Consider the following 52866-nt stretch of genomic DNA (forward strand, 5'->3'; position numbering starts at 1 on the left):
AGTAAATAAGTAATGGACTAAAATAAATAGTTAATTAATGTATGTCAAATTATTAAATATTATACGTAGGTGAATATTCAATTTATTGAATGAGTAGGCTTGTTTTAGGTTAATCGATATTTTAATGTCATATTGTATTAATATTAATATTACCATGCTATAGCATATTTGTTTAGGATAATTTTATTAGTGTAAATTGATGCGTAAAATATCATATCAAAAGGAAACAGAAAAAGAAAAGCCAACAATGTTTGTGATTGATACTCTGGCAATGAAAATATATTGGTTTTCTTTCACTGTGATTAAAATTTCTTTATAGTTTTTTTTTTCTTGCCTTTTGTTTGATAAATGGATTTTACGTATGGTTAATGGCACTGACATAGTCGGTTGGCTGGGCCCAACGTTGTCTTGTAGCCCAAGTCAACGTGGCAGGGAAACAAAATAACTAAAAAAAAAATTAAATACTTTTTTGTTATTTTAATCTATAATTTCAAAATATTTATTTTAATTTTAATATTTAATGTTTTTTCGTTTATTTTGATTAAAATTTTAACTAAAATTCTTAAAATATTACTATAATTTGTACTCATGATTTATATGGTGTTAAAATTTTGTAAAAAAAATTAAAATTATCAAAATATAATATAAATTATAATGAATTAAAATTAAAAGTGTGTAGATGAAAATAATATTTAAATCTAGAAAATATAAAAGAAGAAAGACAAAAGGGAACTTGTTTGAAAGGAAAAAGGTCTGATCACAACTTTTAAATGTAAAGTTGCCAATGATTCCTGACATACAAGGTCATCAATCGCCTCCATTTAAATAAATAAAATTGGTCGGTTTTATTTTATAATATATTAACTCAGTTTATTTTCAACCGCGAATAATCCACGTGACTTACGTCATTTCTTAAAATATCTGATATATTTTATACGTTAAATTATTAGTTCGTCTATGGAGATTTTTTAAAATTGTATGATTGTATTGTATCTAGTTTACAGCGAAAATATCAGTATTTTTTTTCTTTTGTTTTTTGAGATAATCAACCAAAAAATAATATAATGATTACTGATGGTAGTTCATGGGCAACAAAATTTAGTTTTAACGAGTAATTAAAATTGGTTAATCAATATTGACTTAAATAAGTCAATAATTTGCCATTGTGATGCTATTGGGCAAATGACTAATTATTCCACTGTTCTCTTCTTCTTCTCCATCCATTGATGTCAAATATTTTACGACTAATCTCTTAACATTAGAGTGTTGATATATGACATATTTATCGAGAAGGCAACTTTTGTATGTTGATTGGTTTGCTCATCATGCTTCTACCCTTCCTTTGAATCTTCATATTTGTGAGGAATTCCTTCTTCATATATCTTTTAATCTCTATTATTTATACACCTTTTTAAAATCTAATCACTATTGTTTAAAAAATTCCAATTAAGTCCTTAATTTATTTGTTAAAGGTCTATCAAATCACTCAATTATCATATATATCACTTAATTTTAATACTAACCAACAGTGAGTTATAGGTCAAAATTCTTTGAAGTTTATCATAAAATAATTCTAAATTATTTTTAAACATTACGGATGAAAACATAAATTTAGCTTTAAAAAATCATACAAATTAGACAATAATGAGTAGATATGGTGGAATAATTCACCTTTGTCGAAAACACATGAAAACTATGCACCCAGTTTGCAGTAAGAAGTAGAGGCCAGACCGGGCAGTATTAATTGGGCCATGAAGCCCAATGGAGTACTGAAATAAAGAATAAGGCCCAATAGGGAGCCCATTATGGGTCTGGCAGTGGAGTGCCGGCGGGCCGAGGGCGTGGCAGCAGAAACGAAAGCAAAACGGATTTTGTTTGTGATACGGGTCAGAAATAGAATTGTCCATCATCACAAATTTCCAGAGGGAACTGAAGAAACTGGGTGGCTTTGAGAAACGAGAATCAGGAATCAGAGGCTTTTTTGAAGCCGTCATGTCGTAATCATAAATCAATCCGTCAGTCGCTCACAAAATTTCCAGTATAAGAAACAAAATCGACATTTTTTTCAAAGCTGTGTTTTTTCTTCTTCTGCTGCTGCGTCAGACGATCATTATGAAAGAAAGAGCAGACGGATTCGTATTTTATTTTGTTTTATAATAATCTCCAGACGCTCTGTTTGCACGTGAAGCCACCGTTTTAGCCACGGCGATCCAATTATTTCTTGTTCTTTTCTTTCGCGAAACTGATTGCTGAATCGAGTCCAATTCAATTTAAATTTATTTCAACAATAAACGCAAATAGATTCTTGTTGGATATGTCAGTTTCCCAATTTTGTTGAGTAATTGGTTCGCCTTTTTACCTCATTTCAGCATTTAAAGTAAGTTCCAGATGAGATGAGTTGGTGACTTAAGTAACAAAACTTTGCACTTCTGTATGCTCGGTTACATATATTTTAAAGTCAAGTTAATACTTAGTTTTAACCGTGAGTTAGAGTCAAATCGAACTGTCGATATATATATATATATATTTGATATATGGAAGTGTCCGACATTTAATGTTGGAAAACACATAAGAATTACTAATTCATGAAGTAGATGACCTGTGATATTATAAGAAGTATGCTAAATTTCTTGGAGTATAATGAGTAAGGATGAATATTCTAATTCATAAACTTTTAGTCGCAAGCCGGTGCTTTAATCGGTTGAGCTATGCTCAAATTGGTAAACTAAAATTAGTTTTGGTATACAAGTTACTTTCGAATAAGATTCTAACTTAAATTTTGCCCAACACTCATTATTAAATATTTACCATTCTTAAAAGTAAATTGCTAGAATTAAAATGTTATTGTAATAACTATAGAAACTTTGTAGATTTAAATGGTTAGACGTTTATATATCTTTTTGTGAGAGATGATAAAATTATTATAGAGGCATGTAGTGTGGGTTCTCTTACCTTTCCTTGTTTATCAACTTTTTACCTTGGATTATTATTAAAAGATTGGTTGTTTTTAAAAATTAATTAGTTTAATAATATAGACATTAATCCATGCATACGAAAATACATCATATTAATATAGTATTGATATTTAATAATTCTTTATATCAACCTGATCAAAGATAATCTTTTCTCATGAGGATCAAATTTGTCGAATTGGGGATTTGAAAATAAGGTGGGGATGGAGACTAAAAATTGTTGTGAGGATTGAAGAGGTTAAGTGCACCTTTAATATCATATTTATGCCTCTTCCACTGTAAGTTCAAATTATTTCTTATTTCAATAGGTTAAATTACGCGATTAGTTATTGAATTTTCAAATTTGTATCTAACAGGTCCTTAGACTTTGAAAATGTATAATAGATAGGTATTTAAACTTTCAATTTGTGTCTTATAAGTTCATGAACTTTAAAATTGTGTCTAATAGGTCATTGAATTTTCAATTTCATGTCTAATAGATCCCTATCTACTTTTTTTTTCAAATTAATTGATCTAATCGACATAAATATGAATTTTGTAACTAATAGGATCATCATCTTTCTATCGTGTTACTTAAATAAGTAAATTTAAAAAAGATGTTGATTAGGTCAAGAATCTATTAAATACACAATTCTAAAAATTGAGGGACTTACAAATACACATACAAAATTGAAAGTTGAGTGATTTATTGGATATTTTTTAAAATTCATTGACTATTGATAAATACTTAAAAAAAACGAGAGACCCAAAAAATAAAAACTATATTTTTGGACACTAGAGAATAAATTGCTCCACATGTGAAGTCTTGTCTTGTCAAACGTTTGTTTCTTGCAATAAATTTTCCTTCAAAGGGGATGTATGTATGAATAGTAGTGTTTCTATAAAAACAAATCCCCCATAAATGATTTCTCATTAATTGACTATTGACATTAAAAGAACGGTAAATTTTTTTTAAGAAACAAGCTATGTATTTGGAAAAGAAAGCTTCTAGCATTAAAATAATTTGGGATGATTTCCTACCTAATTTGGTTCATATTTAGCTACGCCATTATCTATTTCATTACTTTATTTAGCAAGTTGACGTGATTTGAATGTCAAATGACACCCTTTAGAAATTTTAATTGCATTTTTTGTTTTTATAAAACCTAATTAAATGAACATAAAAATACTTTGTTTTGAGTCTTAAATGATTAATTGACACCATAATTGAAAATGGAAATACTTAGAAAATATGAAGTAAAAATAAAATAAAATTAGAAAAGAGGGACTATAGGATTCAGCGTTTCCTTAAAAAACATATCATTTTTGGATGGTAGAGAAAATTAAAGTTTATTACTGTTTTTTTCTTTTCTTTTCTCTCGATATCTTAAATCGGTGTCCCCATTTGTTTTATAAAACTTAATTTTCATAATTTGTTTTTGCTAACTTGTATACTGGTAGCCAACGTTTTAATTTAATTTAAAATATATGCAAATATCAATATTTAAATTTTTTTTTAAAAGACTTAAATTATTTAGTTTTCACCATCTCTTGGTGGGAAGTATATGCCAATTACCGTTAAGTTATGCTCGCTTTCGCTCAATTTTTTGGTCTAAATTGTAATGCTTGACATTTTCCCTATTTAAAATTTGAAAATATAAATTGTTTTAGAGTAGGTTGAAATAAGAACTTATTTCAAATATTTTAAATCAATACTTGATTCGATATTATAATGAAATAGAATTTTAAACGATTTAAATATACTAATAATTAGTTATTGATATTGATCGGTTCATAATACTTTACATTGTAAGTTCGAATTCCACCTGTGTTGAATTTAAATAATAATAATAATAATAATAATCATCCGCTATTGTTTTGGTATTTTAGAGCAAATGGTATGAAGATTCTTTGATCTCCACTCGTACGAATAAAAGCAAAAGCATATTGTTTGGCTTCTCATCAAAAGACCAATTTAATTTCTGTAAATATATTCCTCTAGAGTAGACCGAATCCTAATTGCAAAAAATGCACGAGTTTGAGTAGGAGACAGAAGAAATGGTTAGTTAAAGTTCAGTACATTATTTTGATTCCTTGATCATATATTAGTTTTCAATTTTGATTTTAATGTTATAAAATATTTAATTTTATCTCTACAGTTTACGGTAGTTTCAATTAAACTCGTACTCAATAAGATTTTATTAATATTAATGAGGTTTCATCTCAAAATCAATTGACAATGAGAGGAGTAGTCCATGTTTATTATAAATCATTGTAAGGTCTCTTCTCTTTTCAATGTGCTTCAAGATCGTGGCTCTTTTGGCTCATCGATCATGGCCGGATCCTATTTTTGGACCGGTTGCTCGTTTGATCGTTTTGGGCTCTGATACTATATTAATATTCATGGGTTCCATCTCACAACCAATTGACAATGAGAGAAGTAACCCATATTTATTGTAAATTATTGTAAAGTTCATTTTTTTTTTTAATGTTGGATGCTTAACAAATTTAAGATCAAAACACTATTAATTTTAAAAAAAAGATTAGAAAAACTCGATGTACTTTGGAATGTCAAATATTAGGTAGGGAGGAGTTATTTTATGAGTGGCCAATGGCAGCAATTTATACCAAAAGGGATTTGTTTGATACAAAAGTAGTAGCATTTATTCGCCAGAACACACCCTTAGATTCCATTAATTTGAAAAAAAAAAGAAAAGTTTCAATTCTTCACCACTAATGGTGAGAATTGGAATATGTTCTTCCAACTCATAGTGGATTAACAGAACATTTGTTAAAAAAAAATAAAATCAAATTAATTGCGATGGAATTGATGCTATTTCGAATTCAAGCGGTTCTTAGATTATGCGCACTGCCCCACTTCTCCACTTTTCCCTCTTCCCAAAGCCAAATCCACTTTCTTTCCAAAAACGTAAACTTGAAGCATTACTTGCATCTCCAAAAACCACACGAAAAATAAATAAATGTGGTTGTTTTCATTTATATATAATCACTAGATATTAGATATATGAGGAAGAAATATATATACCATGCATGTGGTCCGAGAGTGGTCAATTAAAAAAAAGAGGTGAGACGATTCGAAATTTCATTTTTAAAAGGATAAGTAATGTGTTAACTGATTGAGCTAAGTTTATTTTAAAGAATAGAGTTAGACACTTTTGTTTTAAAAGGAGTAAAATTTTACATTACAACTTTCAATCCCTTTTAATTTTAAGAATTGCCCATCATCTAAATACTTGCTTGACTCTAATAATCAATTGACAATAAAAAAAGGTAACCAAACTATTTACCAACTTTGTTTTGGTTGATGGTCGCCAATTTTTTTAGTGGAGGGTCGAAGTAAATAATATTTTTGATTAGTTAAATTTGGATTTTTTTTTTGTATAATCTTTTTGTTTTTTAGGAGCTATAATGTGAGGGACAGTCGTGATGGGGATTGGGATATGTATGTAAGGTTGGACCCTTGCAGTGGGTTGACTTGAATTGAATAATTTTGTTTCTAGAAAAAGGGAACAGGGTGAGTTATGGTGAGGTGGGGAGCAGGGGATAAAATCCGGAAGGCCCAATGGGGAAGGAGAGTGAGTGGGCCTACAAAATAGAGGAAGAGTGGACTTTGCGCTGAAAGACGAAATGGAAAGGGAGAGTCAGAGGGGAAAGTGTCTGTTGGGAAAAAGACGGAAACAGCCTTTGGTTGGGCCCTCAACAATCACACAAAGCCCATTCCCTATTCTGTCTTAGTAAAACCACACCATTTTTTTAATCAATTAAATTTATTTCTTTTCCATCTCCATGTCCACGTCGGACCAAGAACGATACGACACGACGCGCGAGATGACTTACCAGAACCGGGGTGGGTCCCACTTCCCTACTCATCACACGCCGTCAACCACACGTTTCAGATCACTTCCTACTTCCATTTCAAACGACGCCGTTAGGTATTACGGTCCAGACAGAAGACCAGTACCATCAATCCGTCGGTCGGCGTCTAATCTAATCCCTCGTACATGATGCGTGGGGCCCAAAAATGGCCGGAGGTAGCGCAGTCGTAGAGCTTAGGATAAGACGGCCTCAGCGGATTCCATACTCGCAGCCTCGCTTTCGAATTGGATGTTTCAGATTTGTATTTTCTTCGTCAGTTTTTTAATCTTTACCGCCATCGCCTATTGGAGCTCTGAATTGTTGCTGGCTTTGATGCCATTGCCATTGGCATACAAGTAACGCGAACGCAAACGCCAACTTCATATTCTCTTATTCATCATCTTCACTGGTGTTCCGATTCCAAGGAAGAAGACGAAGCGCTGAGACGATGAAGAAAAAACCGCTTAATCCTGTTGTTTTACTCCACATTATCTTCGTTTTACTTTTCTCTGCCTGTTTTTGCTTCGCCAATCGTGATATGGAAGCGCTCTTGCAGATGAAGAGCGCCTTGATTGGACCGGGGATGTCGGGGCTTCACGATTGGGAGCCGTCGTCATCGCCTTCTGGACATTGCGCTTTCTCCGGTGTCTCATGCGACGTCGATTACAGAGTTGTTTCGCTTAACGTCTCGAATTTTCGTCTATTTGGCCGGATTTCGCTGGCGATTGGAATGCTGGACAAACTTGTGAACCTAACATTGGTGAATAATAATCTCACTGGAGAGCTTCCTCTGGAAATGGCGAAACTCACGTCCCTTAGGACTCTTAACCTCTCCAACAACGCCTTCCGTGACAATTTACCGGCGGAAATCATGCTCGGAATGACGGAACTCGAGGTCTTCGATATTTATAACAACGAGTTTAGCGGGCCGCTTCCGGAGGAGTTCGTGAAGCTGAAGAAGCTTAAGTATCTTGACCTCGGCGGATGCTACTTCACCGGTCAGATTCCGGAGGTTTACTCTGAGATGCAGACGTTGGAGTTCTTGAGCGTTCGGGGAAATGGGCTTAGCGGAAGGATTCCGGCGAGTTTGGCGCGGTTGAAGAATCTGAGATATCTTTACGCCGGGTATTTTAACCATTACGACGGCGGAATTCCGTCCGAGTTTGGATCGTTGAGTTCCCTTGAGCTTCTCGATTTAGGATACTGTAATCTCTCAGGTGAAATTCCTCCGAGTTTGGGGAATTTGAGGCACCTGCATACTTTGTTTCTACAAATAAATAATCTTACTGGTCGGATTCCCTCGGAACTTTCTGGTTTGGTTAGTCTCAAATCGCTGGACCTCTCGCTGAACGAACTCACCGGAGAGATACCGGCGAGTTTCGCGGCACTGCAGAACATTACGCTGATCAATTTGTTCAGCAACAAACTTCACGGTCCAATTCCTTCTTTCGTCGGTGATTTTCCGCATCTCGAAGTGCTTCAGTTGTGGAGCAACAATTTCACGCTCGAACTCCCCGAGAATCTCGGGCGCAACGGAAAACTGTTTCTGCTCGACGTGGCCACCAACCACCTCACTGGACTCATTCCTCCGGATTTATGCAAAGGTAGTTTGAAGATTTTGATTCTGTTGGATAATTACTTCTTCGGGCCCATCCCTGAGGAACTAGGACACTGTGCATCGCTCACGAAAATAAGAATTGCGGGAAATTTCTTCAATGGAACGGTTCCGGCTGGATTCTTCAATTTTCCCGTGTTGGAGCTACTCGATGTCAGTTATAATTACTTCTCCGGCGCCCTTCCATATCAAATGTCAGGAGAGTCTCTTGGAAGTCTACAGCTTAGTTACAACCACATCACCGGGGAAATTCCGGCGGCTATTAAGAATTTAAAAAACTTGCAGGTTCTTTCTCTGGATCATAACCACTTCACCGGAGAGTTGCCTTTGGGAATATTTGAATTTAATAAGTTGCTGAAGATCAATATGAGCAATAACAACATAAGCGGCGAAATTCCGCATTCGGTCGTTCACTGCACGTCTTTAACGTCAATTGATCTCAGTGTAAATTTCCTCGTAGGCCAAATCCCCAAGGGAATTTCGAAACTGAAAATCTTGAGCGTCCTGAATTTTTCGGGAAATCGACTGACGGGCCAAATTCCGAACGAGATTCGGTCGATGATGAGTCTCACGACTCTAGATTTGTCACACAACAACTTCTTCGGTAGAATTCCCACCGGCGGCCAGTTTTCGGTATTCAACGTCAGCGCATTCGCCGGAAACCCTAACCTCTGCTTCCCCAACCACGGGCCTTGTGCATCTCTACACAGCAATTTCAGATCCTTTAAGCTGATCATTCCAGTCGTTGCGATATTTACTGTCCTGTTATGCATACTCGCCGCTGTTTACCTCCGGAAGCGAAAGAGGATTCAGAAATCAAAGGCTTGGAAGCTCACGGCGTTTCAACGCCTGAACTTCAAAGCGGAAGACGTCCTCGAGTGCTTAAAGGAGGAAAACATCATCGGCAAAGGCGGCGCCGGCGTGGTGTACCGTGGATCTATGCCGGACGGTTCCATCGTCGCGATCAAACTGCTGTTGGGAAGCGGCCGGAACGACCACGGTTTCTCCGCCGAAATCCAGACACTAGGGCGAATCAAGCACCGGAATATCGTCAGGCTTTTGGGCTACGTGTCGAACAGAGACACGAATCTGCTGCTGTACGAGTACATGCCCAATGGGAGCTTGGACCAGAGGCTGCATGGAGCGAAAGGCGCACATCTGCACTGGGACTTGCGGTACAAGATCGCGATGGAAGCCGCCAAAGGGCTCTGTTACTTGCACCATGATTGTACGCCGCTGATCATTCACAGAGACGTGAAGTCCAATAATATACTGCTGGATAAGTTCTTTGAGGCGCATGTGTCGGACTTTGGGCTCGCCAAATTCTTGCAGAACGGCGGCGCGTCCGAGTGCATGTCCTCCATTGCCGGCTCCTACGGCTACATCGCTCCAGGTTTGTTCTCTCATCTGATTCTTCATCATCATAAGTAATTTCTATAATAAGTTCTGTTTCTTAATTACATGACCGATACAATTTAGGAGTACGTAAGTTGTTGTGTTGTGCCCTAGTTTATTGTTATTAGATTGTAGAGTATTAATGGGATTAACTTATTCATTTTCACTAATAAACGTGATTAACTTGTTGATTAAAATAATTTGAATAATTAAGTTGGAATTCAACTGACCACAAAATTAGTGATTAGGTGCTTGTACAGTGAGAACAAACAAACAAAATCTGACAACACTTTCATTTGATTCGGGATCTGTGGGCCGAACGACTTCCGGCAGCCCATATACATGCGGGTTACTTTCTAGAAAGTCCCTAAACTCAGATGGGTTTGATCTATTGATTCTGTTTCTAGGTATTAGAATTCATTTAAACTATTTTATATAAACTATTCTAGATATCTTATAAATGATTAAGATTTCTTCTAGCAAACAGAAATTTTTGATTGGCTCGACTTTTTTTTTTGCTATACTTACAAATCCGGAAATTTTATTTTTTGTCTATTAAAAATATTTGTAAATATGAGTTTTTTTTTTCTTGTCTTGCAAGATTGTAATATTTGCACCATCTTCATTTTGTCCTAATTGCAATTAAAATTATTTGTCACCCATTACAATTTACCTATTAACAATATATTTTATTAATTCAATAGCTGTAGGGTAGGAAATAGATAAGTTCGATATATATATATATGTTATTAATATTTGCTGTTTTATCTTTCAAATTTGACTAAGATTTGGTTTCCATTTCCCTCGAGAAATGGAAAAGAAGTTCCATACATTTAATTTCCGAAATGGAAATCTACTAATTATGGGCAATGGATTTTTGTTGTCTTCATATTTAATTTTGGTGCATGATTGAGATCAAAATCTCAGATGGTTTATTTGAATTGATTATCTTGTGTTTTTGGTGCCAACCCAAACCGGACAACAGAATACGCCTACACACTGAAAGTGGACGAGAAAAGCGACGTGTACAGCTTTGGTGTAGTACTGCTGGAGCTGATAGCCGGGAGGAAGCCAGTGGGCGATTTCGGAGAAGGCGTGGACATAGTGAGGTGGGTCCTGAAAACCACATCGGAGCTGTCTCAGCCGTCGGATGCAGCCTCAGTATTAGCCGTGGTGGACTCGCGGCTCACCGAATACCCTCTCCAATGCGTGATCCACCTCTTCAAAATAGCGATGATGTGCGTGGAGGAAGACAGCTCCGCAAGGCCAACCATGAGGGAGGTCGTCCACATGCTCTCCAACCCCCCAAGGTCTGCCCCTACCCTCATCGACCTCTAATAAAACACACTTTTTTCTGTCAATAAAAATGAAGCTGCCAAACATCTCATCAACTCTTAACCAACAAAAAGAAGATATTTAGATATGTATACATGAATCTATCTGTAATTAACTAGTATTGTGAGGTGATTAATGGCGTGCTTATGTTATCTAATCTGTGAGTAGTGGTCGTGAACATATTTTGTACTTCAAATGTTAATATATGGATTGGTATCTTGGTTGTAGTGTATTAATGTTTGCTTTAATAATAAATTTTCTTGATGTAATTTCTTAACTGAAGGGTTGGGCTCCAAGTTGGTTAGAAATTGCTGGCTTGATCTTGGTGGTACTAATTACTTTACTGCCCGGTGTTTCTATTTATTTGGTCTAATTCGAAGATTATAACTTCTAAGTTTGACATCTCCAGTTGTGTGGGCGCAGGCAAAAAAGTGGAAAAATTAAGAGAATTTAAATAATTTAATGGCTAGTGAGTAGATTAGGGGGGCCATTATCTTCTTACTTTTCCTTTTTTTTTTTTCTCGTTTTGTTGTTTGTAAGAACGAAATACAATAAACTTGTGGGGTGATTATATTTTTGTTTATGGTATTTTTTTACTGCATAAAAAAAAACAAATAATCAGTTTAGTTCGTCCGAAACAAAAACTTATTTTGCAACTCTTTGGTGTTTTCTTTTTTAATATTACTGCATTCATAAATAAATAGACACTAGAGTTTATCTCTCTCTGTTCGAGATTATACACATTAGTTTTTAGTTTTTGGATAATTTTTAATAAGATATTTACTTTTAAGATTTTCAATTTGCTCTAAATGTTTAAAATATATTCAATTGGGTCATTTGTAGAAGAGATTTGTTAAGTTTATAATTTGCCACTAATTTTTTTTTATTAACGTAATGATCAACTAAATTCATTTTCTTCAAATTATTTGAATGACATATTCATGTGTTTAAATGTAATAGTAAAATATTAATTTGGCTTTTTTCCCTAATAAATTTTTGCATAAACAAGGAAGGGTTTAATTGATATTTTTTAATATACTAGGAGTAAAATTTAAAATTTAAAAATATTAATGATCAAATTGAATGACATATTCATGTGTTTAATGTTTTACCATAAATTTTACGACAGGTAAATTATTAAAAAGAAAATCTAAATTTTGAAAAATGCTTTAATCTTGTATTAAAATGTATTTGTCTACTGAATAATTCTCTATTATTGAAGTTTGTTTTATAGGAGGGAATTACAAAATTAGCACAAAAATGAATATGTATTTATATATATAGCATTAAGTATAAAATTTTACAAAAATGACATAAATTACAAACTTATACATAGACCAATTACTTTTGTGACATTTTCTAAAAAAACAAAAGTTCATGAAAATTTTATAAATACATATTTATTTTATTTCATTTGGTATAATTTCTTTTTTTTTTTTTCCATTTCGTGTGATTTGGCACGTCATTTTGCTGGTTCTTTTGTTGGCCGATTCATTAAGTTCAATTTCTTTAAATGATTTTTGTGCTAGTTTTAGTCAATAAATGAAGTTGCTTGTCCTCATAATTTGACAAGTATTGTTAAACATTTCGATAACAAATCATAACATTAGAATAGCATAAATTAACGGAGAATGCCAAATGTCATAAATAGTTAATTAATATTTGTATTGATGCATATATATGATATTTTGCTTAAAATTTAAATGATTTATTCTAACTTAAGATACGTGAGAGAACTTTCGCTTAGAGGTCGTTTATTTTCTTTTTGTGCTAATTTATTTTACAAGTGCTAATCAAATTACTCTAATTTATTCAACATAGAGATGATTGATGATTAGCTTAACCACTAACTCATGCTTGAATTGATGGATCATACTATTACTCGTAAGACTTAAACCAATCTTCACATTTTAAATACATCAAAATTATTCGTCACATACCAAACATGTTTGAAAGTAGTTAGTTAGGGTTATAGTTTAGTGTCATCAAGTGACTCACAACTAAATAACTGACATAAGTATGATTAATAATCAAAATTTAAATTAAGATTACTTATTTTATAATCTGCCCATGAATTATGGTCTCCTAATACATATCACTCATTAGAAAAATATGACTCTTTTGGCAAACTATGGTACATTTTCTTAAAAAAAAGGTAAAAGCATATAGACAATTGGTTCAAAGTCCAAATCCTTTTACACTGCAATTATTTTCTTTCAAATTAATAATTAAAAGAGCCTACAAAAAGGCATTCCGTTTGCCAGAAAGTGACAGCTTCTGGATTTCTTCGGTCCGAGCCGAACATGTCCGGTTCATATATATCACATCCCGGTTGGAACCGTAAGTTGTGTGTCGCACGCGTCCCTCGTGCCGTCATCCCATCGCTTACAAAGATCAAAATAATAAAAAAAAAAGAAAAAAAAGAAAAGAAAAACATAGAAATCACGATTGGAGCCAGAGAGAGAGAGAGAAAAGCAACGTTTTCGTTTCTTCTCTCTCTCGCTCGATGTGGGGGAAGGTTTCACAGACGACAAAACGAGGGTTTTGTGAAAACGGAAAAGAGAAAGAAAGCTTAAGTTCTAGAGAGAGAAAATCCTCATTCATCACCCGGAGGAGAGAGAAATTCGGAGCAGAGGGAGTTTGTGGAGCTCCTATTTCTCGCCGAGTCTCAACCTAGGGTTTCAAGTTCTGTTGGCAAGGCAAGACACTCAATACTTCTGCATCCTTGCATTTTATTTACTCATTCTTAATTGGGTTTTTAGTTTTATTCCGGAATCCGTATCTGCGCATTAATTTACACAAATCACCTATTGAAATTTGCATTTCATTTTCATCCACGCCGTTCTTTGTTTAAAGACCGCAAAGCAGGGTGACCTCGTTTGATAATTTCCATTTTCTCTGCTCTAACCTATCATCTTATACTGGGGTACGTCCATAGGTGCGAGTTTCCAAATCTCGTTTGGCTTTTTTTAGAGTAGACGGAAGAACTGCTTACTCGACTCTGGATTTTATTTAGAATTATTATTGTCTTAGTTATCACGTTTTATAGGTAGCAGGGTGCTTTTGAAATTTCAGTAACTAAAACTATCCTTTCTGGGGTGATAGTTATAACTTTCCCTCCTCAACTGGTCTTTCAAAGTAGTCCCTGATTTTGGTTGTAGCACTTGGTACTGCTTTAAGTTTCGTAGGTTATCCTAGTGGAACCCTCTATAAACGTAGTAGTTTGTTTTCCAAATCTGATTTTCTTTTTCATCATTATTCATTGGCAAATCGTGTTTGATTTTGCCTTTTAGAAAGTTGAGCATTGATGAAGGTCTTGCTCGTGATCACCCATTATTTTGGTGAATGGGTTGATAATTCTGTCTACAGTCAAATAGGTTTATTGACCGTTACTCTTATATCTATATCTATAAACTAATGTGCTTTCAGGGTGATATGGAATATCGTCTTTCTTTTGTTGTTTTAGGTACATCTTTCGTTGGTTGCAATCAATAAGATCATTGCTTGTTGGTATAGTAAACTGAGAAAGTCATTTTTTGGTTTTATCGATAATACCATACTTGTTATCTATATTGAATACCCTTGAACTTGAAGGTCATCAACCAGACAGTTTTGGTGCAAGAACAATTAATGATAGTATAATATTTTAATGTTTAAATTATAACTTACTAATATAGTTACTATTAATAGGATTAAGATGCTAGTATTTTCTTTCGCTTTGATTAATATTTTTGGGTTATTGATATTCAGTTTCGTTATGTATTCCCGTATTATGTCAAGTCTTATCTGAACTTACAGAATAACATGATTATATTTACCATGGTCGTCTTAAGTTTTCTTATGTTGGCTGGACGTGACTTCTGATACTTTTTTCCATATAATTTATTTTGAGTGTACTATAAGACAGATTTTTGACCAATTTGTTGAGTTGGATGCTTGTGTCGTAATCAATGTTTCATTTCAGGCCTTCTATAATCGAGAAACTGCATTATTTTGTATAGAACAATAGTTCAGGTATATCTGCTGTGCCTGTTTGAAGATTAATTTGATTTTTGAACCCCAATATTTTCAAACATTTTTCCCATATAGTTTACATAGAACAGTTTTTCGCTGATAATGTAATGTGCTTGTTAGTTTGAACCATCACCTTGTAACTCATTTGATAACAAATATGCAATAACCTCAGTTTATCTCTGCATGCATACTTTCCCTAGTTTTAGGAGTCTGTTGATTAACAAGTATATTTTCTCATTTGCAGTGTTGTTTCATAATCTTGGCCTGGTAGTCTGCTAGATGGATGAAAAGGTTCTATCATCTGATGCTCTCAATGATGGTATATGAAGCATGATGACACTTGAGGACTTCTTTACCTTGACTGAAATAAAAAATGGGCTTACAGCCCCATGTAGAGTTGAGGAATTGATCAATGTTATGCAGAAGGAGAAGGATTGTTTTGTGAAGAATGTTAGCGATGCAACCAGGCACTGGGCTGCTGTTGCAGGTGCTATTGCTGCTACGGAGAATAAAGATTGTCTTGATCTTTTTATCCAATTAGATGGACTGAACTTTATTCAAAGATGGCTAAAGGATGCTCAAGAGTTTAGTAATGATACAAATGATAGCACCGTGGAAGAGTCAATCATTGTTTTGTTGCAAGCACTTAAGAAACTTCATATAACTGCAGAAAAGTCCATTTCTTCTGGGATTTTGTTTACTGTTAAAGGTCTTTATGAAAATACTGACCATTGCAAATCTAGGTTTGGGAAGGAATTAAGCGCACTCCTTGACAGATGGATGCAGGAGATAAATGATAAAGCTTTGCTTCGTGACACAGAAAATGTTGGTATACATTTTGATGAAGAGAATTCAAGTATTGCTCATGGGGGAGGAAGGTCATCTGCTTCAGGTGGATCTGTTTCAAGAGAATTAGCCAGTGATGGAAAACAAGTACCAGAACCTGTCAGAGAGAAAATATTTTCAGGAAGCCCTGATGCTCTTCACCCAGATAAGAATGAAGATTCAAAGGTTCAGTCTCCAAGAAATGAGCTCGACTCTCAGTTGATTTCAGGAAATTCAGTTGTGAAAGATAGATCTCCAGATTTGGCATCAAACTCTGCTGTTATGTTAGTTCCAACTGAGGATGTCTCGAAGAAGGAAGAAACACCTCTGTGTTCTGTTGGAGGAGGAACCTCAGCTAGTGTGGCCTGTAGCCTTCCAGTTGCAAGGGAAGGCAGTGATACTGAACAGTTAGATGGTTCGAAGAAGTTGAATGAGTTGCCAGAGGTTGAAAACCAGGTGCATAAGATTGATGGCTCTTCTGGTAGGTCATGTGTGACAGAGAAATCAGATATCTCTTCACACTCTCCCATGCAGGATTCTGGAACTGGTTTAGAAGGATTTGATGCTGCCAACGGTGAAGAGTCTGCTAAAGAAGCTCCAGCTCAACAAGATAATGATGGTCTTGACAATGCTGGTAATGCTGGTGTCTGTCGACGTAGTTCTAGTCTTGATAGTGAGAGAGTTTCCACACTAGATTCGACCAGTGGGATATCTGATAAAAAAATAAACTACTCTAGTACACCAGGGTTTAAAACTGCAGGTTCAGAGGGTGAGCGCTATCGAAATGCTCTCCGGGATTTGTCAATGAATGGGAGTCTACTAGGAAAACTTGAGGATTGTGGGGCTTCTTTTTCGAGGATGGAAGACTTTGGACAAGTTAATGGAGACAGACAGCGTCGGAGAAAGGAAGATGACAGTCTAATGACTGATTCGGAATTCTCGAAACCAAAACTAAATTCCAAAACTTCAAACATAATTGATAAGAGGTCAGATATGGAACTTGAGTATGGGATAGTTGATGCGCTGGAGGTTGCTCGGCAAGTAGCTCAAGAAGTAGAAAGAGAAGTGGTGGAATATAGAGAGCCATCCTGCAGCTCTTCTTCTGATAAAGTGTCTGATGGTGGAATCAGGCCGCTGGGTAAACCAGATACCATGGTGGAAAAACAGGACCTGCCAACTGATCTCCATGGAAGGGAGATTCAATCTGCAAAAAGTCATGTTGCTGAATCATATTCTGATGCGGAGACATGCTTAACTCATCCAGATAATTTGGATACTCAACCAGAAAATGTAAACGAAATGGAATCGTCCCTGGTCACTGAAGCAGCTCGAGGGGCAGAAACAAGTACAGAAAAAGGATTTTGTGAATTTGATCTAAATCAAGAAGTATTTAATGATGATACAGAGCAGTTAGCAACTCCAGTGTCTTTACCGGTATCTGTTATCTCTGTGTCTAGACCAGCTGCTTCTTCTGGATTGCCTCTAACACCTTTGCAGTTTGAAGGGACCCTTGGATGGAGAGGCTCTGCAGCCACCAGTGCTTTCCGCCCTGCTTCCCCACGTAAAGTTCCTGATAGTGATAGGACTCTTTCTAGTGGTGGAAATTCTGATAGTTCGAAGCAGAGGCAGGACTTTCTTGACATTGATCTGAATGTGGCTGAGACTGGAGACGAGACCAGGAAACAAAACCTGGGATCATCTTTCCCTCCATCGGGAGAGTTTTTAGTTGAAAGTGGACAAAGAAGATCTGGGGGGCTAAAGCTAGACCTCAACTGCGCTGGTGACGATGTGGATGCTCCAGCATCAGATTTGAGAATGGAGGGACCCTTTAACAATCAGAATAGCTACAGTGCTTCTCCGGCCTGCTCTTCGTCATCAATGCAACCTTTGGTGAGGAATATTGATTTGAACAATAGGCCATATGTTCAAGGTGATGCTTCAGATCAAGGTCCTGGTAAGTACTGTCAAAACGCAAGTGCTTATGGAGGGCCTAGTACAGATGCATCTGTTATTTCCATCATGGGTACAAGGGTGGAAGTTAGTAGAAAAGATTTTGCTCTTCATGCTTCATCCTTGCCAAATGGCAGAATTGTTGAGCCTGCTGGGATGGGTGCTACTTTGGCGAGAACAGGAGATATATTAGGGATGAATTCTGCGGTCTCTTACCACCAGACTCCCTTTATTGGTTACAATGGACTGACACCAGGGCCTACCATTTCGTTCTCAACCATGTATGAACCTAGTGGTTCTATTCCTTACATGGTTGATTCAAGAGGAGCTGCTGTTATGCCTCAAATTATGGGCCCTATGTCAGCTGTTCCGCCTTCCTCTTACGCTCACCCACCATTTATCATGGGCATGCCAGATGCACAGCTGACTCCTAATGGCGCTGCTCATTCACGTCCTAAATTTGATTTAAATTCTGGATTAGGTGATTCTGGGGGTTTAAAGCAGCTTCTTTTCCCAGGTCATCTCCGATCCATGGAAGAGCAGTTGAGAGCTAATGTGCAACCCTCAAGTTCTGGAGTTGGTACAAAAAGGAAAGAACCAGATTGCCCCGATGGTGGGTGGGAAGGGTATCTACTAAGCTATAAACATCAGCAGCCTCCATGGAAACAGTAATCCTCCCTCTCATGATCTCGTTCTCCACTTCGGACCATTTCGTGAATCCACAGAAGTATACTGATAATCACTGCCAGAAAATGATTCATACAAGGATGCTGAACCCATTAGCCTTAGTGTGGGGGTGGGTTTAATTTATGACTAAATAAAGCTGGGTAACTTGTGCTGTTATATGATTCACGAGATTAGTTGTGGAGGGGAAAGTTTAGGGGCATCTTTTTCTTTTTTCTTTTTTTTTTTTTCCCTTTTTTTGGGTTCTCATATATTTTCTTTTCTTTTTGTTCCTTTTCATCCCATGGTGTTTTCATAGAAAGGCCATTGCAAAAAGAAAAAAGAAGGCGGCTTTGGTACATGTAGCTGTGTATTCCATTCCATACATATCACAGAATTTTAGCATTAGGGTCTTTACATTTTAGCTAAATGTGTATGAATGGCATAGAGGTAGCGTTGAGTGAAATCCCCAATGGTATTTGCAATCCAGATAAGAGCCAACATATTATTGATACTATATTCTTAGAACTTTCACATCATCCTTTTCCATTACTCTTGACATTCTTCTGCTTCTTTGTTCTGTTTTGATTTACATCACTCGTTCTCTAATGGCTTCTATTTTGAATTTTTAGCCTTTCCTTTTCAACATTCTAGCAGGGCTTCAAGACTTCTTAGGCAACTCATTCCCTGCACTTGGTGGGGAAATGGAAGCACTTTTGCAAAGGTACATATCACTAACAAAGTTGTCTTTTTAGGGGTGGTTTTATCTCTCTTTATTCAAGTAAAACTTTTTAACGTACATTAATGCCAGCTAAGCAAAAAGTACTTTTGTCTTTTAAGTCAGCATTATTTGTCTTTTAAGTCGCAATATCATTGGCTATCTGATACGTTTCTAATTTCCTTTTTTGGGTCAAGTTGGCCAACTTAATACATTTTCGGGCTACCCCCACCCCATGTTGTATTAAAAAAAAAAAAAAAAATCTGGCTGTGAAATACATGGAATATGAAAGGGACGATTATAATTTATATATTGATAAACAATATGTCCGTTCATATTATTTAATTTCTATTTGACCTTAGTTTTATGCATGAATTAATTAGTAATTTGCTTTTGTTATTCAACAATTGTACGAAGAAACTACCACTTAACCATATAATTTCCAACACCACCATACACATCATGCTTTTTTATTCTTTATATTATCCAATTCATTGGCAGCTGTTATATGACGTTGGAGATCATCAGTGTTTTTTTTTCCTGTGTTTTTACAGCACTATTAGAATGTGACATAAACATAAACTAAACAATTAATCATAAGATAATAATTAAATTGAATAATATTGAATTCTGCCCCCAATATGAATACATCAACTATCATACGTTTTTTGCCTCGACTAATATAAAGAATTGACGAAACATAATCCTTGAAAAGAATTCCTAAAAATAGTTAAAATTGTGTGTGTGTGTGAGGGTCGCCATTAGAAGGTGGTGGATTGGTTGGCTTGCCATATTAACGTGTGCGGGTGAGCTTTTTCAATCATGACTCACATCCACATCATCTGGGCCATGACTATGGGCCCCGGCCCACCCACTTGGCCCATCATGCCTTTTAACGAATGAAACTGATACTGCGGGGCCCGCATGTGACGCAACGCTCTCCAGGCAAAATGGGCCGAAAACTCTGCCTAAAAGGTAAAATGGGCCTACTACAACTAACTATGAAGAAAGTGAGTTGGTCAAATGAGTTGGCGAACTTGAAGAACAGCCACGGCGGCAATGACTACGCCGAGCACACGGCGGAGCGTTGGCCGGGACGCGTCGCTTTGATCAAAGTAAGCCCCTTCGTAAATCATGGTGCCGTTGCCGTTGCCGCCGTTGATCGCCGGCGTGTTTGTGTTATGGACTCCCGTGTTGTGGTCTTCCGTCGATTTCTGGCTGCACCCCACAAAAAAACAAAAACATGTCAGTAAAACTGACACTCTGAAAATGTAACAGTAACTTAATTAAGTGTTCACGTGTCGACTTATGAGTGGACCGTCATGCAGAATTTTTGACCGTTGTTAAATGACAAGGCTAGGAGATCGTGCCAGCCTAGACTACAGCACCTCGTGTTACGCGACCGAGGCCGTTGAACTAAAAATTAAAAAAAAAATACGTGAAATTCTTTCTTCCCCCGAGACGATTAATTAAACCGACTCGCCGATTTCCGATGGTGGCGGAGCCGTCCCACGATCCCACCGGGCAACATGTCGGCTGAACAGCCGCGTTCCAGGATACTTAGCTTTAGTAAATTACTAAAATATCCTCTTAATCCTACGTGGCATCGACGTATGAGAATATTCCTGTCTAGAATTCATTCATCAATGCTTCCCCCTCAACGTTCATATTCCCTGGCTTTTGTCAACTTCTGATGTACGAAAATGCCCTCTAACGTTAAAATGAAGAAAATGCCAAATGATGGAAGTCAGAGAGGGAGTTTTGTGTCAATTTACCTGGTGTTGGGTGTAGGGCAGAAGGTAATGATATAGTCGGCGTCGGCACATGTAAACGTGCTGGTTTCGTCGTCGTAGGCGTAGCTGTAAGCGCGTGGGCACGCGCTCTTGAACACCTGCGAGTACGCGGATGGCTTGCAAGTATTGGGCGTCGCGTACTCGCCGCTGCAGCAGTACTGCGGCTGGTTAAACGCTTCGCACGCGCTCTTGCACGCCACGCTCTCTCCCCCGTCCACGCTCGTCACCTTGAGCTCCGACGGACACGCGCCGTTCAAATCCACCAGACAGCCGGTGCTCATGCATTTGTCGCCGCTCCCGCCTTGTGGGACCACCAGCATAGGGATGTTGTAACCGTCGACCAAGCTGACGTCGAAGAAATCGAGCCCGCCGGCGCCGTCGAGTGTGAACTCGGCCAGAGTTGCCGGCGGCTTGGCGCCGTTTCCGGCGCACTCAATTTGATTGGAGCCGCAGTCGCCGGTGAGGCAGGAGAATTTGCCGGTGGAATCTTGGGAGCAGCGGGTCCGGCCCCAGAAGCGGCCGCCCCAGGAGGCGGGGGCGGAGATGGTTCTAGACTCGCCGGACTGGAGAACGAAACCGGTGGTCGGAAGTGGAGGAACTCCGGCGTTGGTGAGAATGCCCGGCCAAACCGTGTACTCGCATTTGTTCACTATGCTGAAAGTCGTCGATAAAACTCCTGTAATGTCAAAGTTTCAAATTAGAACTCAGAACACAGAAATCTTGATTTTAAACAGAAAGAAAAAAAAAAAAACTGAAAGTGTAATAAATTTACCTGATATTGAAATTTGGATTGTTAGGAGATATAATATGAATGAAATTTGTGAATCCATTGATAATGGGGAGATGAGAAGAGGAGAATGTTAGGAGAAATTGAATTGGTGTGGGAAGATAAACAGAGGAATTGGAGTGAGTTTTCAAACGGGAGGATGAATCCAGTTATTTATAGACACGGGAACCTCCACGGACTTTTCTAGCTTCACGCTGACGTGTCCAGTACTGGTGGGGCCCGGGCGATAGTTTTTTAATTTTTTCTATTTAAAAGAGAGAAACATAACAAAAATATATCCATGGCTTTTCGAAAATCGAAATTATGTATAATTGAATAGTTTTTTTTTTTTTTGACATACTGTATAATTGAATAGTTAAAATATCGATAAGGACTAAGGAGTGGAGTCGAAGTCGAAGGGGGCAACTGTCTCCTTATTTGGTAAATTTAAAGAGTTTATATATTAAATAGTTTCTTTTTTATTATCTTAAATTTTATAATTAAAATATTATATATATATATATATATATATATAAATTAGAATATAAACTTTTGCCCCTTTTTGAAAATTTATTTTTACTCTGGACTCACAATAATGTTGTTTTATAGTGTATTAAAAATGTTTTTTTTTTAAAAAAAATTGAAGATTTGAATTCCTAAATTTAAAAAGGATAAATGACATATTCTAAAATAAATTAGAATTAGAACTAGTATTATATTCAATCGTGCTATATCGAAACTTTATTTATTTGATTTCTACCCTTAATTATATCTCGATATGTAAATGTGGAAATTTCAATTTTTTGACATTTTGGTGAATGATATTTATCTTAACCAATTCAACTATGTTGAAGTTGATTTTAGGTGTTTGCAGTGAGGGTAGAATTTAGTGATTTTGAAAAAAGAGATTTAAGTATAATTGATTTTTCAAAATCACCATCCAAATGATACCAAAATTTTAATTTGTCAAACATGATCAATGGAAAGGGAAGTGATTTTGACCCTTTAACTATTTTTTATTTGATATAATTTTAATATGATATTTCATTCCATAAATATTGGGATGGTTTAGCAACTAATTGAATAAATTTTTAACTAATACAATTAGCAAGTTAAGATAGTGTAATTAATTGTATGTATTCCTTTGTTAAAAATCATAACCAATCACCAACTGGTTATCAAGTCATGTTATTAGAAATTTAAAAATTATAATAAATCCAACGTTTAACAACAAAAATTTAAGTTAACCTAAATAATAAAAATGTCGCTCTGAATTGAAAAGGAGTAAGAAAATCTAAATAAGAAATAGGATATTTAGAATTATTATTTATTATTATTATTATTATTATTATTATTATATTTTATTTTTGTAGTGCCCAGGTCGCATGGGAAGTTTGACTAATTAAAGCAGCCACAGCCAAGGCAGTATCTGTAATTGTATTTGAAAATAATTTTCTAGTCCAAAACTCATTTTCTAAAGTCAAACCATTCATGCTCTAAAATCTAAATTCGTGTGCTTTTTACATTTCTTATATTTTATTACTGAAATATGTTGAACTTTTGTATATTATAAAGTAAAAATTGAGAATAATTATATGAATATTCAACAGATGAATCATCTTATCCATTACAAATCTCTATTTTCGTACCTAGTTAATAGTTTAAATATAATCTTCTCTTTAATTTCCATAGCAAATTTATTAACTAATAAACGAATAATTTATATATAAGGTCAAATTATTATTCAAGTCCATCCCTCTTACTGACTGATAATTTAATTGATTTTTGTTTATTTTTATTTTTACATAACATATTATTCTTCAAGTGACATCGAAAAATCAATTATTAAAATATAAATGAAAACAAAACAAATTATTTTATAAAGATCAACTCGTAAAGGTATCAAAATATCTGGATTATAATTGAAAATTTGACCGAAATTATATATATATATATATATATATATATATATATATATTCTCCACAAATTATGGATGTGGAATTAATGATGTGGCAATTAAAGATTGTAGTTGTACATTAATTTCGAAGTCGGTTTGCGCCAAAAATCAGAGATCTTTAAAGAAATATCTGGTTGGTTTGTGAACAAATATCCACACTCAACAACAATTAATTTGTACCACAATTTTAATGATTTTTTTTTGGTTTAATAATTGTGTGCGCAGAATCTAACCATTACTATTTGACAATTTCAATGCACTTAACAACATTAGAAATTTTTTTTTACCATAACTTTAGTTGGCATTTACCATTTGTAGCTCCTCGACATAAACTTTTGATTTGAAGTACCATAATTAATTAGTAAAATGAAAAAAAAAACATAATATTAGTATGAAAATCTAGCGCCACACCGAAATGTTGACTTTCTACAAACTATATGACTCATCATGTCAATTCGAGAAAAAATTAATCAAACGTGTAAATTATATAAGCTCTTCGTTAATTAATTAACCGCAAACACCGACTAGGATCATAATAATCTATATTTCATGCCAATCTGAGGAGAATAAAGTAACTTTTGGTTCCAAAATTATAACTTATCCAAAGAAAAACTGCATGAGAATTGAGAATATATAAAGTAATAAGAGCACACAAGGACGATGAAAAAAGAAAAAATGAAGTCTTTTTCAGGTTGCTGGTCTGATTGGGCCACGTTTTTCTTGCCAGAAATTTCAAACCAGTCAACCTCGCTAGAAACTTTTTAAACAAATAAATTTGATTGGTGGATTCTTTGACTAAGGTTCCACGTAGGTGCGTTACTTGTTCTTCAATAATATTATTCTTTACTTTGTTTACCAAAATTTGACAAATTCAGGTTGGATGCAACTTCCCATTCCAATATCAACTTTGGTTTTTGTACCCAAAATTGATTATGATCTCAACATATAACAACTACCGGAGAAACGTTCCAATTTTCAACTCCTCTTCTCCATATTCAAACCCAAATCAACCTTCAAAATGTTTCGAAAAATTGTTGATTTTTATAATGCAAAGTTTTAAATAAGCAGCTACCCACCAGAGATGGGTTTTCCTGATAGCAACTTGATTATTTCAGCACGCAATCGTGGAGACTCAGATGCAAAAATCTGAGCTGATCAAGTTGCCATTTTAATTAGGTCAAGTTATTACTGTTATATTAGAATAAAAGCTTATGTGTTCAAACTATTGCCATGTTACTGCTTAACTAAAATAAATTAACACCGATGAATAGGAATTTCTTTTTAACTTTTTGATGTACCACATATTACTAGTGATTAAGAAACTTTAGTAAGATATACCTATTTATGAAATGTAGTTGAAAATGACCAATGAAAATATACCATGTCAGAAAGCAGTAATTACTAGTAATGCATAGGTAAGATTTGTCCTTAGATTAATGTTTCAACCAAATGTAAAATGTACCCACTAGTAATGCATAGTTTAGTGTTGAAGGGGGGCAGCCAGAAGATGTAGCGTAGAAGCTGAAGAATTAAGGCGGCAGAGGAAAGTTGATGGAAATAGACATAAGAAATCTTTATTGAAAAAAGAGAGAAAAAAAGCATAAGAAATGGAAATTGGGAAAGGTGGGTTTTTGTTTTGACCTTATCCATATCTAGTCTTTGTCCCCCACGAATGCTTTTTCATTTCAACTGCGGTGCGCCACCAATTTCCCAGCCGCCAATACCCATGCCTTTACACATGTATTTAGAGTGGCTAAATCGTGTAAAATGTTAGTGGATCACAACATTCAGTTTTGAGGTATGAAACTAACTACTGTATTGAATTCATAATTGTGTAAAATGTTATGTTTTATCAACTATATAATTCAAGAATATTTTATATAATTTAAACGTTAGAAATTTTCAAATGATACAAAAGTTTGAGAAAACGTTAATTCTGTTGACAGCTAACAAACTTGCAGTTTTATGCTATGCTAAATTTTTTGAAACAGAGAAAATTCTTAATGCTCTATTGACGTTAAAAATATCAAAGATTTTAATTACTTTTGAACATTATCTCTTGAAAAGAAAAGTCATTACCAAATCGGCAAATTCACAAGGCCCTTTTATTTTCAATACCGAGGACCACTAGAAGAAATTAACTAATATTTATCAGCCACCCTTTATCATAACAAGGTGTTAAACAGCTGGCCTCTGATCTTAATTAAAGGGAAAGAGACATATCAGAAATGGGTTATTTGAAAATATCAACCTGTCGACAAAAATTCGTTTATGCCGTTTATAACATTTTCCCCTTCTAAATTGTATCAACTTGCAAACAAATGGCCGTGTTTTGTAAAGAAAAAAACACTTGAAATTTTCACATTGGTGTACAGCGGCCGACCAGATTCTAATAATTAAGAGTTTGATGTCAATTCAAGATGTTTGAAGGTCATAGGACATGAATCCTTAATCTCTTCAAAAGGTTGATTGGTTGTAAAAAAATGTTTGATGGCTTCTTGAACTGCTTACTGTGCAAAAGTAGAAAGGGATGAGTCTCGAAATTGTCCAAGTAGAAGGGATGAATCTCCAATTGGAACAATTGTCCTGTAGTGTATTTTTATTTAGATGGAAACATCAAAATAATTTACTAATAAAATTAAATATATAACGAAAATAAAAATTACATACAAGACAAACCTGAGCAGTAAGCAGAAATCCCTTACTTTCAGGAAATTGTGTCCTGTTGTTTCTGTAGATTGGACCACATTTTGGTGGGTTTTGTTTTCTTCTCACAATTCACACCATGTCCAAGAGTAATCCTGTTCAAATTTTGCGTACCCGTTTGTCCAGTTGATTTAACAGCAGCCCGCCGGGCCGAGAATGTTGAAGTTTATGACATGAAATTTTCAGAAAGTGGTCTCGGTTCGAGGCATTGATGTAGGAGCCAGCGTCACCTGCAATCATTGTTCAATCAGCGTGTTAATACCACTAAAAAACATGGCGTCATTCAATACTAATCTTCCATCATAAAGAAGAAATTACAATTTTAAAGCAAAAGTTGTGCTGCCTTTTGCAACCCTCAATTGGCATAAGCTGATGCAGAAAAGGGCAAGATGGAATTTTAAACAATATCGCGAGTATTCCTAAATGTAAGGTAGTTTTTGTTGGTTTCCTGGCAAGTTCGAGTGTGCTTGTAGTTGCATCATCAATAGGCCAAATTTCTCCCACAGTCCATCTTCTCGACCCCTCCCAATTCCGCAGCTGTTAAAAAGCATTCCTGCAGATATAAAGTGATGGAAATGGACATGAAATGAATCAGGAAAGACCTTGAAAATCAGATTACCCTCGGAACCTGATATGCAGTCTCTCTGATCCTTAGCATTCAACTACTTTCTCAAGCAGACTTTAAAGAAGTGGAAGAAAAGGAAAAGAAACCTGAGTGTTGAGAGTGAGAGTAAACAGTCTGAAAGGTTAAAAACAAGTGTGCATAGGAAAGAATGCTAAATTAATATATTGCACAAATAAAATTGCACTAGAATTCATAGGAGGGCAATTGTTTTGCCATTCTACAAAGAAAACGAGTAAGGGACTTTCTAGCGTTTGTTATTTCCATATTGACTTCATCCTCATTCTCTTCAGTTGCCGCCTTGCGTTCTTCAACCAAATGCACTTTTCGAACAAGTCTACGCAGCTCCTGTTAATGATTGTCATGTAAGTCAGAATTGGGCATGGGAATAGAAGCTAATAAAAGCTTAAAGTTATAATTTATAATCGTTCATAATTTCCTTGTCTTATCATTATGTTGCTTTGGCTAATTGAGAGTAGACAAAGCAAGCCTAATTATAAAAATTTTCAGCTAGCAGCCAAGCAAGGGCTCTTTAGATTGCGACAATCTTAAACAACTGAAAACATTACAGAGATGTAGCAAATTTAGGTGGCATGAACTGAATGAGTTAATAACTTATTCAACAGGCAAGAGAATGATATAAGAAAGATGGGTAAGGATAACACACCATTGCAACGAAAAACAAAAAACAAAGCGTTAGGAAGCAGCAAGTCAAGTACCTGACGGTCAAACTCAACACTTTGTAGCGAGTAAACTTCATTTGTAATGTTGTTGTCCTTATTGATTAACCCATCAAGCCATCTTGTTGCAGTATCCACATGCGGACCCTAGTTAAGATATGGGGGGAAAAATAATAAATAAAATAATGACTATCTTCTCTGCTGGAGGATCCAGAGGCAAACTTCTAAAACTAAAATGAATAATATGGCATTGAATGACATATATGAACATAATGCCCCTTCAATTGAGTCCAGAAACCAAGGTTTTTAGGCCCCTTTAATAACATTCCCATTTCTTGTTTCTGGTTTCTAGTTTTTAAAAATATAAACATTTCGAAATTGTTTCTGTATCTTGTTTCTCATTTTTTGGAAACGTTTCTAAAATTGTGTATAAATTTTTTAAATAACAAAATAAAGTTTCTTGTTTCTTGTTTCTATTTTCGATTTTTTTCCAAAACACAAACAAAAATATTCTTTTATTATTCGTAATTTATAAAATGTATAATAAATATAACGTAAAAAAATAATTTTCATATAAAACTATTACTTTTTTAATTGAACAGGTTTGAGAACAAGAAATAAGAAATTGATACCAAACACGTTTTTATTTATTTTTTCAATAAAAGAGAAAAAAAATAAGAAACAAAAAATAGTGATGCTTTTCTTTATTAAAGAGGAGGAAACGATAAACAGAAAACATGAAACAAGAAATGGTAAGTTACCAATCAGGCCATAAATCAATCAAAGTTAAATTCTAATAGAGCAACAGTTGTTATACTCGTTGGCTCTCATTTTCTAAGTTCAGTCTATTAATTTTATTTCTTCCACGCTGTAGTATAATTATCCCAACCGGGTAAACTTCAATACAAATTAGAACAATGTCTATTATGCCAAATATGAAGGGGTAATAAAGACCCTATAATAAAATACCTCTTCTTCCTCCTCATATTCGGATTCTGCATCATCATCATCATCAAAAGCTATTGAACCAGATAGTGTCTTTAGCATGCCCTGGTCACCGTCTTTTGTGGCCTGTATTAGGCTGTCCATTAATTCAGGATCAACATCCCTTAGCAGTTTTCCTGCAGCAAATTAAATGAACTGATCAGAGTCACATAACAAATCTTTGGAAAAATAAAGTTCCAATCAAAATAGAAGGTTTCCTGTTTTTGTTGGATTTTTGAAGATCAAGGTTATGTGAGCAGCGCATCACGAATTATAATTTATTCATTCAGAGACTTAAGGTGAAACCAGTGAAAATTCAATGGTAAGCACGGTTTAAAGTGTTACATTTGAGCGTTTAGCTTATAGTTCATCTGTGATTAGCCAACAAAAGACCCTCAGCTGATATGACCTATATATATATATATATATATATATATATATATATACATATATATATATATATTATATGTCATATATACTAACAAATTATATTATCACTCTTACACTAAGTGGGTTTGATAAAAATGGTCAATTAAATTGAGCCTGTAGATTTCTAAAACTGGTATGAACTTGTTGAGTAGTCACCTGATGGCAGTTTACTGGGTTAAGTGTGGGCGCCTGATAAGATAACTGATCACATTACCTTAATTAGGGTTATGGTCAATCCAAGGCCAGAACAACTTGGCCATTCTAGGTCACCACTTGAATAGAATAGAATGAGATAAGAATCTCTTTGAGATCTTTCCTCAAAACTTGAAATAAATAGTTGTCACTATAGGAAAGAGAAATGACTAAAAAAAACCAACCATTCTCTCTTCTTAAACAACCTATATCCTCCACTTAATCAACATTTGATAGATTATCCAACCCCAAAAAATCTTAATTATTGGTGGAGGTTCGGTCTGTTAGCAAGTATTTGTTTGGTCATTCAGATAGCTTTTAACAACGTAATATGGATCTAGCTTTCAACAACCATCTGCTCTTTCTCCAAAAATGAAGAAATACTTGTCAGAAATTGTAGATATTTGTTTAGACACACCTAATATGGATCTAGCTTTTAACAACGTGGAACATCTTCTCCAAAAATGAAGAAAAGATTTGTTGGAACTTGCTGGTTGGGTCTTCCACGGCCATCTTGATCACGATATATATTTGACAAATTGAGATCTTAAATTTTAAATTTGTGAAGAGTATTATTTAGAAGGAAGATCTCGTTCCTTACATTTTACAGAATCTCATTCTCGTACATTTTAAGGACCAATAGACTGTATGTAGGTTTACATTTCTTCATGTCAGGGTTCTTCAGATTTAGTTCTCTTATATTAAAATATCAATTGAGGTTCAAACTTCTAACACAATCTGCACAAATGCACATTTATTAAATGAAGGAAATATAAACATACCAATATAACTGAACTGCCTTCGCTTTCCTTCTCTGACATCACGTCCAAGCCTCTGCGTCAATATATCAAACACCTTAACTACAACATACAAAAAGTTCGTGTGTCGCAAGACTGCAAAAGGATACGACTAACCACAAAATACAAGCACTATAAACAGCACCTTCACAAGCATTACTGCATCAAAGACATCTCTCTCGAGGGACGCCGCTCTATTGCCCCGGAAAAGTTAGAATAATTCACATTAGTGTCATTAAATTCGGAAACTCAAACTCCTTCACCCATTCCCGAAGAGAATCTATGACAAACATAATACGAGAACTAGAAGTTGAAGTCTAGTTTTCGGATAATGTTGTGAGAGGATAATACCTAAGGATGAGTTTAATTTGAGGAGTGGAGAAGGCGGCGAGCTCCATGCCCCATTGGACGGCGCGTCGAGCTTCACGTTTCAGCTGGTTGCGGCTCTTTTTAGCATCAGAATCGTCATCAACGCTCTCATCTTCTTGGAATTTAGTCGGTGCTGGAGCATTGGATAATCTGAGTCCTTTTGAACCATATTGGACTTCGCGACGAGCGGAATGGACGGTAGCTAAAGAGAGTCGACGAGAGTCAATTCTGTTGGTCACACACGGCGGAGATGAGGTGAGAAATTGATGCACGGCGCAACCGCACCAATGTTTCTGCAACATCGGCCATTGCCGGAGAGCCCGAACCATATGACCCATGGTGGCGTGCATATGTCCACGGCGGTGGTTCACCGGCACGATTAATTGATCAAGTTGGATTCGGCCCAGGCCCCATCAGCCCATCAAAGTGTGAGAAATCTTTTTTTTTCCTTTTCCGTTAAATTACATTATTGCTTCCTTATATCATCATTTTTTTTTCTTCTAATCATTTATATATATATATATATATATATAACAGTAATGATGATAATAATAATAAGTTGTTTGATTTTAGTTTTAAAATTAAAATAATAGGTAATAATCAGTGGGTACTTATCACATCATAGAAATTCAATAAACAATTTCCAACTTTATTCACGTTAAAAGTCAATTCAGAGCCTAACAAATTGTTTGATCAAACAAAAAATAATAATGCTAAAAAAGACCAACAAAAAAGAGCCAAACAAATTATCTCAAACTCACTGTTAGTGTTAGTGTTGGGACTGTTTTTGGTGGTTGAATTATTTTGGTATAATTTGCCACGGTGATGGGCCTGGGTTTTCGGCTTGTGACCCAATAACAATACATCGGGCCGGTAGGCGGAAGGATTTAGAGACAAGTAACGCAAAATTTCACACCCAAATGGTATTTTTCTTAATCCAGCGAGATTTTTTTCTGCGATCAATCTTAATTGGAGTTATATGCCAATTACCGCTGAGTTATGTTCGTTTTGGCCTTAATTAATGGAGATTTTGGACTTCTTAACCGTTAGTATATATATATTTTCAATTTAACATTCCTTTTGGAACAGTTTTGGTCGTCGGTAAAATGAAGGGCAGCATGGATTCCCATGCAATAAAAATGATCTTTCATTAAATCGAAAAATCACAATTACATAGTAATTAACTAGCCTTCGGGTCGGTAAATTTCCCGCCAAAATCTGGCGTTTTGGTATTTTGGAGAATTTGAAGCAGTGAATAAAAGGGGGAGAAATTGACATATATGACATAATTAAGTTTTCAATTTGCTCCAATGACCCAAAATAAAAAATTTCACTTTTCCAACCCAATATATTATTTTAACATAAATCAAATAATGTAAAATTACAAACTTACCCCTCATTTTAGAACTAGTTTTTCATCGAGTTTTTTTCTTTGTTCCCTACTTCATCATTTGTCCCTGTGAAACTCGTCTAAAATCTAAAACGCAAACTAAAAGGTTAGTTTCTCATATGTTTCAATATTTTTTTTTTCACGAATCTTGGGTTTTTTTTTTTCCGATGACAAGAGGTAGGATTTCAATCTAGGGTTCAATTTAATTTAGGGGATTTCAAATTAGGGTTCAATTTGGACAATAAATACATGAGATTTGAAATTATGGTTGAATTTAGAAGATTAAAATTAGGGTTTAATTTAGGGAATTTAAAATTAGGGTTCAATTTGAAGAATTTGCCAACTTTCTCGATGCATCCTGAGGGAGTTCGTCCTCAGGATTATTTTCAGTGAGCTTAAATCTCGAAAAAACTCAAGGAAGTTTGCTCGAGAGTTAAGCTCATTGGAAATAATTCTGAGGACGAACTCCCTCGTAATGTGGTGGTTTGTCATCACCTAGGTTGCATGGGACGACGTTGTAGGTCAAGGAGGTTATTTATGGGACAAATGAGGGGGCAGAAACACCTTGTAACGGGGAATGGATAGAAATTGAAATCGAATGATGAAACATTCTGACTTGGAAAGTATGGAAATGAAGATGATATTTGGGTTCCTGAATAAAATGGTATATTTCCTCGTTTGCTACCACTACCATATGCTTCTTTCGGTTGGAAGGATACATACAACGACACTTGAGAACAGTCTGGAAGGCCATTCAAATAAAATCTGAGGCTAATATCATCGAAAATAAAGAACTTAAGAACTTCATATTGCATTTGAAATTTATATATGCATTATATAACAATATTGAACTGATCAGGATCAATTCTCGTAAGCTTGTACAATGCATTTACTAGGTCGTCATACGTTATCATTTCGTCAACGTCTAAACCTCCCATAACCTCACCTTCATAAACAATTCCTACCTCATTCCACTTACCACCGTAGATTACAAATAGACGACGCATTCTGCAAGGAAAGAAAACAAAGAATAGATAATTAATTGAATTCGGAAAGATTTTCTCGACTGGGTTATACAAAATCTCGATTGGGATTTTGAAAATTTACAAAACTCGACTGGGTTCCTAAGCAACTCCCTCGAGTTTCAGATGCAACACACTTCGAAAAAATGTCTCGACTGGGATTTATAAAACTCGACTGGGTTTATGCAACTCCCTCGAGTTTAATATGCAACTCAACCGAGATTTAATCAAAACTGAAGTAAAAAGTTAAAATTTCTGTTATCAGCCTAGTTTAGAATCCCTTTCAACTTCAAAAATACAACTATACTCAAAACAAATAACAAACTAACCTCCTTCAAAATAATGAAAATGAGAAAATGAAATGTAATCAACCTTCAAAATATGCTTCTGGGAGTTCACCGTTCAAAGAATTTACATGTTGTAAAAATGAATTTCTTTCAAGGGTTACAAAAATGTGGAAGGTGTGGAGATTTTCGAGCTCTAAGAACATTTTGTTCTCTGCCATGTAAAGAGACATGCGAAACGCTGGTGCAAAAATTTTGTGATAATTAATTGGGGTTGATCAAAATTATTTAAAAACTCGGTCGAGTTGGCTGCAATCTAGGACGAGTTGTATCGTACTTTGGTATCCAAAAGTTTGAACTTTTTCATTAAATTAGAGGTAGTTTCGTCTTTTCACCAGTTCGGATGTGTTAGACAAACTTCTCCTTGATCAGAAAAAGTTAATTTTTTAATGATGGGTCATCTGGACAAAACCTAAACTTTTTAGATTATATGAGTCAATTTCCCTAAGAGAATTTTGAGATGTCCGGGTATCCTAAGATGCCCATATGGGAGACATTTTATGAGTTTTGGATTCCCTTTTGAAACACGGGTTTTTAAGATTCCCGAATTGAGGACATCCGTTTTTTATATTTTTGCCCTTCATTTTTTTCCATATATTTTCTTTAATTAATTTTTTTATTTTTTCTAAAAAAATCTTTATTTTTTATTTTTAAATTGATAATTAAAATAAATTAATGTATTCGTCATCTAATAAACAACTTTATGATATTTATGCTATTAAGTATATTTGTACATAAAATAATTTGCAATAAAGTTATCTAATATCTACATTTATTTTTAATAGTCGGAGGAAATTACATTATTAAAAATATTTATTATCATAAATAATTTTAAAGCAACATTTTTTACGACTAATATACCTGTGATATTTTTCTTCTTAAAAAAAATATAATGTGATAATGAGATAAATAAATTTCACCAAATATTACATAAATTATATGATTGATGTCTTGAAAAACTATTAAAGTTGAAATGAAATTTTATATGAATTAATTTGTTTTACGAAATAACATATAAAAAATAAAAATATTAAATTAATTCAAATAAATCAATTATATTAAATGAGTTTATAAATTATATAAACATTTGTAAGGGTATTTTTGGAACATTCTACAACTTTGATCCAAATATTCCCGAATATCCTTATAAATTTTTAGTTATCTAAAGATGTCGGATATCTAAAATTACGGGCATATAAAATTTCAGGCATCTTCATCCCAAAAAAACAGGCGGGGAACAGTTGGAATTTGGATGTTGCTTAGATTAGATAGGTCCAATGCTTCTTAAACCAAAGCGGCGACGGTTGCCTCCATTTTCATAGTCACTAAACGACGATTCGAATTCCTTTATTGATTTTTAATTCTTTTGCTAATAGCGATACTTATTAATTAAGAAATTATTGGAAGTCTTCGGTTTGATTATCTCTCAGAGAACGGCAGCCGGCAACCAACTCTTCCACCATCCAGCGGCCGGCTGTCAAAAACTCTCTCTCTCTCTCTCTCTCTCTCTCTCTATGCGTTCATGAACAGCTTGGTGAGTGATTCTTACGACAATGAAGTTGCTTCGATGAAGAAAAGTCCAGGATCAACTTCGATCGGAGGTAAGTTCACTGTAATGCTTGTTTCTTAAACTAATTTTTGTTGATATGTTCATCCTATGTAATCGTCTGCAGTTATATTTCTGTAATTGTTTTAGTATAATTATGTCCTTTTGATCCGTTGTAAACACTCACCTCTCTCTCTCTCTGCGTGCGTGAATAGCTTGGTGAGTGATTCTTACGACAATGGAGTTGTTTCATTGAAGAACAGTCCATGATCAACTACGATTAAGTAGTTTACTGCTGAACATGTATGATTGTTTCTGAAACTAGTTTTATTTGATATTTTCATCCCTGTTTTATCGTTTGTAGTTATATCTCTGTCACTGTTTTAGTAGAGATCTTTGTGCCGCTTGAAGATTTTGATCTGTTGATTTGATTTTCGGTAGATAAAGAGATGACGAAGTGAAATTTAATGTGCCTTTGTTAGTTATTAAAGAGTGAACTCGAGGGGAGAACTGTGCCTAAGGATGGCTGGTGAATATAGGTTCGCAATGGACCAAAAGGACATTGTGAGGTTATTGGTTGCCACCATTGATGATTTCACCCTAGGTCGTTTAATCAATAAAGAGCAGAGGAACCTGCACAAAGAGCAGTGTGCTGAGAGGCTGGCAGCTGAAGATGGAAGCGATGGCAAAGATGCAGAAGTTAGGTACTCTGATCAAGCAGTGCTGGCGAATTTGGATTGGGGTATTGAAGCCCTTGAGGAGGCTCTCAACACATCCAATATGGAAACTAAATTTGCGCGACTTGACCATGCGGAGAAGATGCTTCAAGTGTGTGCCTTGTTGAACTCTAACGAGAAAACTGCTGGAGTTCCCAACTTCTACCTTTCTGCTTGGGCTCATCTAAATCTTTCATATCTCTGGAAATTGCGAGGAAATGTTAACAACTCAGTTCTTCATATTCTTGAGATGTTTATAGTGGATCCCTTATTTTCACGCATTGATTTTGCTCCTGATCTCTGGAAAGAACTCTTTCTACCCCACATGAGCTCAATTGTTGGGTGGTATTCAGAGGAGAGGCACAGGCTTATGATCGAAGTGATTCCTGATTCCTCTGATTTATCTTTCACAGCTGACTTAGATCAATTCTTCAACGAATCTTTGATATTCTCGCTGAGGCCTGATCAGGGGGAGAAATTGCATAAATTGGAGCAGCTTTATGGCGAATCTTTGGACAAGAACACAAGGCTCTTTGCTAAATACTTCAAGGATTGTATGAATGCTGATTCAAGCTCTACCAAGAAGGTTGCACCGATGCTGCCAATCGCGGAGCCACCTATGACTCCTCTTCACGAAGTGAGCCGCTCAATTCCAGATTACGTAAAATTCGGACCTATTTTACCCAAGAGTGCCGGGTTTTCGTCCATACCAAAATCTAAAGATGGTGCAACAGAAGCAAGCAGGTTAGATTCCTCAATTCTCAGGACGGCTCCTCGACCTGAAAATATATGCTAGTTGATTGTCTTAAATTTTTCAATGAATAAGTACTGGAATTACTTCGAATTTGTTATTTCCGTTTTCTAACCAAGAATTTGAGTTCAAATAGGCCAAAGGAGACTTCCAATTCAGCCAACAACACGGAGAAATTTGCACGGTGGCATGCTCAGGTTTGTCTCGAGTTCAAATTCCACTTCTCATCATTCCAATTGCTAGGAAGTTCTAAGTGTATGCACCAGAAGAATTCTTGGCCGTCTGAGTCGCAGTTCAGCAATAACAAAAGCTCTGTTTTGATTTATCTTTCTAGACTGATTCGCTAGAGGAGAATGAGGACGATTCTGATCATGAACCTTACGATTCTTACGATCTCAGTGATACTACAACTCATAAGTTACTATCACCTAGTAGCACCAGGACGTCGGAGGATGAACAAACAGAATCTAAAGCAGAGATGTCGAAAGTGAGGAGTCGCATACATTCTCCCACTATTTTTTCTCCAATTGCATCTCCTTCAATCCCTTCACCGAAAGTTTCGTCTCCAAAAATGGATGAGAAATGTAAAAGTGGACCTCATTCTGCGCTGCGACTATTATCCAGCCGCTGCAGCGATCGACGTGTTGCTACCCCTGTAGCCGGATCACCAGCAATTAGGAGCGATTACAGCTTCAGTTCGGTAGAGTCTGATGGTGATGTAAGTGCTTCTCTCATACTAATCGATGTATTCCTATTTCTGTTCCATTTTTTCCCCTTGTATACTTGCACTTTGAAAATCTGTCTTTTAATTGCGATTGCTCTGTGATTTAGGACTTGAAGAAAAACTGCAGGAAAAGCTATAGGCAAACATGCAATGTAACCTATGACAACGTGAGTAGCCAAGACTTCGAGAATTGGTAATTACAATATTTCACTTTCAATTAATTGGAGCTATTATTTTCCCACAAATAAGATAAGTACCTTCAAACTTTTTAATTTCCCACAGTTCAATAGACGAACTTGAGGAGGAAAGCAGAAGTCGATTGTCTGAAAATCCGACACACGTGGTGCGACCCCCTAAAGACTTCGTATGCCCCATAACAGGTCAGATTTTCAGTGATCCTGTTACTCTAGAAACTGGGCAGACTTATGAAAGAAAAGCGATTCAGGAATGGTTAAAAAGAGGAAATACAACTTGCCCCATTACACGGCAGCCATTGTCTTCAACTGTATTGCCTAAGACGAATTATGTCTTGAAGAGACTGATAACGTCTTGGCAAGAACAGCATCCTGATCTTGCTCAAGATTGTTCGTGGACTGGTACATCAGTAAGTACTGTCAGTTCCGCCTTCAAAAAGGCGAGCTCTCTGGCATCTACTCCTAGCAGATCATCTTACCTTCCTCTTAGCAATACGTACGGGTCTCTAAACCAAAAAGGCAAAAGATTAATGCAAGTGGCAGTGGCTTCATCGCCGACAAGTGTAATCTCTCAAGCTACAGTCGAGAAGATCATTAGCAATTTAAAACCTTTTGTCTCTTGTCTTTGTAATTTCGAAAACTTGAAACAATGTGAAACAGCTGTGCTCGCCATAGCAGGATTTTGGAGGGACTCAATATGTGATCCAGCAGTTCATTCTTATTTATCTGAATTGGCTGTTGTCAACGGATTTGTGGAAATATTACTAAATTCCCAGGAAAGAGAAGTTCTCAGAACGTCAATCTACATTCTTTCTGAGCTTGTTTGTGCAGATGAAAGTGTTGGAGAGTCCCTTAGTAGTCTAGATTCGGATTTTGATTGCCTAGCTTCTTTACTGACGAGTGGGTTGGCAGAGGCTTCTGTTCTTATGTGCCTGCTGAGGCCTACATTTACTCAGTTATTAGCTCATGACCTAATACCTTCCCTCGTCCAGCTGCTCCAGAAGAAAAATGAAGATTTTGATGATCTTCCGTTTATAATAGAGCCAAAGGATGCAGCTATCGCAATGCTTGAACAAATTCTTATGGGAGGGAATGAAAATAGCCAATCCCAGAATGCTAAGAGTCTTATCTCTGCTAAAGGGATCCCTGCATTGGTCAAGTTTTTGGATGGGATAGAAGTGAGGAGGTCAATACTTTCCATGCTTTTATGTTGTATGCGGGTGGACAATGGTTGCAAGAACTCGATAGTAGAGGAGATAGAGCTTGTTCCAGTACTTGAGTTATTTCATGCTGGAAGTGATGACGAGAGAGGCCTGTGTGCTGCTTTTCTATCAGAGCTGGTTCAGTTGAACAGGTATAATACTATTGCGTAGAAATTACTTTTCTTGTTAAGTTGCCTATACGATGGAATCCTTGTTTCATGAATGAAATAATGGAAAATGAAATTTTGTTTTTCATAACGAAGTGGGTAAAGGTTGAAGCAGCCTTCAACTACTAAACCAACTGATCTTGATTTTTTTTTCTTTTCTTTTCTCCTGAAATTATGGTTTGGGTCAAAAATTAAACGCTAGTTTTCTAAATTCAAGTAGCAAAAAAACATTATAAACTCTCAAAACCTGATTACATTATTGACACACGCTAACATAATCAGTCTGTACGGTATTTAGCATGTTACACAATCCACATGTTTATCTAAGAACCGCCTCTGGTTAATTTCCGTATCATAACTCAATTTCAATTTCTTATCCTTGTTGTGAATTCCAGTAGGACAATATGCAATCAAATATTGCAGACAATTAAAGACGAAGGAGCATTTAGTATGATGCATACACTTCTAACACATCTTCAAATGGCTCCAATGGAACAACAACCGAGCATTGCTTCTCTTCTTCTGCAGCTGGATCTCCTGGTTTGACTAGACCTCATAATTAGCTTGCATGTGAAAATTATTTTTCATATTGAATCTAATAGTCAACTATGCTATGTGTCAGGTTGAACCACGAAAAATGAGCATTTACCGAGAAGAATCAATAGATGCCTTGTTTGAAGCTTTTCGAAAAAAGGAAAACTATAATTCTCAAATTGCAGCTCTAGATGCTTTATTGTGTCTATCTGGGCGATTGACTTCCTCAGGGAAGTCCTATACAAAAGCGTGGTTGCTCAAACTTGCAGGATTTGATCAGCCTTACAATGCTTTGATGAAGGCCGAGGGACTGAGGAAGCCTGATAGCGAATTATTGGAGACGGTGGTTTGCATTTATAAGGATTTATGATTAATATGGAACCTGTTTCACCGTATATCCCTCCGTTTCTAAATCTTAGATGTATGTAACAGGAGGAAGAGAAGGCTGTCAGCACGTGGGAGAAAAGGGTAGCACTTGTTCTTTGTAATCATGAAAAAGGGTACATTTTTAAAGTCTTGAAGGAATGCCTAAAGAGTAAATCCTTAGAGATTGCAAAGTCCTGTCTTGTCATTGTTTCGTGGCTCTGCCACATGCTTTCGACACTCCCAGATACTGGGGTACAGGAGACTGCTCGCAGGTCCTTGCTTGATGAACTTGTAAACATTATCCAATCTTCTAATAGCTTGGAGGAGAAGATTTTGGCATGCCTTGCTTTGAAAACTTTCATTAGCGATCCAGGTGAGTTTTGATTGTAACTCTGATGGTGAATATCTATATTTCGTTAAACTAGAACCAATTCGGATACTGATTATGCAGCTGCACTCGAGGAACTGGGACTTTGTGCAAGATCCATCAACGAAACGTTGAGAAAGCTCAGGAGAAGCTCATTGGTGGTCAATGATATAACGAAAGCCTTGATGAACTTGCCATCTGTTGACGCAGTAAGTCGGACTGGGGAAAATGGTTCTATTCTTAATCCATATTAACATGGATTCATAACTTACAACTAATCGTCTGTCCATTAGACAGAGCTTTGGAGTTATACTGAAGTTGGTGCACTAGATTCGAGCTCAAATGGAGAGGTTACATCCCTGGTTCATCTGAATGGGCGAGTTCTAAGCAGTCACTCGGATGGAACCATAAAGGTATAAATCTGATCTAACGGGATCGTATGCGCCACCTTCGTCTTTTTAATCATAGTTAAGAGTTACTGTAAATAACGTACCTTGTCTTACTATCTGCACATAATATCCTGCCTGTAGGTTTGGGATGCTGGAAATAAAGTATTAAGGTTGATCCAAGAAGCTCGTCAGCACACAAAAGCTGTAAAGTGCCTTTGTGTTTCTTCATCCGGCGACACATTATACAGTGGTTCCTTAGACAAAACAATTAGGGTAACCTATATTTTGATTAATTTACAACGCGTTTTCTTCAAAAGAGAAATTACGTCGTGGTTTCTTCCTTTCCACTATCGAACAACAGTGATCATTCAACATTCTAAACCATTGGAAGGGACAGGATTCAGTCTTGCAATGGCTGCTGCGATTCTGTTGCATTTTGTTCCCTTAGAGGATGGCAAATTGGCCTCCCTTTTTCTCACTGCACCATTAATTCTTGAAACCACCGCTTTCGCTTCTGGATTTGTGTACTGCTCTTATAAAAAGAAAACCACCAATTTTGCAGATATGGGCCATCAAATCCGAAGAAATACAGTGCATTCAAGTTCATGAAGTGAAGGAGGCGGTTTATGACTTAAAAGCCAATGCCGACGTCGCATGCTTTGTTTCTCAAGGAACTGGAGTTAAGGTAACTGCGGTCCAGGCTACCTTCTTGCTAATAGTAACCAATCTTCTTGCTAATCTATATGTTGGATTGGATATTACAGGTTTACAACTGCTCCGGAGTCCCCAAGCATATTAATTTCAACAAATACGTTAAATGCCTGGCGTTATCAGAAGATAAACTCTATTGTGGTTGCTCCAGTGACAGTATACTGGTACATTCTCTTCCTCTCATTTAATTTGATTAGCCCAAGTTAATCATCCTGGCAAGTCGAAAAGATCAAAACTAATGACAACTGATGAGGTTGACAAAACGTGTAATTTCTATAATTGGTAGGAGGTAGATTTGTCCAACTACACAACGAGCACATTCTATGCTGGTGTTAGAAAATTGCTGTGGAAGCAGAACATCTATTCTTTGCACATCAATGGCGACCTAATGTTTGCCGGAGGTTCTTTGGTGGATGCAACAGCCGGGAAGGTACAAACATCAACAAAACTGTGTAAGGTTGTGAATGTTCTTAAGGCGAACTGATCTGTTTCTTTTGGGATTTTTTCAAATATGAAAGGTATTTTCGCTGTCTAATAAGGCAGCAGTGGGATCCTTGTCGACTGGAGTAGACATCCACCACATGGCCATAAGCACCGACTTCTTGTTTACAGCCTCTAGATGTGGTATAATAGATGTCTGGTCGAAAGAAAAGTTGACAAAAGTTGCTTCACTTAAATTAGGTAATGCTAGTGGTAGCCACACAAAGCTTACTGCCCTAACCACAGATGATGATGGGGAATTGCTCCTTGCCGGCACCTCTGATGGAAAAATACAGGTTTGAACTTTTCAAATACTTATATTTAAGATCATTCCTTCTTGCTTCGTAAGCTTAATTCTTCAGTTTTCATGAATTCAGGTTTGGGCTCTGCAATGAAGCCGGTTTATCTTAAGGAGTAAGATGCAAATTACTTATTTATACTGTTCGATTGCCAATTCATAAGGTAATTTACTTGTACTTCTGCTGAGATGAAACAAATATTACTGACGTTCAAATTATTTACGAGTGGGTTTTAGGATGCCCATAAGTGTGTCATTATTATACTTTTAAGAATAAAGACATCTGTCAGGGGAATTCTTCCTTATCCAACTTGTAATGATAAACTACAGGTATGGTAATAAAGTATATATTCCTTTAATAATAGGTTGAAATAGATACGCTGCCATTCTACAATAATAGTGAAAATGCTCATTCAAATTATAGGAAACTTTTTCTATACATGTTCGAAAAATGTTTCTTTGATGGGAGCGTTACTCTTTTGGAATTTTAACAAGAATCGAAAAGGTATTTGAACTATAATTTTAGTATATTATTGGGATGGTGAATATATAATTTTATAAAAAAAAACATTTCTCATTTTCCAGAAGTTTAAAATATAGTATAACAACATTCATTTAACAAATAAAAAATAGGTTGAACTCTAACAATGTTTAAGAAATATTGACCTAACCTGCTCAAAAAAAAAAAAAGTAATATTGACCTAAGTTATGTTTAGGACAAGGGAAAATGATTTTTGACTTTTTTTTTATTCAATTGGAAGTATAATTTATTGTAAAATTATCAAAACAACTTCATGATTTTTATTCCCTCCAATTTTTTACCTTAAACCTTACTCTCTTTTCAATTTGAAACTAATATAGAAAAATTTAAAGAATTAATTACAACTTAAAAAATCAAACTTTTAAATTTGAAAAATATATTATAAATTTAATTTAAAAATAAAAATTATGTAAATAATATTAAATATTTAATCATTTAATATAAAAATTCAAATTTACATAATTTCAAAATAAGATGACATAAATGCAAAGAACTAAAATGGCATGAATTCAAACCCGGAATAGCACAATCCCAAAACAGAATTCATAATTAGGATCGGGATTACACAATCATAATCCTTAACCAAGATAGAACAATTTCAAACCAGGATTAAACATTCCCAGACCAATCATGCATTCCAAGTCCAGATTATGAATCCCAGTGGGAGATTCATGCCATTCTAGTATTTTTTTTACTTGGACATTTATTTCTAGCTCTTTTTATTAATTGAAACCTGAGCAATAATGCAATCTTAACCCAAAATTAATAGAATCTTCATTTCTTTAATTAAATCTAAGAATTTATGCAACCGTGAAATAATTATGCAAATTCAATTTTAAAAATGAAACAATTAAACATTTAATATTTCACTATATAATTTGAATAATTTTTTATAACATTTTTCCATACTAGATTCATAATTAATCTTTTTACAATTTGTTAATCTATTTTTCAAATTTAAAAGCTAAGAGTTTTTAAATTGGCAATTGATTCTTAAATTAAAAAATTAGAAGTTTTCTATATTAGATACAAATTGACAAGAGAGTGAAATTCGGAAGGAGAGATTAGAGTGAGAATGAGAATTGTGGATAAATTTACTTTTCTGAAATAAGAATATTTTGATAATTTTACAGTCAACAAGTAAAAAGGGAGTAAAAATTTATAATGCAATGGTCACAAATAAATTCCAAATGGAAATATAAAAAGGGTTAAAGAAGTACGATTTATACTATCCTAGAAACAATATTTACCCTTACAAAGCATTATTATTAAAATGTAAAATTAAAAAATACATATTTATTTAATTCATAATTTAGTTGATCAACCTTGTTTGATCAAGTAGACTGTGAAGCTAGGCACTCAGAATGAAAAGGACTTTAGTTGTAAAAATCACGGATTCTTCAATCTCATGTGAAATATTAATTGCTCCTCATGGTGCCAAGGGAAATTAAAAAAAAAAGAACGAAAGGAGGAAAACAAACAGAAACAGAAGAAAACAATGAATAATCAGAAAGCCGAACGGAGCAAATACTTAAAGGCATAGATTAAAGAAATATAGGCAAGCATTCAGTATGAGTAGGAGGTTAAGTATTCCAGTCATTAACAGATCGGACAGGTTTAAATCATCATCACCATGCTTGCACAAATCACACTTCGTTAAAATCGAACTCACCACGTAAAAATTGTATCAAGAAAAACAAATCAAAATCAGAATTCGTTTGAAAGAGAAGAAAACGTAGAAAGAAATATCGAGAAGAAAAAGAAATAAATCAAACCATCAGAACAAATGGATCATTGCATCAATATCGACACGTAATGCGTCTCAGACGACCGTCGTGAGAATTTGAATCCAAAATCGTCATCTGGTTCAAAATAAGAGAAACAAAAACAATCAAATACAAGGGAGAATTGAGAGAGAAGTTCAAGAGGCTTCGGCAGGCAGCGAGCAACTCGTCTTCGTGCCCTAAAAATCGAAATAGAGGATGAATACTGAATCCTGAAGCTATGTAGTATTTAAGGAGATAGGGAACGTCATTTTAGGGTTTTCTTCACTATTCTAATTGACGATTTTACCCCTACCTTCTTGGGCCAGAATAGGCCCATTAACCTGCGAATTTAGTATAAGGCCCAAACTTACAGTAATCTAGCGCACTGGCCCGCTTTGCGGCTCGAAAGTCTCGAATTAACCAAAGTCGTAGTTTAGACTGCGGTTCAGTGAAGTCGAAGAAGGGGGCAGCGGTTTTAAGTATGTTGAGTTGTTCTTTGATCGCAGACCGTCGCCGCTTCGCACAAGAGGGTAGTGATTGTTGTTTCAGTTAGCCGTGGCTCTCTGTTCTTCCTTTTGCCGGTGGAAAACAGACCGATCGCCGGCAATTAACCGAGAAGTTCCGTTGTTTACCTGCTACGGCCATGTCTTCCGACACTGTATCTCCTCTCATCGCTGCTCATGTCAATTACCTGCTCAACCACTTTCCTCTCCCCGTTAAGGTAACATTTCTGCTGTCTCTATCCTATCGGCTTGCTGGAAACTGCGGGAGAATAAAACCAATGGCGATTTCTAGATTTTCCAGCTGTTTGAAACGATGGTGACTGTTTGGAGTGGCTTGGAATTGGATCAGTTTACTAAATTTATCGGAAATGGATGCTCTTCGAAGTTCTTTCTTTCTTTTCTTCCGCTTTTCCACCATGAATATGATAGTATTTAATGCCATTATCTTATGGCGATACAGTGCGAGCGAATTGATTATTGAACGGACTCCTTATTTTATCTGATTTGGTATTCAGATTGAGCACATGTGGTCTGGCAGTATGAACTACCCTGGAATTATTGATAGGTTCACCTTAGTCATACCGTACTGCCTTGAATTCGTCAAATGTAAGACCGGTTTTCCATTTATTTCTCATAATGTCCTTTCAATTCTCCTTTCCCTTGTCCTAAATGCTTGAGCTTCATAGGTTCACCGTAGCTTGCTGTTTGATAGCTTTTACCTATCGTAGGGGACATCATATACAATGCTGAATCACCATTTTCTGCACCTGATATTGTATTTGGACCAGAAGATGAAAATTTTCATCCGTTTACAAGTAAGGTTCATGAAGGAGAAGGAGATTATAAGTCATCACAAAACGGTCTACATGACTGGAACAGCAAAGATCCATCTCGGCTCACGAGCCTTGTTCAAGAATTGAGGTTTTTCACGGCTTTCATGTGATGTTGCCTTCTTTTGCAAGCCTTGGGTATAACTCACCTTGAATTTAAAGGCAACTTTACTTTTTTGAAGGGATCGATATGTGTCATACCAAAGGAAGCGTGTTGAAGGAGTTGATGATGAAAGATTGAAGTTTGAACTTAGTACTATGGTATCTAGGGAGGTAATGTTTTTCATTATAACGTTTGTTATACTGTCCTAACTCCGAACTGGTAATCAATTCAGAAGCTAAATGATCAATTGTTACTAGTTAACTATTCCAAATCCTTCACGCTTGAATTATATTTAATATTAGTATGGAAGTTTAACTGTCCTCTCCTCAGTATGTTTTTTTGCATACAGCCATGTATTCCTTTAGCTAGGCAAGTTGTTCCTTGTACTGATATGTGATACCTATGATTCTCCTTGAGATTCTCTTATTTTCGATGGTAATTAAAAACCAAAAATAATGCATTATACCTTTTTGCAGGGAATTGAAATGCATTTGAGTTCAGGTGTTGAAAAGGTAGTAATTTAAAGTATAAGGTTGTACTTTGCTTGGATATTAGTAAAGAGTTGAACACTAGGGACTCTATTTTTGAGCTCTTTACTCATACATGTGGCTTCGATGCCTTTGAATTTTAGTATAGCCAGAGGAGGTCAAATTTGCTGTGCCGCTAGTAGACATTAATATTAATAAGATGATACCTGGATGCCCATGGACGCATCCACAGAAGATATTCTTGCAGGTTGCCTTTTACTTTTCTGTCTCTTTGAACTCCTGGTCTTCCTGTTTCTATTTTCCTTCCCATTCACATCATTGTTTATAGGTTTTATATCCTGTGGTGAGAAAATATGCATCTACTCCTGCTGCACCTCGTCTGAAATTGGTCTCTACCTCTGAGTTGAAGGCTCTGTTATCCATAGAGGACATCAAACTTCCTACATGGATAGATGGAATGTAGGATACTCTCTCTTTCTCTTATATCTCCCTCCTTTTTATTCTTATGGCTGTCAGGATTAGGTGCTAAAAGTGATATCATTTTTTTTAACTGATTTCAAGGTGCATGGCTGAATATCTTCCCCATCTAGAAGAGGGTCTTGACAAACAGGTTTACATTTTAATCAGTCAGATGATACTCTCTGGGTTGATAACTGGGTCTTGACTTTGGAAGTTTCCTAAAATAAAAAATTCACTCTTTTATCATACTGATGAAGGTTATGGAGGCAGTTTCATTGATTGATGTTAGGCGAGGCTTTATAGAGGCATTGGAATCTTTCTTTGGAAGGCCTTTAGAAGCTGACCCGGTGGGATTCTTACAAATTTATTTACCTCCATCTTCTTCTTCTTCAAGTCATTACATCCAACTCTAATATAAGCTAAGAGAAAAAGGGGCTCATCACATCTTACTAGTGGCATGAATTTCTTTGTTTTCAGGTCTTTTGCCGAACGGCTACAATTATCACTGCCTCTGGGGTGTTCACATTCCTGGTATTAAGTGATCTTCTCTATAATTAAAGCACCCCATCACTATCAGGAGTTTTTCAGTTATTTATTATGAAATATTGTTCATGTAATGATTACTTTATTCTGGTGATTGCTTTTGATTGGTTTCTTTAGTCTGCATAAGAATAACTGCTTCTCCATCTTGAATTGTCATAAAAATCTGCAGCTGTTAGGATTTATACCCTGGTCTGTAGAGATTCAGATGTAATGATATTACCTTTTTGGAGATGATCACCGCCCATAATATCTGGTATAATATTCCAGAGTCTAGTGTTGACAAAAGTAGCCCTCAGTTTTTCCTTTTTAGAGAGAAGCCTTCTAAGGATCCCTGAACAACAAAAACAAAACAATTAGAGGAAGATGCTCCAGTTCTTATGAATAAAAAACAATGGATAATTTAAAAAAGAAAAATGAAATCAACTTTGTAGAGAACATCCAACTAGAGGTATTGGGGACAACCACACTCTAAACTTTAAGATTCTCCTCTTTCTCTCCAATCAGATTTTCCGTTTAATAACAAAGAACACTGTCCGTTGGAGAGCTGACTACCTCCCCATTGCATCCCAACAACCTCTACTTGGATTGTTGAAACTCACCACTGAGAAATCTTCCCAAATCATCACAATGTGGTGGCATCTCCACAAAACATGATGTCATTCTTTCAATGTTCTTTTGCATGAAATACACCACTGAGGACCCAGAACCATAGATGACCCTTGACCAAGTCATGATGTCAATTTTAATTCTTTTTACTAGAGTTTGGCCAGCTGTTCTCCCTGCTGAATGCATCTTTTTTAGAAGCTCTTTTTTTCTGGTTTGAAAAGCAAAATTTTGATTTTTGAGCTAAAGAAATGCCTTCTCTCATTGAAGATATAGGAGGGCAGGTATGTAATGCAATTTGTGTTCATTGATGGACAACATATTTGAATTTAGACTTGAGACAACGTTGCATCTATTGTCTTTTATTACTTCTTTTGCAACTTTTAAGGTTTTAAATATGGAAAGTTTTCTTTTCTTCTTTTTCCCTCCCTTGTGTTCTCGGGAATTTCTTGTTAATGCTAGGTCCATTTCTTCATTTCAACTCAATTTCCAAAGAAGCAGCCTTCTCTGATGCTGCAAAGTTCTCAGGTAATGTAAATTTGTCTTGAATATTGAAAATTCTTGTATATATATACCAACTTTGCTTACTAGATATGATATGAACCATAGATATGTGTTTCTCTGTTTGTTTTACATCAATATGTGTCTCCTGTGGTCGTTCAAAGGCCATCTGCTGGTACACTGATTGATATGATCTTTACTGGAGCAACTTTTGGTATTTTAAAAAAAGATTTTACTACTTACTATGCTCAATGCATGGTATTTTAAGTAGTACCAAGGCAAACTCTTCTTTATAGATTTGGCAGAATTAGTGCAGACTCCGTTCTCGTTTATGTTTTTCTAGGCTTTGTACATTGTGATTAATTATCATAAATATGTTGATAAGGAATCTTGGTAAATTGATATTTATAAGATTGAATGACATGATAGGTGCACTTTGTATGCCTCTAGTTTTCAAGGATTTTTCTGTTCAATATGAAGAAGACTGGCATTGCTGAGATAGCCTCTTTGTAGTAAATCATAAATGTTTGACAGGGCAACTTGGTTTTATAAAGATCCACATCTACTCTCGGATTATTGATTTGGTACCATCTTTCTAATTAACGTTGATATACTGTTTAGCATTTCAACTCCCAAGGTGCACCTATCAAGTCGCATGTTATTACCGACTATCCTTGGAGTCCAAGGTGGGAGCCATCCCTAATGGCTGAGCGGATCTTGTAAGTTGTTTCTCTCTTGTTTTTCCAAAGTCACATATGTCGCTTCTTGATTGTGAATATACCGTTTTGATTCAATGTTAACAGTGAGTTTCTGGCTGATGAGGCTTTGAGCTTCAAGAGGTACTGCACTGAGTCTCAACTTCAATGATTGGGTTTATGAAAATTGTGGTCGATATTCCCCACTATATAACAGTCAAGTTATGTATAGTTGGTAGACTAGAGTAGTTTTAAATTTTTGGTTTCTAAGATTGATTTTGCCACCCCCTGGGGTCTTATCTGATTCCTCAACTGAAGAGGAGGATGATTCAAAGGTAAACTATCAAGAACTGGAGATAACTTTTAAAATTTAAAAGTCGAATCCCGAAACAAAGGATGACCCTGTCCATGGCTTTTGGCTGGGTATTGATCTGATCTCTTTGGAATTGGAAGACAATCAATTTTTTTGCTTCCTATTTGAGTTAAATGTGGGGTAGGGATTGTACCTTCGAGTGAGTTATGTACTCTGGATTGGAAAAAATAATTGAATTGTATGTTAGCTTGAAGTTCTTTCTTTTAGGATTGGATTATTTGAATGTGGTCCAAAATAGGGAGAGAAAAAAAAAGAGAGGTTAAATTGCAAATTTGGGTATTGAATGAATGTCGATGGTTGTCTCGAACTGTTGAAGTTTTAGCTGTCTTTTTGAACTTTCATTTTAATTCTTGGCAGCCTCCTTTTGGTTAGTAATTTGAACTTAAACAAACTAAATAGACAATCATTATGACATTCTTTATAAAAAGAAAAAAAAAACTTAAATAAATTAAACTATAGCGGAAATTGTTCAAATTAAGTTTAAACAAATTAGAAGCTATTACTTTTATTTATTATGTCATATTCATTAGAATTCAATTTCCGATTAATATCTTAATAAATTGTCATTGTATATATAAGCTTTTTTTTAACAATGCATAAGCTTTTATTCAGATCATATTGAAGTGTAAAATAGTGTGATCTCTTAAAAGAAAAACAACCTTCTTGAAATTTAAATTTTAAATTAAATTTGGCTTATTGGAATTTATTATTATTACTACTATAGGTAGAGGTAATGAACATATTAATTACAATATTCACAGGCGTATGGAAATAGAGTGCACGTAAAATTTTTGCTATCATTATATCATATTATTATTCATTCAAAAAAATGTTGCTGAAATTTTTGATACAGTGAACTAGTTTATTTGAAATTTTGGTTTATTGATATTATTTTTTGTTCACAGAAAGAATTTGGTTTAAATTACTAAAATAAAATAGTCTATTATATTTTCATAATTTTCGATATTTAAAATAATATTTTAATATTTTAATATTTCTATAAGCAGTTTCTTCTAAAATTCCCCAGAGAAAAAGAAACGATTATAAAAATCTAGCACCTCTTGCTGATAGCTTTTCACAATTTTATTATTTAGAATTCACGTCTTTATTTTTATCCATCTTTTCACTCACCTTTCATTTCAAAATTAGCAAAAACTTCAGCCATTTTTGTGCAAAACTTCTTTTAAAAAGTTTTAGAGCAGAACAATTAATTAATGTTTGTAATTCTTTTAAACAAGTTTCATTAATCTTATTTTCTTACTTTTATATTAATTTCTGATTAACATTTTATTCAATATTTTGTTATAACAATTTTTCTTTCGGAACGTGGTATTATAATTGTTACCCTTTTGGTTGTAAAAATTGTCTCTCTAATCTCTTGTCAAATAATTTAAAGCGTACCTAAGTATAATTTATAATTTAAATATATAAAAAGTTAATTAATTTTCTAATAAAAGTTTAGAAATTAAGTATCGATATAAAAAAATATATAATCAAAATAACATGCACACTTTTGCTAGAAATTATTTAAATTACAGTAATCAAATTAATCATGATCTCGTTAAAAATATATAAACACCCGAACAAATTTCCGAAACGGAAGTAAACGGAAAGACGAGATTGGCGATCAAATTTAGATGTAATTCACATAAAGAAAATAATAATAATGATGATGATAACAAAAAAAAAAACTAAAAAATTAAAAAACAAAAAACAAAAAAAAAAAGAAAAGAAAAGAGGAAGGGAGCATGTAATGGACAATCTGCAAATTAGTATAGGAGAAATCTCTGTAAAAAAATCATATAGATAAAGACGAATCGAAAAAACTTCGCAATTACGATTTCAGTAAAAGGAGACTACAGACAGCTCGGTAAAATTCCAGAAACGAGGTTCAAGGAAAAGACGAGATTCGGGAATCACGATCAAATTTTGATGAAATTTAATACATATGATTTCGGAAGAAAAAGGAATAATAAGAGAAGGAAGATGTAATCGGCCATCAGAAAATTAGTAGAGGGGAAATCTTTGTAAAAGAATCATACAGATAAATTATGATCTCCAAGTAAAATTCCAGAAACGCAAGTACAAAGAAAAGACGAGATTCGCGATCAAATCTTGATGAAATTCACAAAAAAAAAAAAAGCAAGCATGTAAATCAACAATCAACAAATAATTATAGGATAAATATTAGAAAAAGAAAAGCATAAAGATGGAGACGAATCGAAAGACCTGCGAAATTACGATCACAGTAAAAGAAGAACAAAGAACATAAACAACGGATTAAAATTTCAGAAACGCATGTACAAGAAAAAAAAGAACTAGAAATTCGCAATCAAATTACAATGAAATTCAGAAAACAATATGATCTGTGAAGGTAAAAAAGAAGAAGAAAGAAATCCGATCAGAAAATTATCGCAGGAGAACTGTGAAAAATGAAGAACGAGCGAAGAAAATTGGAGAGAAAGTGAGAATGGGCAAAAGCTTTGCGACATCAGAGTCATGGAAGTATTTTGAGCATTGCTTGAACAATTGAAATAATAATTGCAAGCTCTTGTTCATAATTAAAGAATCATCATCTGTTCGCCGCTTTTTTGCCCACTTGCAATTTAATAAATAATAATAATAATGCCAAACACACAGAAATTAACAGAGAGAAAGGGAGAGAGTTGAATACTACGGTGATTTTCCGAAGCCATACCATATAAATAAGAGTGAAAGGACAGCAGAGCTAGGGTTTCATTTCCACACCCCTAGCCCGGCCCGGCCCAACTTAACTCAGGCCCAAGGTGTTGAACTACGCTTAATTCCACCATTCTGTTTGACGGAAATCGACGGTCCAGATTCTTTTTTATGAGCTTGGAAGTTCCTTTCCTTTGTTATTTATTTATTTATTTTGAAAATTCACAAATTTAGATTAAAGTTGATTAATCCATCAAATTAGCCATTGAATAACTCTGTTCAATAAAAATTCAACACTAATATAGATTTCTCTAAAATCCATAATTCATATATGGAAATGCATTTTTTTACTATCATTCAAATGAAAATTTATTAAAAGGTGAAAAAGAGAAACTTATTAGAAGGTAAAGTTTGCAAAATTTTTCAAGTTTAACGTAAATATTGCTGACATTTTTCTAAATTTAAGATGTAATTTGATGAGATTGGTAAATTTTAATTTTCTTTCTCAGTTTCTTCTTTAAAAAAAAAGAAAATAAAAAACCTACCTTAGGCCTTAGCTCATTGTCTTTTTAGACAAATTGCAAAACCTCTTTTATTTATTATTATTATTTTGAAGCACATCTTATTGCAATGATCACATTAACAAAATTGAACTTATTATTCAAAAAACTACACCATCAAATTTGCACACATCGATTTTTCAATAACTCTCTAATTCTATTTGATGAGTTCTCTCCAAAAGAAAAACCTCTCTAAGAGGAAAAAGACCATTATTGTATTTGGATAAAATTGAAGTTCAATAAACAGTTATTTTCGACTTATTAACACTCTTGAAAATTGATGACTCAAATTGATGAGTACATAAAGAAGCAAGAAAACATGAAACAATTAATTATACAATTTTTTAATAATAACAAATAGAAAAATACACACGAGTGGTGGG

At 35.1% G+C, this 52866-nt stretch overlaps 6 protein-coding genes and 2 non-coding genes across 18 annotated transcripts; 4 read left to right on the forward strand and 4 right to left on the reverse strand.

Moving 5' to 3' along the window:
- The first annotated feature begins 7089 nt into the window (after window positions 1-7089).
- On the forward strand, window positions 7090-11399 carry CLV1 (Leucine-rich receptor-like protein kinase family protein). The gene is made up of 2 exons (XM_022282710.2): window positions 7090-9835; window positions 10823-11399. The coding sequence occupies exons 1-2, from the start codon at window positions 7276-7278 to the stop codon at window positions 11173-11175; spliced, it is 2913 nt and encodes a 970-aa protein (XP_022138402.1). The 5' UTR covers window positions 7090-7275; the 3' UTR covers window positions 11176-11399.
- A 2198-nt stretch (window positions 11400-13597) lies between these two features.
- On the forward strand, window positions 13598-19141 carry LOC111006388 (Transcription elongation factor (TFIIS) family protein). Its single transcript, XM_022278315.2, has 2 exons — window positions 13598-13871; window positions 15431-19141. The coding sequence occupies exon 2, from the start codon at window positions 15517-15519 to the stop codon at window positions 18631-18633; it is 3117 nt and encodes a 1038-aa protein (XP_022134007.1). The 5' UTR covers window positions 13598-13871; window positions 15431-15516; the 3' UTR covers window positions 18634-19141.
- Window positions 19142-19939: 798 nt separating this feature from the next.
- LOC148207975 (thaumatin-like protein 1) lies at window positions 19940-22066 on the reverse strand. 3 transcript variants are annotated; one of them, XM_088119496.1, is made up of 3 exons: window positions 21908-22066; window positions 21118-21811; window positions 19940-20560 (listed from the first exon to the last, which is right to left on the reverse strand). In XM_088119496.1, the coding sequence occupies exons 1-3, from the start codon at window positions 21963-21965 to the stop codon at window positions 20362-20364; spliced, it is 951 nt and encodes a 316-aa protein (XP_087975622.1). In that variant the 5' UTR covers window positions 21966-22066; the 3' UTR covers window positions 19940-20361. The 3 variants fall into 3 exon arrangements, with proteins under 3 accessions (XP_087975622.1, XP_087975623.1, XP_087975624.1); XM_088119497.1 differs by having other exon boundaries at window positions 20417-21032; XM_088119498.1 differs by lacking the exon at window positions 19940-20560 and having other exon boundaries at window positions 21114-21811.
- Window positions 22067-27329: 5263 nt separating this feature from the next.
- LOC111011113 (kinesin-like protein) lies at window positions 27330-31099 on the reverse strand. Its single transcript, XM_022284784.2, has 6 exons — window positions 30621-31099; window positions 30415-30463; window positions 30255-30306; window positions 28837-28988; window positions 27907-28014; window positions 27330-27535 (listed from the first exon to the last, which is right to left on the reverse strand). The coding sequence occupies exons 1-6, from the start codon at window positions 30986-30988 to the stop codon at window positions 27374-27376; spliced, it is 891 nt and encodes a 296-aa protein (XP_022140476.1). The 5' UTR covers window positions 30989-31099; the 3' UTR covers window positions 27330-27373.
- A 3585-nt stretch (window positions 31100-34684) lies between these two features.
- LOC111007773 (putative E3 ubiquitin-protein ligase LIN-1) lies at window positions 34685-42201 on the forward strand. Of its 9 annotated transcripts, none has more exons than XM_022280267.2 (18): window positions 34695-34995; window positions 35156-35243; window positions 35331-36400; window positions 36544-36604; window positions 36742-37125; window positions 37239-37324; window positions 37414-38679; window positions 39090-39234; window positions 39317-39574; window positions 39661-39967; window positions 40046-40170; window positions 40255-40374; window positions 40492-40623; window positions 40913-41035; window positions 41115-41225; window positions 41348-41491; window positions 41580-41837; window positions 41919-42201. In XM_022280267.2, exons 3-18 carry the CDS (start codon window positions 35463-35465, stop codon window positions 41934-41936), a joined length of 4476 nt encoding a protein of 1491 aa, XP_022135959.1. In that variant the 5' UTR covers window positions 34695-34995; window positions 35156-35243; window positions 35331-35462; the 3' UTR covers window positions 41937-42201. The 9 variants fall into 9 exon arrangements, 8 of the variants coding, with proteins under 8 accessions (XP_087975635.1, XP_022135959.1, XP_022135949.1 ...); XM_022280257.2 differs by having other exon boundaries at window positions 35382-36400; XM_022280251.2 differs by having other exon boundaries at window positions 35423-36400.
- A 1531-nt stretch (window positions 42202-43732) lies between these two features.
- Window positions 43733-43822, reverse strand: LOC148207976 (small nucleolar RNA Z162). The gene has a single exon (XR_015789107.1). It is a non-coding gene; the product is annotated as a small nucleolar RNA Z162 (small nucleolar RNA).
- Window positions 43823-44152: 330 nt separating this feature from the next.
- Window positions 44153-44249, reverse strand: LOC148207977 (small nucleolar RNA Z161/Z228). The gene has a single exon (XR_015789112.1). It is a non-coding gene; the product is annotated as a small nucleolar RNA Z161/Z228 (small nucleolar RNA).
- Window positions 44250-44581: 332 nt separating this feature from the next.
- LOC111007057 (BRCA1-A complex subunit BRE-like protein) lies at window positions 44582-49437 on the forward strand. Its single transcript, XM_022279233.2, has 13 exons — window positions 44582-44867; window positions 45165-45255; window positions 45378-45570; window positions 45662-45752; window positions 46059-46094; window positions 46219-46317; window positions 46399-46529; window positions 46632-46680; window positions 46787-46876; window positions 47007-47060; window positions 48138-48203; window positions 48798-48895; window positions 48980-49437. Exons 1-13 carry the CDS (start codon window positions 44790-44792, stop codon window positions 49041-49043), a joined length of 1140 nt encoding a protein of 379 aa, XP_022134925.1. The 5' UTR covers window positions 44582-44789; the 3' UTR covers window positions 49044-49437.
- The last annotated feature ends 3429 nt before the right edge of the window (window positions 49438-52866 follow it).

The sequence above is a fragment of the Momordica charantia genome (genome assembly GCF_013281855.1).
Source record: "Momordica charantia cultivar OHB3-1 chromosome 11 unlocalized genomic scaffold, Mcharantia_2.0 BLBB01000011.1, whole genome shotgun sequence".
Classification (NCBI taxonomy): Eukaryota; Viridiplantae; Streptophyta; class Magnoliopsida; order Cucurbitales; family Cucurbitaceae; genus Momordica; species Momordica charantia.

Excerpts from the sequence above, each read along its gene's own strand:
- LOC111011113 (XM_022284784.2), bottom strand. The coding sequence starts at position 30,988 with ATGCACGCCACCATGGGTCATATGGTTCGGGCTCTCCGGCAATGGCCG. Across the intron at positions 28,989-30,254 it reads AAGGCAGTTCAGTTATATTG|GAAAACTGCTAAGGGATGTT; the intron begins GTATGTTTATAT and ends AATTTGCTGCAG. Across the intron at positions 27,536-27,906 it reads GTGTTGAGTTTGACCGTCAG|GAGCTGCGTAGACTTGTTCG; the intron begins GTACTTGACTTG and ends AATCATTAACAG.
- LOC111006388 (XM_022278315.2), top strand. The coding sequence starts at position 15,517 with ATGATGACACTTGAGGACTTCTTTACCTTGACTGAAATAAAAAATGGG.
- LOC111007773 (XM_022280267.2), top strand. The coding sequence starts at position 35,463 with ATGGCTGGTGAATATAGGTTCGCAATGGACCAAAAGGACATTGTGAGG. Across the intron at positions 37,325-37,413 it reads AGCCAAGACTTCGAGAATTG|TTCAATAGACGAACTTGAGG; the intron begins GTAATTACAATA and ends AATTTCCCACAG. Across the intron at positions 40,375-40,491 it reads ACTCGGATGGAACCATAAAG|GTTTGGGATGCTGGAAATAA; the intron begins GTATAAATCTGA and ends TCCTGCCTGTAG.
- LOC148207975 (XM_088119496.1), bottom strand. The coding sequence starts at position 21,965 with ATGGATTCACAAATTTCATTCATATTATATCTCCTAACAATCCAAATT. Across the intron at positions 21,812-21,907 it reads AATCCAAATTTCAATATCAG|GAGTTTTATCGACGACTTTC; the intron begins GTAAATTTATTA and ends TTGACATTACAG. Across the intron at positions 20,561-21,117 it reads TGCCCTACACCCAACACCAG|CCAGAAATCGACGGAAGACC; the intron begins GTAAATTGACAC and ends TGTGGGGTGCAG.
- CLV1 (XM_022282710.2), top strand. The coding sequence starts at position 7,276 with ATGAAGAAAAAACCGCTTAATCCTGTTGTTTTACTCCACATTATCTTC. Across the intron at positions 9,836-10,822 it reads CTACGGCTACATCGCTCCAG|AATACGCCTACACACTGAAA; the intron begins GTTTGTTCTCTC and ends ACCGGACAACAG.
- LOC111007057 (XM_022279233.2), top strand. The coding sequence starts at position 44,790 with ATGTCTTCCGACACTGTATCTCCTCTCATCGCTGCTCATGTCAATTAC. Across the intron at positions 46,681-46,786 it reads AAGAGGGTCTTGACAAACAG|GTTATGGAGGCAGTTTCATT; the intron begins GTTTACATTTTA and ends ATACTGATGAAG. Across the intron at positions 48,204-48,797 it reads TGATGCTGCAAAGTTCTCAG|CATTTCAACTCCCAAGGTGC; the intron begins GTAATGTAAATT and ends TATACTGTTTAG.